Source organism: Schistocerca cancellata, chromosome 6, assembly GCF_023864275.1.
Source record: "Schistocerca cancellata isolate TAMUIC-IGC-003103 chromosome 6, iqSchCanc2.1, whole genome shotgun sequence".
NCBI lineage: Eukaryota > Metazoa > Arthropoda > Insecta > Orthoptera > Acrididae > Schistocerca > Schistocerca cancellata.
In genome coordinates, this window is record NC_064631.1 from 203,303,419 (window position 1) to 203,375,507 (window position 72,089).

At 41.5% G+C, this 72,089-nt stretch overlaps 1 protein-coding gene across 1 annotated transcript; it reads right to left on the bottom strand.

The window, feature by feature from the left end:
- Nucleotides 1-31,736: 31,736 nt before the first annotated feature.
- On the bottom strand, nt 31,737-58,225 carry LOC126088249 (serine/arginine repetitive matrix protein 1-like). The gene is made up of 4 exons (XM_049906378.1): nt 58,184-58,225; nt 53,290-53,549; nt 34,715-36,116; nt 31,737-31,859 (listed from the first exon to the last, which is right to left on the bottom strand). The coding sequence occupies exons 1-4, from the start codon at nt 58,223-58,225 to the stop codon at nt 31,737-31,739; spliced, it is 1,827 nt and encodes a 608-aa protein (XP_049762335.1).
- Between the last annotated feature and the right edge of the window lie 13,864 nt (nt 58,226-72,089).

Genomic DNA, 72,089 nt, shown 5'->3' on the forward strand with positions numbered 1-72,089 from the left:
ATTCATAACTATATACTAGTAAACGACCAAACGCATAAAGTGATACTGAAAATGTATGCTTGTCCGTGTCTTCAAAATTGTTTGTATTTAATCGAAAGAGAATGAAAATTGCTTTTTGTGAAGACGCTATTAAAATACAGTCGATACTGCATGACCAATTATCAGCGCCGATATTTAAGGAAATACTGCGTTATGCATGGTCTTCTTCCAAATTATCTGCTGAAAGAGAGGCTTTTGAAAATGTTAACGAAGTTTCTTTTTTTCCATGGAAAACCTCAAAAGACCGTGCGTATGAGGAAACATAGCATTTATTCAATGCAGCTGGTGCCGTTTAACTTCATGTTGTCAATGTTTTTACGAAAAATATCGTCCCTCAACTTGTACTCGTAATGTCGAAAGCGACGATTACTTGTACAACTTTCGAAAGCCGTCTGCCGGTCAAAACAAGTCGTTTCGGGCTCCCTCCAGGTATAAGGGATTTCTCAAATCACGGACAAGCATACATTTTCAGTATCTCTTTATGCATTTAGTCGTTTACTAGTATATAGTTATGAATATTATATTATTTGTGATAATAAAAATTTGTAGGCTGCCAAATAAAATTGTAAATTTAATAAAATGTCATCCGATAACACGTATTTTTTCCATTATATCAGTTGTAATATAAATAGTAAAGGAAATGATTGAGTTGAAAATAAAAAAAAATCTGACGAACGGGACTCGATCCAGCGATCCAGCGATTACGCGACTTGAACGCTAACCACTCGGGTGCCGCCGCTTCATGACAAAGATGGCAACGCAACGGTATACATTTGAGGACCGAAATTATCTTACGATTTTCTCAATAACGCTTTAGATGTACGCGCTACTGCTGACACATTTTGTTGTCCTCACGGAGTACTAAGGGTGTACGAAGTTTGCAGTACATCCACGTTCCAAACGTCGTGGTCTTCCCCTGTTAGTCGGTCAGTACACGGACGGTTAATATTGTTTATGAATGACGTTGGAGTTATTATCCCATTTTAGCATTTATGTGTTCAACTGGAAAATAGATCTGGTGGTCGAGCACGCCAAGACAACGAATCGATATTCTGCAGAGGATATTGGGTTAGAAGCAGGCTACCTTTATCCCGTTGGAAAGCATGCTCTTCATGAATAGCAGCACAGTAGGCTGAATCAGCAGACCGACGTACAGATTTGCAGTGAGGGTGCGTGGGATGAGAACGAGACTGCTGTTGCTGCCCTGCGAAGCTGCGCCTCAGACCATAGCTTCTGTCTAGTACTCAGACGGGTTGCTTGCAGGTCCTCCTGCTAACCAACAGACGAGCAAAACTGCACAGAGGCCGGATCAGCTTTCATTAGAAAACACAACAGTCCTCTGCCCTTCAGTGAGCTCTCGCTTGACACTACTAAAATCTCAAATAAAGGTGGTTTGTGGCCAGTGTAATGCACACTACAGGGTGTGTGGCTCTGAGGTGTCCTTGAAGCAACTGTATTTTTACAGTCCATTGTGTCGCCGTGGTCCCAACTGCTGCTGGAATTTCTGCTGCCATGCAGTACGAGGCACCACAGCCATACTCTCAACACGGCCTTCTTCCCTTTCGGTAGTGCCACGTGGCCGTACGGAGCCCGGTCTTCTTGCAACCGTGTATTCTCGTGACCGCCGCTGCCAGCAGTCATGTTCAGTGGCTACATTGGTGCCAATCCCTTTTGCAGTATCGCAGAAGGAACATCCAGCTTCTTGGACCTCTATTACATGACCTCCTTCTAACTCACAAGGGAACATCCCCATCGCAACCCCCTCAGATTTAGTTATAAGTTGGCACAGTGGATAGGCCTTGAAAAACTGAACACAGATCGATCGAGAAAACAGGAAGAAATTATGTGGAACTATGAAAAAATAAGCAAAATATACAAACTGGGTCGTCCATGCGTAAGATAGGCAATATTAAGGGCCATGTGAGGCGAGGAGCTCTGTGGTCCCGTGGTTAGCGTGAACAGCTGCGGAACAAGAGGTCCTTGGTTCAAATCTTTCCTCGACCGAAAATTTTAACTTTTTATTTTCAGTTTATGTGAAAAACTCTTATGTTTTCATCACTTTTTTTGGAATGATTATTACATCCACAAGAAAACCTAAATCGAGCAAGGTAGAAGAAACTTTTCACCCATTCGCCAAGTGTACTAGTTAGGTGGGTCGACAACATATTCCTGTCATGTGACGCACATGCTGTCATCAGTGTCGTATACAAAATATCAGACGTGTTTTCCTGTGGAGGAATCGGTTGACCTATGACCTTGCGATCAAACGTTTTCGGTTCCCATTGGAGAGGCACGTCCTTTCGTCAACTAATCACACGGTTTTGCGGTGCGGTCGCAAAACACAGACACTAAACTTATTACAGTGAACAGAGACGTCAATGAACGAACGGACAGATCATAACTTTGCGAAAATAAAGAAAGCAAAATTATCAGTGGAGGGCAGATTTGAACCAAGAACCCCTCATTCCGCAGCTGTTCACGCTAACCACGGGACCACGGCGCTCCTCGCCTCACATGGCCCTTAATATTGCCTATCTTACGCATGGACGACCCAGTTTGTATATTTTGCTTATTTTTTCATAGTTCCACACAACTTCTTCCTGTTTTCTCGATTGATCTGTGTTCAGTTTTTCAAGGCCTATCCACTGTGCCAACTTATAACTAAATTTGAGGGGGGTGTGATGGGGAGGTTCCCTTGTCAGTGAGATGTAATTAAGGCATTATTGAGAAACATCATCTCACCACGTCCAGTCTCGAAGGTACAAACGCTCACGATCGATACAGGGTGTATTTAAAGTAAAGCTGATTTGCATCCTCATAGTACCACTACTAGCGCCACTATTACGTAACTGGTGCGACATTTGAACTGACATCATCTTTCACATGTAGAAACACGCTTACCATCTTTCGTTTACGTTGCACAGCTCCTTGTTGATGCTGAGACTTTTTCCGTCATTGTGTTCCTGTCCTCATCGATTCCGCAGAGCAACTCCTCGTATCTTACTACCAAACATAGTTTTCTGTGTCTCTGAAACTTCGATTCTTCGTTTGCATATTTTCCCACAGTAATTCCATGGAATGTTGCAACTGAGACGTAGTGGAAACTGGGTCAAGATGTCCCAATTTTTCAAGTTTAATTTCAGAAGAGGCAGTGTATGCAGTTACCCTTCTTGTCGACAGAGTATGTCGTAATGTGCGTCCCTGACCGTATTAACCCACAAATTTGAGGCGATAGGAGCATTTGGCTTTTCGAAAGCGAAAAAAAAAAAGATTCTGTGCTACTACATTTTTGTGACAACCTGCCTTGACTATGGGTTGGTTCTTACTCATTATTTTGATCGCAAAATAGAAATTCTTGATTCAAAAATTTGAATTAAGAAGAGAAAAGTAGAACTATTGTACTGACGAAGCAGCAACAGACATTTAAGATCAGTTTATACGCTAAAATAACAATAAGTAAATGTTTAATCGAATGTCCTGCATAAGGTTAGCAACTTCCAAGGGCATTCTCACAACTTTGACATACATAACATATATTTGACCCAGGGCTACGTAACTCATGAGGCCTCTTCTTACATTGTATCCACTGTTTTCATGTTTTCTTAGCTTCACGCTTGGAAAATGATTCCAGTTAAAGTAATCAAAAAGAGTCTCCATCCTACTCCTCCTGTCGAGGTTTTCCGTTCCTTTTTCTTCTTCCTTACTTTCTTATTTTTTGCATTCTTGTTGTTTTCACTTCTCTTTGTAAATAGACTTTCTATTGATATTTTCTTATATTTTCAGTTAATTCTGAGACTATCTTTTAACTCTTGAATATTTTAAAAGGGTTGTATTTCTTTTTCAGGAATTATTTCTATCTATATATTTCGCCATCGCCAGCCTTTGATAGAGGTCTTACTAATAGAGATAAAGTACGCACATTGCTTGGTCTTAGGACGTTTAAGATAATTTGCCACGCACTTGCGACAGATTTGACCTATTGCGGCATTAAACTGTGATAAACATTGGCAGCGTGCAGAACATATTGCTTGTATTCCTTCTCGTCGTAATCGGAAAAAAACTTTTCTACCTGGAAAATAAACAACGGTGGTGGTAGGCTGATATATCTTTTCATTGTCAGTTTTATCTTCGACTACTTTCTTACAGTATCTTCCTGAAGTTCGATAACTGACTTTATAATCAGCTGCGGCCTTACGAACTAATGATTAATCCTTTTTGTTCACATTCTCCATTGCTGCCGGCCTCATGTCTCGAGAAAATTTGTTCTCAATTTCTCTTTTTTATGATTTCTCAACATCTTTACCTGAACAAGTGAAGAAAATCTTTTAAAAGAACTTGCTGAGGTGGGTCATCGCCTGTGACAACAATCCCGGGATCTTTTTTGACTTCTAACCTCGAACAGAGATTTCAGACAGAAAACCAGTTGGGAAAACAGACCTTGAACCTAATCTCAATGTTGATACAGAATAACACTAGGCAATTTTTAGAAAACGATAAAAAATAGTTGGGACATAGAATTCGTTGGATAAAATATAGATAACGAGAATTGATTACAACAATAAAAGGAAACCTAAAGCAGCAAAAACAGAAAAACGCCTATAAAATCCATCAAAATTTCATCAGGAACTAGAAATTGCATACACCACTCACGGAATGTTATGATCTTACTGCGGTTTGAGTTTAGACCACTAGGAAGCAGCACTGAATGTGAACTAAGGCGTATCCCTTGTGAAAACCTGGGCAAGCCTCCTCTACATTTTAAATATTTAGTTCTGAGGTTATGGCATATATATGAAGCGTCAGTTTTCACAAGAACTGCTGTTTCTGCCTGTGTGAGTTTGCTTCTTGTATCCACCTTGCTTCGTCTGTTGTCCGTTGTTACGTTTCCAAGGTAGCAGAATTCGTTCTACAGTCCACAGTTTTAGCGTCACCTTTGTCACTAGTACCATTCCTATTGCTCCCCATGTGATCAGCAAATCCGATCACTAATATCGTATCACTCACTTTTAATACTATTTCTGAATCTCTATATATTATCTTCATGGTTCTAAAATATACAACTTGAACAGTAGAGACAAACAGAGCACACCTACCTTGCGCACTTTCTAATGTACGCATGTTGTTGTTGTCTTCAGTTCAGAGACTGGTTTGATGCAGCTCTCCACGCTACTCTATCCTGTGCAAGCTTCTTAATCTCCCAGTAACTACTGCAACTTACATCCTTCTGAATCTGTTTAGTGTATTCATCTCTTGGTCTCCCTTTTTATGTGACCTACCCGTCTAATCTTCAGCATTCATGTGTAGCACCACATTTTGAAAGCTTCTATTCTCTTCTTGTCCAAACTATTTATCGTCCACGTTTCACTTCCATACATGGCTACACTCCATACAAGTACTTTCAGAAACGACTTCCTGACACTTAAATCTATACTCGTTGTTAACAAATTTCTCTTCGTCAGAAACGCATTCCTTGCCATTGCCAGTCTACATTTTATATCCTCTCTACTTCGACCATCATCAGTTAGTTTGCTCCCCAAATAGCAAAACTCATTTACTACTTTAAAATAAAGTGTCTCATTTCCTAATCTAATTCCCGCAGCATCACCCGATTTAATTCGACTACATTCCATTATCCTCGTTTTGCTCCTTTTGATGTTCATCTTATATCCTCCTTTCAAGACACTGTCCATTCCATTCAGCTGCTCTTCCAGGTCCTTTGCTGTCTGTGACAGAATTACAATGTCATCGGCGAACCGCAAAGTTTTTATTTCTCCTCCGTGGATCTTAATTCCTACTCCGAATTTTTCTTTTGTTTCCTTTACTGCTTGCTCAATATACAGATTGAATAACATCGGGGATAGACTACAACCCTATCTCACTCCCTTCCCAACCACTGCTTCCCTTTAGTGTCCCCCGACTCTTATAACTGCCATCTGGTTTCTGTACAAATTGTAAATAACCTTTCGCTCCCTGTATTTTACCCCTGCCACCTTCAGAATTTGAAGGAGAGTATTCCAGTCAACATTGTCAAAAGCTTTCTCTGTCTACAAATGCTAGAAACGTAGGTTTGATTTTCCTTAATCTATTATCTAAGATAGATAGGGTTAGTATTGACTCACGTGTTCCAAAATTTCTACGGAATCCAAAGTGATCTTCCCCGAGGTCGGCTTCTACCAGTTTTTCCATTCGTCTGTAAAGAATTCGTGTTAGTATTTTGCTCCTGTGGCTTATTAAACTCATAGTTCGGTAACTTTCACATCTGTCAACACCTGCTTTCTTTGGGATTGGAATTATTATATTCGTCTTGATGTCTGAGGGTATTTCGCCTGTCTCATACATATTGCTCACTACATGGTAGAGTTTTGTTAGGCCTGGCCCTCCCAACGCTGTCATTAATTCTAATTGGATTTTGTCTACTCCCGGGGCCTTGTTTCGACTTAGGTGATTTAGTGCTCCGTCAAACTCTTTACGCAATATCATATCTTCTGTTTCATCGTCATCTACATTCTCTTCCATTTCTATAATATTGTCCTCCAGAACATCGCCCTTGTATAGACCCTCTATATACTCCTTCCACCTTTCTGCTTTCCCTTCTTTGCTTAAAACTGGATTTCCATCTGAGCTCTTTGTACTGTGTTAAAACGCACGGTGTACGTTCGCCCTTACTGGTGCTGAGCGTCCTGCGTGATAAATCAATGATAACACCTGGTGGTCACGATAATATACGTGTATGATGTGGTAAAACCAAAATCAGACTGTGTTCTACATAATATGAGAGCGTCTACGGAATAGTAGGTGGCAAGCATGCGCGACTGCAGCGATATACCATATCGCCCTCGCTGCGTCCAGAGATGCCGTCTGAGCGACGCGCAACAGCCGGCCGCTATTGCGAAGAATCGACAGCATCGATGGTAATTACATTAATTGTTAAAAGTTGGCGTGGCGTTCCGTGTTTGTTCGTTTTAAATGGTTCCTATTGTACAACGAAAAGGGTTAGTTAGTTCCCGGATAGAGCTCTCACCGACCAAGTGGTGGTACTGGTGAATATCAGGTCTGATCTTATAGCGTTTCACTGCGTGGTGTTCTGAGACTACTCAGTTGGCTGCTAAGTCTTGGGAGGGTGCACGGAATTTTGTTGATTATAGTTGTGGGACCAGTTTCGTCCGTAAAATTTGCTGGGATAGTCCCGCGTGAGCCTGATTTCATTGAGAGATTGATTTGTTAGGTGCTGAGTTTTGTGGAATCGGTGTGACCGATATCCCGTCTGCATAGTATGTTGAGTGGTCGCGACGCGCCCAGAGGTAATTGGGTTGCTTGTCGTTTTTCTTGAGGTGGTTTGGATATTGTGCGTGTGTGTATCGAGAAGAGAATGCCTCGAACACGTGTTGGTAGTTTTATTTTCAAGACCACTAGCTTGCAGCAGACAGCGAAATGGCTCATAGAACGACGAACTGTTTCACTATACGGTGATGGTGTGCACGGATCACTGAGTAGACAAGCGATAGTAAATTGAAAGAACCATTTAACGAGCTACACGTAGCTAAACTAAAACTTGATTCATCAGGGTGACGAGTGGCCAATTTAAATGTTAGGGAACTTAGCGGGTCGCGTGTGATCAACGGCTGAAGAGGTCAAGATTTGCTTTTAAATTGTAACTTAAGGTTAGTTGAAAAGTGGCGGTGACATTTAGGATTTTTGTTTGATTTTTTTATTAATTGTTTCCGTATTGTGGGGAATGATAATATATTTGCTGGTACTCGTTCACTGGTGATAACCAGTGTATTGAGATACCTAGAAGGAAAATAATTCCAATTTTATAGGGGTTAAAGAAAACCTTCCAGTCTGTTTAATTGGTATCTAGTGTGAATATATCTATAGAATTTTCGGAAATATAAACGAGTGTAATTCAGAGATATTGATACAGTGGAGTCGATATCACGTATAATGTGGTGTTTTTAAATGTGCTTGGTAAAAGGTTCTTGAAAGAATGAAATTATAAATAATCTACTGAAAGCAGATCTTCTAATATTAAAGAAAAGATTTCAATTAAGGGAAAAAGCTTCCTAAATGATGAATAAGTTTAATTGAAGTAATTGGATTATTTAAGGAAAGGCCAAAGATTTTGCTACTAACAAAGATTCGTTATTCTGTGACGCATGCAAAGTCTCATCACTTACATATTATCGCTGCGTCGACTTGGAAAAATATTTAAGGGAGAATTTAATCTGTTTTCATTCCTAACAGTAGTGAGGGAAGTGTCCATAAACAGAATAATCATTTCAAGACGGTAGACAGATTGGTATCTTAGTACAAGTAATAAAGTAGTTCCGAGTTTATGTCAGACAGTACGTACTGCGTTGTAAACAGCTCATTGCGAAAGATAACAATTGCTAGTTGGATGTCGCATTTATCATCACACAAGATAATCAGGTACTGAAATTAAAGTAATTTGCTGACGAGATCAGTATGGTAGACAACTATAGTGGTTCATTAAATAGGCCCATTTATTCACTACTGCTTAACTTCAACAAATAATCATTGGTTTGTGAATATTGTTAAGTGATTATTCGTAGTTCTGTCGTGGCTTGGTACGATTTCGGCGTCGTGTCTAGGCGGGGTGTTGTTCCCATTATTTGGCAGACTGGATGTTTGCGTGGTCAGCGGTTGAGGTGGCTGCAATATTAATTGATTTCGTGTTCGATTAGTTCATTGCCAGTGTGATTGCGGCGCGGTCTAGATTCTTATCGTCATCAGAGGCTCCTCTCCAACTGGAATCTTCTGCAATTAGATAGCGTTCTGCAGTTTTAACATCTATTTAAAAATAAGAAACTGAACCTAATTAAAGGTGTGGTGGTCGATTGGTGGCCTAAGTATTTTGCGCAACAGGATACTCTGCAGTAACGGCACAGAGACGTTGGTACAGTACGATTCCTTGTCGTGTCAATCGATCTTGGGTACTGCCAGTCACGGACCAGTACATTCAGTGGCGACCCTGCCAGAAATGTGCTTTCGTGAACTTAACCGTGAGTCCCGTTTGTGTCAACCTTTATAATACCTCCTCAATCAGTTCGACATGAGCTGACCAAGTCTTCGAAATCATTAGAAAATCGTCGACATATACAAACACCTTGTCAAGCAATTCCTCCCCCAATGCCATGTCTAGCGCTCTAATAAATTCAGCCACCGATACATTAAGGCCAAAGGTTAGTACTTGAAAATGATGTCACCTGCCGTTAAACAGAAACGAAATGTACTTACGTGACTCTTGCGCAAATGGAAATGCCCAATTTATCCGGTAACTAACGTACATGTAGTGGGCGCCCCTCATTAACATCCTTTTTCAAATCCTCTAATCTTTTATTCGTTTCCTCTAAACTTTTCTTCGTACTTTTCTAGACTTACATCTAGTGCGTCATTCTCGAAAATTGGTTTTATATCTAAGTTATCCATATTGTTTAATAACATCCCTTCTTTTTGTCCGACTATTGTACAACATTGCATCACATACCTTTTCACATCACTTAAATGATATTTGCCAATCTCCTTATCAGATTACACCTCCTCCAATAACACTGTAGTAGGATGTGTGATTACCTTAATCACAAATAGTCCGTCATAAAGGTAAAGGAATTTTTTAATACTTTTATTACTCTTTTTGCTTTTCTAATGCGTACGTATCAACACCAAGTCACTTACTTGAAAATTGCTATTAACTACCCCAACATTAAGGCGACCGGATCTCCTCTCCGTATTCCTCTTTAGATTACTATTTACAAATTCCTCCATTTTACTATTCCAATTTGAGTCCTTTGGTGGGTATTCTATTTGATCTGGTAATCCATCTCCATATATCCTACCTTCCACTACTTCTCAGGGAGCTATTCCGGTACTTTCGTGTGGTAGCTCATTTAACACCTTTTCGAACTCTTTTAAAAACATTGGCCACTTAGTATGTTTCTTACTACAATACGCTCTCCCTAATCTTCCTAACTCATGCATGACATTCCAGACGGGTTGGCTTGCGACCTATACTGGGCGATTAACAAATGTTGCACCCCCTGCATTTGCGTAAACTCCTTAATCTCATGGGCCGCAAACTGCACATCATTATCTGACAGAAGTCTTTCCGGTTTCCCTACTTAGGTAAATTAATCTTCTCGCAACACCCTTATTACCGGTTTACCCGTAACTGATTTAAGTGAATAAAGCTTCACTAACTTCGACCATACTTCCAAAATAGCTAGCACATACTCTACGCCTCCAATGCCAGGAGGTAATGGGCCAAATAAGTCGATAGCACATAAATCCCATAAACATGATGGTACAATAGGAAAACTCAACATTTTGACCTTTTCATTATACCTTTTAGTCTGTTGACACACTTAACACTTTGGTAGTACTTTCCTAATTACTCTGCTAATACCTTTGCAGAAGTAATAACTCTGTTTATGTGCCAAGCACTTCTTAAGTCCAAAATGACCATATCGTCTGTGAATATACCATACTAACTTACTAGCGTACATTTGTGGAATATACACTCGCCACCTCAACAAACCATGGCTACTCGCGTTGAAGAGTATGTCCTAATGACACTTCCAAAATATCCTCCATGGCACCGAATCCTTTTAGTTCAATAGCCTCTGCCTCACGTGATTTAACCAACTGTCGTTTAGCTGTTCCTTTCGCAAATTCTTAACTGCTTGTTTCAATTCCTTTTTGAATTATAATTCCAATTTTACTCGGAGTACCTTAAATTCCCTACGTGTTTCAACACAATCCAAATGACCTGCCCAACGGGTAAAAGTGACAAGGCGTCAGATACTATGTTGTCAGTTCCCTTTACATACTTAATGTCCACATCATACTCTTGACGAAATAACGCCCACCAGATCAATCTGTCATGCAACAGTTTACTTGTCATCAGAAATTTTAATGCCTTATGATCAGAATAGATTACTACTTTATGCCCATAAAAGAGATATTTAAATTTCTTGACAGCTCACACTACGGCTAAAGTTTACTTCTCTGTTGTAGAATAATTCTTTTCACAAGCAGTTAACATTCTACAGCTCCATCTACTTCCTGCTCTTGAAACACGTGACAACCAATACCATAGCCAGATACATCTACCACTAAACAAAACTCCTTACTTAAGTCGGGATGCCCGAGAATGGGCGCTTCACATAAAGACTTCTTAATAGCTAACCACTCGGATTGACAGTCTTCACTCCATGACCACTGGGCCTTCAGTTTTAACAGGGCACTTAGATTAATACAATTCATGACATCACTCGGGATATAACGACGATAACACCCAATTGACCCAAGGAAATATTTTAATTGTTTCTTGTTACTAGGTTGTGGACATTCACTAACAGCTTTCAATTTCTTAGGGTCAGGTCTAAGACCTTTGAGACTAATTATATGCCCTAAAAACTTAATTTGGCTGCACCCGAAATGTGATTTCGCAAACTTAACCGTGACTCCCCTTTGTGTCAACCTTTGTAATACCTGTTCAATCAGTTCGACATGAGCTGACCAAGTCTTCGAAATCATTAGAATATCGTCGAGATATACAAACACCCTGTCAAGCGATTCCTCCCCCAATGCCGTGTCTAGCGCTCTAATAAATTCAGCCATTAAGGCCAAAGTGTAGTACTTTAAAATGATATGACCTGCTGTTAAACAAAAAAGCAAACAAACGATATCCTGTTTTAGTTCTTTCTGCAGCTTGCTGTGTCCTTCTGCAACTTGATCGGATACACTTTTAATAATAGCCCCATCGACATTTGTTGAGCCTCTTTCAACTTTTCCATTTCCCCTAGAAGAACCGACAATTCCTGATACTTTTGCTTCAAATCTAATACCTCATCTTGATATTCACGCAAGTCGTTCTCTTTTCTCCAAATATCTCTTTAATTCTTCTGTAGGCAGTATCTATCTTACCCTTAGTGAGATAAGCCTCTACATCCTTACATTTGTCCTCTAGCCGTCTCTGCTTAACCATTTTGCACTTCCTGATGATCTCATTTTCGAGACATTTGCATTCTTTTTTGCTGCTTCATTTACTGCATTTTTGTATTTTCTCCTTTCATCAATTAAATTCAATATCTCTTCTGTTACCCAAGAATTTCTATTAGGCCTCGTCCTTTTACCTACTTGTTCCTCTGCTACCTTTACTATTTCGTCTCTCAAAGCTACCCATGCTTCTTCTACTGTCTTTCTTTCCCCCATTCCTGTCAATCGTTCCCTAATGCTCTCCCTGAAGCTCTCTACAACGTTTGGTTCTTTCAGTTCATCCAGGTCCCATCTCCTCAATTTCCCACCTTTTTGCAGTTTCTTCAGTTTTAATCTACAGTTCATAGCCAATAGATTGCGGTCAGAGTCCACATCTGCCCCTGGAAATGTCTTACAATTTAAAACCTGGTTCCTGAATCTCTGTCTTACCATTATGTAATCTATCTGATACCTTCCAGTATCTCCAGGCTTCCTCCATGTATACAACCTTTCATGATTCCTGAACCAAGTGTTAGCTATGATCAGGTTATGCTCTGTGCAAAATTCTACCAGGCGGCTTCCACTTTCATTCCTTACTCCCATTCCATATTCACCTACTACATTTCCCTCTCTTCCTTTCGTATTGTCGAGATCCAGTCACACACAACAGAATGTGATTTAACTGATAAAATTTATTTAGATAATAATCAGTTAAACTCAGGGCGATTGTGTCCTCATTGCCCCCAGACATTTTTACCAAGCAGAATCCTTGTTCCTTTTTTCCTTATATTCTAACTGAGTGTCATAAGAAACAAATTGAATAGTTACAGCTAGTTTATTAACGAACAATTTCACTTTTAAGAATTTTAACCTTAGCCTACTTTCAATTATCTGTTGTACAACAGAGGTATCGGTATCTGACTAAAGTAAAGCAATTTATTTTACAAGTTTGAGAATCAATCAACGGTTAAAAATCCAGATCTAAAGAAATGTACGCATACACCTACGTAAATACTCCACAAGCCACTGTGCATGCATAGTAGAGGGTACAGTGTATTGATATTATTAGTTTTCTGTCTTATTGTATCCACGTATTGAGATATGGAGAAATCGGTCATCAAGGAACTGTTGGTCCAGAATGTCCCACTCCTCAACGGTGATTCGGCGTAGATCCCTCAGAGTGGCTGGTGGGTCACGTCGTCCATAAACAGCCCTTTTCAATCTATCTCAGGCATGTTCGATAGGGTTCATGTCTGAAGAACATGCTGGACACTCTGATCGAGCGATGTCGTTATCCTGAATTAAGTCATTCATGAGATGTGCACCATGAGAGAGCGACTCGTCGTCAATGAAGGCGAATGCCTCGCCAATATGCTGCCGATGTGGTTGCACTATCGGTCGGAAGAGGGCATTCACGTATCGTACAGCCGTTACGGCGCCTTCCATGACCACCAGCGGGGTACGTCGGTCCCACATAATGCCACCCAAAACAGCAGGGAACCTCTGCCTTGCTGCACTCGCTGCACAGTTTGTCTAAGGCGTTCAGCCTAACCGGGTTGCCTCCAAACACGTTTCCAACGATTATCTTGTTGAAGGCATATGCGACACTCTTCGGTGAAGAGAGCGTAATGCCAATCCTGAGCGGTCCATAAGGCATGTTGTTGGGCCCATCTATACCGCACTGCACGGTTGCAAAGATGGACCTCGCCATGGACGACGGGAGTGAAATTGTGCATCACGCAGCCTATTGCACACAGTTTGAGTCATAACACCAAGTCCTGTGGCTGCTCGAAAAGCATTATTCAACATGGTGGCGTTGCTGTCAGGGTTCCTCCGAGCCATAATCCATAGGTAGCGGTCATCCACTTTTGTAGTAGCCTTTGGGCTGCCAGAGCGAAGCATGTCATCGACATTTCCTGTCTCTCTGTATATCCTCCATGTCCATACAACATCGCTTTGGTTTGTAACACCGAAAATGCAGGATGCGTGGCACCAGCTACCGACGTATAGTTCTTTCCTGAACTGTATGTAAATATTTGTAATTTAAATGCTTTCTTTTAATAAGTAAGGACATTGCTTCACTGTATGTGTAAATTTTGGTAGAAGTCTGTGGACATTTCATTGTATTTATCTGTGTCTAACTGTGAAACTTATAAGCTCTGGGAAAAATCCAAAGGATTGGTTATTTGCATCGGCTAGCAGCAATAATAGCAGTGCTGTGTGTTGTAAATCTTTGGTTAGGGAGTTGTTACGCAGAGCGTGCGGAGAGAGAGAACGGTTTCCAGCACTTATAGTGTGCGGATGTGTGGTGTTAACGCTCTCGCAGTGGAGAGTATCATTTTCGGCAGCATCATACACGCGCGCCGGCCATATGTCTAGTAGCAGGATTACGGACAGTAACGGGACGGAAGAGGCTGAATTAATTACGACTGCCCATTCCTGTAATTAACTGTGGCTCCACAAGATGCTACAGTCTTCAACAACAGCAGAAGTTCAAGTAACACAGTTTCGTCGTCGGCTCCGAGTTTCTTCGTATACACAGCACTGAAGTAAGACTGTTTATTGGTAGAAAATATTAACGGCTGATCCAGTAGCACAACTAAATGTGATTTGATTGATAAAATTTATTTAAATAATAATCAGTTAAACTCAGGGCGATCGTGCCCTCATTGCCCCCAGACACTGTTACCAAGCAGGATCCTTGTTCCTTTTTTTCCTTATATGCTGCGTGTCATAAGAAACAAATTGAATAGTTACAGCCAGTTTATTAATGAATAATTTCACTTTTAAGAATTTTAACCTCAGTCTACTTTCAATTAAATGTTGTACAACAGAGGTTTCTGTATATGACAAAAGTAAAGGAAATTCATTTTTTAAGTTTGAGAATCAATCACTGGTTTAAAACCAAATCTAAAGAAATGCACAAATTAAGAGTGTGTAAGTTTTATTTATTTTACATATAGCTTGGAGCACATAGCTGTTTGGTTTGGTACATTTTCTACTGTTTAATTCTGTTCAAGTCAGTAAAAAAGGCTCAGTTCTTCAGACAATAATATGAAATCCAATTTGCAAAATTAGTTATGGCAAAGTAAAAAGTGCTTGTTTTTCTTCTAAATTTCTTTGATGACGTTATGTTGAGGTCGCGGAAACTAACTGTTCACGTAACGATGTTCAATACCAACATGCAGCTTAATTACGTATTTTCAAATCATTTCTCGATTGCCGTTTTCAAAATTTAATGCCAAACATAACGTAAGAGTGACTTCTCAGTTTTCTTTATCATTACATACTCACTTAAAATTAGTGTCATAAAACGTGACAACCTTCAGTTGCCACATCAGTGTTTAATAATACATGTTTTTCTTTCCCATCATCTTGTACAGGATGTTGGATGTAAATTGCCCTAGTGGGCTCGCAACCGTTAATTATTTCCATTTCGTTCATTAGTGTAAGTTTTAGATTCATGATCAGTGGTACACCCTTTCTGTCCAGTGTTGTTCATGAGTGAATGCACAAAATAACTTCCACTTTAAAAATTATAGCCCTGTTCGGTTTAATGATTTTTTATTTTTAGTAGACGTTCCTTCAGAAGGGTCGGTTGTACATTTTCCTGCTACTTACCGGGATCACTTCTTCGGAAAGGTAGCCTTATCCAGTCAGAAAAATCCGTTAGGCATACACGCGATCCATGGCCATATTTTACTTCGTAAGCAGGAGAGGTGGTTAAAAAAGAGGGAGGTTACACGTGGTGACGCAAGAGGCTGGACAATCTCAGTTTGGTATTGTTCTGGGCACGAATTTGCATTGTGCAGTTTTTTAGCGAATAATAACTTGTTGCTATAAACCAATTCGCTCACACACAACATAAGTAAGTGGCAGAAATAAGCAGCACCTATAAAATTCACAGTAATCAGCAAACTGGGCAACATGAATAAATTAGGCGAAACGAATAATTTGATTGTACCAAATGCGGAACAATCGGTCGAACAATGCACGACCCGGAAGCGCGACCCACTGTTCAGAGATCAGCTGCTGCTGAAAATCGAAGAATGGCAGAAATGGAATTCCAGGCCCTTGTAAATGCTACGGAATACGGAATAAAAAGTAAACCAGAACCTATTGATAACGGATACGAGGAGTCTATTAAGACAGAACCGGTGTTGCAACCTGTGATTTCCGGGAATATAAAAGATTTGTTCAGTTTGTTAATCATTGAAATGGATGCCCAATTAGCATAAATAGATGACCAGTGTAAGGCAATTAAAACTGTTAACGGTAATATTGGAATTGTTAACACAAAGGTAGATAAAATTGCAGCAGAAGTAGTAGCACTGAGTACCGATATCGGTAATCTGAAGCGTGTCATGGAGGAAGCCCAAACAAAGATAGGTGACATAAATAGTCGTTTCGAAACTGAAGTACGAAGGTGGTGGTGGTGGTGGTGGTTGTTGGGATGTTTAAGGGGGACTAAACAGCTAAGGTCATCAGTCCCCCAAAGTACGAAGGATCGAACTGAAACTGGTAGATAATGTTGGTCCCACAATAGAGAGCAAGGTAGCTGAAAAAGTGAAAGTAGCTCGAGAAGAGGATGTAGGGAAAATAACGAGTTTACAGACTTTAGTATTCGACTAGGTGCTAAAGTAAATAGACAGTCGGTTGTGTGTAATGAAAAGATGCAGGAGATGGAAACATTATCAGTTACCACTTGCTAAGTAGTTACAAGGACAAATGAGCTAGAGAAACGATTAGGGGAAAATCAGCACTATGTGTCATACAACGCACATAGTGCTGACATATTAAAGAAGGAGGAGCGTTTCAATCCCCTCTAAAAGCAGCGTGGACTGCACGCTACCGACTTCATTAATTATAGTGAAGCGGTATTGCCGGAATCATGGACATAAAAGAGAAAAATAAATTCAGCAATCGACGCGTTAGCTGGTGAGGCCAAGCGATGGGGCTTCAACCTAGATGTAACAAATGTACACCGACCCTTCTGATGGAAGGGTCAAGAGTTCAAAAATGCATTCTTGAAAGAGAATTAGTCAGAGCAGAGAAAAGAGTGTGTAAGGCGCAGTTTCGTAGTGTCGAGGCCCTACGATGTAAACACGTGCAACTCCACGAAAGAATTTTGTGAAAACTGGATCCGCAAATTGGAATATTAGCGCGATCGGAAAACTGAATCGGAGATCGTCTGAGGGCTGTGGCAGAAGCTTCCAGATGACTCCAAGAGATACATCGGCAGTGGTTCGAGAACAACAGCTGCGTTTTTAGAAAAAGCAGAACAGCTGGTTCCGGCAGAGGATCAAGTCCTCCCTCGGGCATGGGTGTGTGTGTTTGTCCTTAGGATAATTTAGGTTAAGTAGTGTGTAAGCTTAGGGACTGATGACCTCAGCAGTTAGGTCCCATAAGATTTCACACGCTTTTGAAACAAAAAGTAGAAGACGAAGGAAATTGGCGGAATAACGGCGAAAATGTTAAAAGCCGTGGGAATGGTAATAATAACCACCACAATCACAACCAGAAAAATTACAATAACCTTGGTAAAAACGGTAGCAACCACTATGATAATAACAATCCACAGCACTTTAACAGTAATGGTCATAGTAACAATAATCACAACTGTAGAAAGGATAGGGGCCAGTATAAAGTAAATATGCTACGTGGTCCTTGGAGAAATGATAGTACAGAGGTGCGAAATGATCCATCATGGCAGTCGGGTGGCAACAGAGCTGTCGGAATTAGTCAGGGAAACAACTAGCCGCGCCAGTTAGGGGTCCACCGGACGTGGGGAGACCTCGGTGGCCCAAAAGAAAACCTAGACAATACCGCTATGATAAATCAACTCAGTGAAGGGAGAATGTGGGAGAGCGACGCACGTAGAGCAATAATAACCCCACTGAGATGGAAACGGCAGTCGACACAGCTGTCACTGCTTGTAAAAGTAATAACAATATTAGTGTACCGGTAGGGCAGAAGGTAGCGGCCGCTGTTAAAGCAACAACGGTTACGAAAGCTTCAGTTGAGTATGAGTCGCCAGCGGAAGTAACAGAGCCGCTCTCGAATAAAGTTTCCGTTACGGTACCGAGCAAGGAAATGAGGAACGAGAGGAGGTGTGGTTAGGTCAGTTCGGTCGGATGTACGACGAATTGAAAAGTTATAGAGGATTGTATGGGAGGTGTGCTAATGGGGAGAGCGGACAGAAATTGACGCTTCTCAGCCCGCAAGATATTAGCGTTTTTAAAACGGAAAGCTCTGTACCTGAACGGCAGGCTTGTCCTAATGAAGTTTTTGAAGTAGCCAATCCCAGCGACGATAGTCCTATTGAAAACAGAGGCGGATGTTACGAGGCGGGGCGAGATGAATTTGGCTATAATGAACAGGTACAACTAATTGAAAGCCAAGTAGATTACAATATCCACAAGGCCAAACCTGACGTTATACGGTCAGACGATAGTGATGAGGGTTGTGTGAGCTCGGGAGATGAGATAGAAGAGAAAACAGAGCATTTTTCTCCAAAAATCTCGGAAGATGACAGCCATCTTTCCGAAGAATACCTTGACATGATAATTATAGGTTGAACGCAGTTCATTAATCGATGAAATTGATAGTAAGATTACGATGTTGAGATTAAAACAAGTTAAACTACCGCAGGACAGACAAATAGAGATCAAAAGCGTTCAAACACAAAGAATTAGATGGCCGCCGGATAAACCGCTGTCGGCATCGGAACCGGACGGATTTTTCTGGGACAACCTGGAGATAGATGAGGATATGTTGTGGGAAAATCAAACCATTGATAATGACAGGTGTAGTGCCCGTTAATATGTACGGCCTACAAATGCAAATTTTAATTGATACAGGGGCAGAGCTAAGTGCTATGTCGGGAAAAACTTTTGAATTACTGAATGATAAACTAGAAGTAGTAGTAACGCCAGTAATGGGAGTCAAAATAATCGGTGCTACCGGAAGGAATAGTAAACCGATAACAAACCAAATATTTGTATGTTGTGAGATACAAGGAGAACCATTCGGGCAGATATTTGTCGTTTTTCCAGATCTGTGTACCGATATTACTGTGGGTTTAGACTGGTTGATAAAATATTGCTCAGTTATTAACGGCAATAATAAGACCATCAAGAGCATTTCCAAAGACAAGACCGAAGTAAATGTGAGTTTTGATGAAACGGCTGACGATGTGAGTAGTGAACACAAACGCATTCAACTTGTTACTTGTCCTAATGAGATTGGTTTAGGCAAAAAAATGTAATACTGCGGTATCCGCAATATGACCATCGACAATTGTTTGGAAGACGAATTGGAGAGCATTGTAGACAGATTGCCAAACGCCCCGCCTGAACAAAAACGGGACCTATATGACGTAATAATGAGAAAGAAGAACGTGTTTTCAAATAAACCGGGGCTTGTTACTGGGTAACAGTGTAAGTTAAATGTAATACCACATGAGCCATTCTTTATAAGACTATATGTGGTACCACTATCCAAGAAGGAGGCTACCCAACAAGAGACAGATCGGATGTTAGAATGGAATGTTATAGAGAGGGTACCAACACCTATAACAATCCCTTAATAATAGTAGGAAAGAGAGATGGTAGAGCCAGGATTGTGATAGAAACACGCACGTTGAACAAGGTCGTTCAACGTCAGACGGATAGATCAGAAAGTATGGAAGAGATACTGCAAACATTTCACAATGTACAGATTATGGGCGGCCAGTGTTGCCGAGCGGTTCTACGCGCTTCAGTCGGAACCACGCGACCGCTACGGTCGCAGGTTCGAATCCTGCCTTGGGCAGGAAAATAACCATACACAAACAGGGAGATCTAGCGTGCCGCAATGGCGCACGCAACAATGCTCCGCTTGAACTGAGTCGTTTCCGGCTATTGTAGCACTGCGGCGTTCTTTGTGATTGTGCGTACTCAACGTGAACTGGTTTTCATTCAGCGCCAGCTGTTAAAGGTTTTGATGCAAATGTTTATGTTTGGTATCGACGTTATTCAAAACACACTCACTCGCGCAATGCGAGAGGACACTTTAAAAAAATTCCTGTTCTTTATACACCTTTATGTACTGAATTTTGCAGTTACTATTTCTTATGTACCTTCAAATGATGCTTGAATTTTTCTATGCTAATACTGACTATGATTTTCATAATATTTGTAGAATTTTTAAACTTACTGATTTCCTGATGGAAGTGTTTGTTTCTAAGATGTGTTGTCATACTATAATATTTTGAGTAATAATGACTCAGGGTTGTCATGTAAATAACGTGCCCCCTACATGACTGCAATAATTATTTGAGTTGATAACCCAGCGATTATTGGATTTTATGCAGACAAAATTGTTTAACTGGATGCATCTGCATTTAATGCCAAACATAACGTAAGAGTGACTTCTCAGTTTTCTTTATCATTACATACTCACTTAAAATTAGTGTCATAATACGTGACAACCTTCAGTTGCCACATCAGTGTTTAATAATACATCTTTTTTCTTTCCCATCATCTTGTACAGGATGTTGGATGTAAATTGCCCTAGTGGGCAACATGAATAAATTAGGCGAAACGAATAATTTGATTGTACCAAATGCGGAACAATCGGTCGAACAATGCACGACCCGGAAGCGCGACCCACTGTTCAGAGATCAGCTGCTGCTGAAAATCGAAGAATGGCAGAAATGGAATTCCAGGCCTTGTAAATGCTACGGAATACGGAATAAAAAGTAAACCAGAACCTATTGATAACGGATACGAGGAGTCTATTAAGACAGAACCGGTGTTGCAACCTGTGATTTCCGGGAATATAAAAGATTTGTTCAGTTTGTTAATCATTAAAATGGATGCCCAATCAGCATAAATAGATGACCAGTGTAAGGCAATTAAAACTGTTAACGGTAATATTGGAATTGTTAACACAAAGGTAGATAAAATTGCAGCAGAAGTAGTAGCACTGAGCAACCGTTAATTATTTCCTTTTCGTTCATTAGTGTAACTTTTGGATTCATGAACAGTGGTACTCCTTTTCTCTTCAGTGTTGTTCGTGAGTGAATGCACAAAATAACTTTCATTTTCCAAATAAGAGCCCTGTTCGATTTAATTGCTTTTTATTTTTAGTAGACGTTCCATCAGAAGGGTCGGTGTACACTTTCCTCCTACTTATCTGTATCACTTCTTCGGGAAAGATAGCCTTATCTACTTAGAACAAATCCATTAGGCATACACGGTCATATTTTACATCGCAAGCAGGATAGTTAGATTAGTAAGAGGCAGCCCACAGGTTCGCTCCGAGGAGCCTGGACATTTCCCTTGTTGAGAGCCTTTCCTGGCACAAATTAACAATACGGACGGGATCGAACCGCGATATTGATCGTCAAGGCATCGTTGAACTACAGACAACACGAGCCGTGTACCTCCTTCCTGCTGGAATGACTGGAATTGATCGGCTGTCGGGCCCCTCCTTCGAATAGGCGCTGCACATGCATGGTTGTTACGTCTTTGGGTGGTTTTATTGACATCTGTGAACAGTCAAAGGGACTATATCTGCTAGCCTAATCACTTTACACTTTTGCTCATGATCCATGAGCGAAAAGTAGTTTGGTGCCAGCATAATAACCGCACAGTCTTCTTCGAATGTAGTTTTTCTAAATTTATTTAACAGGTCTAGGCCAGGAGTAGGTCTTTCTTCTAAGGAATCTGAATTCTTCTCCCTTTTCTTCCATTGTCTTCGTTCCCTATTTGTTCTTGTACATACTACACATTACTCGTCCTTATCTTTGTCGTACACCAATTTTTCTGAGGATCTGAAATTTCTTGGGCCACATTACTCTATGGAAGTCTTTTCCTGGGTCAGAAGATAATAGGAAAGTGGCTTGGTTTCTCGTAAGCCTAGAGTCCATCGTCAAGTGTAATATAAGGACCGCCTCTCTGACGGATTTACCTATGCTAAATCCAAGCTGATCACATCTATCATATCGTTAATTTCATTTCCCATGCTTCTGATAATAGTTGTGGCCAGTAACTTAGATGACTGAGCTGTCAAGTTGGTTGTAAGATGCTTCTTGTATATATCTGCCCATTCTGCCTTCGGGATTTCATCAATGATTTTATTCCGAATATCCTCTGGTATGTACCTGGGAACATAGATTTTAAACACTAACTTGAATACTCATATGTTCGTCACTTCGCAAATTGTTTAAGAACTTACCTACTCCTCATGCTTTTTAATCGGATGTGTTCCAAAACTATGTAAACTAATACTGTACCTGTGACTCATTTTAGTTCCTATTACGTCATATGAAACCTCAACAGAAGTCCTCAATGTACTTTCCATTTATCGCTCGTCCCTCTGCGTTTAAGGATGTAATTAATTTTGCACTCTTTGTGTCCATGCCTTTGCTTTTAAATTATCCGAAAGTTTCTTTCGCTTTTGTTTATGCATAGTCATTCTTTCTGATGACTATTTTCTTCCCGATTCCATAAAAAATTTTCTGCCCTCATTTTGCTTCAGATTCATTGCAACTTTTATTAATTTCTTGACTGAGTAATTATAACAATTTCCATAAAAAGAAAGAATTCTGGAATGTATTTCCATCTTTCGTAAATCTATTGAAGAATTTCCCTCGTTACAGTTTCTTGTAAATTATCTGAGGTTACATTTTTTACAAATTCCATCCATCGTCAACTGAACTGTCTTGCCATGTTGAAGCAGCGCGGGACTAGACGAGCGGTCTGAGGCGCTGCAGTCATGGACTGAGCGGCTTGTCCCGGCGGAGGTTCGAGTCCTCTTTCGGGCATGGGTGTGTGTGTTTGTACTTAGGATAATTTAGGTTAGGAAGTGTGTAGGGACTGACGACCTTAGCAGTTAAGTCCCATAAGATTTCACACACATTTGAACATTTTTGAACAGCCATGTTAAGTAAAACAATAAACAAAATAAAATAATGTGACATTCAGTATTACGATATCAACAGCTTCAGACAACTTTGATCTCACATCATTCCACAACATTTCAATAGTCTACTTCCCATTTCGTTGGACGCTGGTTCTTCCTGAAGCTTCCGTTAATAGTTTGCCTATTCTTCATCATTATCGAAATGTCATCTCAGATTTAGTTACGTACTGTAGACGCAATATGGTCTTTTAGCTGTATTATCCTTGTAATAAAGACGAATCTAGGTGGCAACATAGTAAAATTACGTGCAAAAGTTATAGTGTTCAGCTGTCTTTAGCAACATACACAAAAGTCACGTTGGTACAGTTAAGACACGATCCTTTCGTCAGGATGCATTATGCATACCACCTGCAGTCTATAAATCCTTATTCCTTCGTGGTTTTGATCCGTGTTAAATCCTACAGACTGAGAAGCCACGTGCAGACCAGTCAGGCACTATTAATGGTTTGGAAACGAACAGTGTCTCTCTGTATCGTGCCCGGCATACCACTCAGCTACCGGGTGCTGGCAACTTCACAACGACTAACTCTTGAAACACTGAAAGAAGATTGCACCGCGGTTACATGAAATGCAGTAGCAAGCATCAACTGAAAAGTTAACATGTCTCCAGTGCTAACTGTTCTCTACTGACGACGCAGTAGAACCTAGTTTCCTATAGACTGTAGCAAACAGAGGTGATAGGTGGCAAAACTTTATCAAATTATTCACAAATAATCTGTATTTTAGCACATGCAAACATTTAAACTTTCTAAGAGATCATAAAATGAACACTAGAAGTCGGATTTTCACATGAATCTCCTCATTCAGTTTCAACCTTTCTAGTGCGCTGTGAACATGGTCCTAAATATTTAAACTATCGGCGCATGGTCGTGCGTATTTAATGCGGCAGCACGGACGTAAGCCGATTTAAATTCCGCCCGTTGTATAAATTGCTTAGTACACATGTAATTTTTAAAAGACCCTGCTTTGTACTGAAACAGTGAAAAGCGGTATTCGTTTTTTATTCTGTGAAAAAGGCAGTGGACTCGTAAAAATAAACACGTTTGAAATAATAGTATATTTGTTTAGGAGGTCTTTGAGCTGTATTGCCTTTCATCATGAAAACCAGCATTGATACAACGTGACAACCACGGAAGACAAGTAAGTTTTCTTTCATTGACATTATTAATAGAGTGTGCTATTTTCACTTCCAAAATGTACTTTCTTCACCGCAATTCTTATAAATTTTTATTTTACGCTGTTGCTGTAACGAATTCAGCGTAGATCACTTGTTAGGATGAAAACCTATCAGCATTTCAGATTTTAACTTATGAATGTATGGGATGTCATAGCCCGGGTTTTAATAACTCGAAACAGTCCCTATTTAGATGAAATCGGACCCAGAAGTTGAAACGTCCCCTTAGAAAAATTAATGAATTACTGTGCTGGTAAACCCCTTACGTTATTTGATTTGGAAACAGCTGAGCAAAACTGAACGTACTCAGACATTTCTCTCTTTACTTATTCTGATCATCACTAAACTGACACACAATATTTTTAGCGCAACGCAATCTGACTTTCAAAAACCCCTACAAAAGAATGGTCCTGACTAACAATAACCTATACCTTTCATGAATCACTTACCTCACAAAAATCTTCGTTACTCGAACTACTGCAATACAGCAAGCGCCAATACTGCCAGCTAAATGAAAGATTCTAACTACTGAAGGCACTAACTACTGATAGGCATAGTTAGCAAATGAAAGATTTTGATAGAGAACAAACAATGTATTTATCTTAAGGGGACACAGTCGCGAGGGACTCAATGCTAAAACGAGCAAACGTCAGGTACATTTTCTGAAGTAACTAATGGAGATAAAGACCTGAAACGTTTACAGCGTACAGTTGAAACATCATTCTCAAATGGCATAAAAAATGGTTAATATATTTTATGTATTTCATGAGTAATCTTTCTTTTTGTTCTATAAGACAAAAAATTATAACATTTCTAAACACCTTGGAGCTTGTAAATCTGTTCTTATTATCACTACTGGTCTATTTTTTTATCTAATTAATCATTGTTGTATTAAGAAGAGATACTGTAAGTCTGATGTCTGTAGCAGTCATAGTTTTTGAGAAAAGTGTACCAGAAGGTCAAAAAATGTAGTTTTGCGAAAAATGGTATTAAAGTTTTACATGCAAGAAAGTAATATACAATGTCATACAGACACACTTTTAAAACATTCCAGGGCTATACTATGGCTCAGCTTCTTGATCTTTATCTTCTTTTCTTTGATATTTTGGCTATCCTGGCCTTCTTGGTAGCATTTCCTGCAGAAATATTAGCATAACGGATACGGTCCATGTCAATCTTTTTCAATCCCCTTTCAGTATTGATACCATCCTTTGTTCCCAAGAGTCTTAATACATCAGTCCTCTTTGACACACCAGCATTGAAGCACATCACTGTTTATTTTCTAACGAAAACAGTTTTTGGTAGCCTTGTCCAAATGACAGAATTCAAACTTTCATTTGGGTTTTGAGTTTTTCCATGGAGACACTTTTTCAAGAGCTCTTGTTGGCTAAGGTCTCTGAAAATGGGTTTCACAGCTAGCAGGATTTTTTTCTGGATTTGAATGTTTGTGCTTATAGCTGGAACATGTAGCTGGGTTGTTGAATTTGCACCAGCTGTCAGGTCCCCGTGGGCAAAGGGTATGTTGTGGTTCCTCATCTGTTGAAATTTTATGAAATGAAAGAATATATCGCAGATGGCTCTCCTCATTGCTTCTACATTGTTGCAGTTATTTCTGATGGCCATACCATAATAAGTCTGGATCCTGTCTATTTCAACCTTTGTCAGGGCCCCTTTACCACCTAACTTTTTTTTCCTTACATATCTTTAGAAGTCGTGATCCCATTATTTTCTGTACATGTCCTATACATTCCCGTTCATTAATTTTGACTCTAGGCACATAAGGTTTATCTTCTAACACTTTCTGATAAGCCTGACTGTCCCCGTCCCCAAGATAGTCTGTATAGAGGATACTTCTTGACTGCACAGACCTTTTGAAAATGTTAGCAACATCAGCCACTTCGATGCCTCCACAAGAACCATCATAGTCCTTTTTGCACACATGTTGTATAGTGGGATTTTTACTACAGATGTCACAGAACTTAGTAATAATTTCAATATCCAGAACCTTCCCAGTATCGAAAGAAGTTGCTGACACAATGCCATTTAGGGATGTATGCCCACGTTTCTGCCAACTGCCATCAAAACCAGCAGAAATTTGCCTTGGGTCAGATTTCGTATCATTCAACTGAACTGCTTCTTTGGCTGCATTCAACATTGTAGATTCACTTACCTCAGCAACAACTGCAGAGTCTTGTTGTAAACATCAAACTTTCTTGGAGGTGGAGGAATATTCATCACTGCACAAAGAACAGCACCTGCACTTCGCCCTTTTCCAATATATCTAAGTGCATACACTAATCTTACATTGTTTTCGTACAATCTGCTTCTTGTTAAGTCATAATATATACATCAGTTCATGACATCCAGTCTTACAAATTTACTCTCTCTGATGGGCACACGTCCAGATCATCCGCTCTCAATACTCTGCCATCTCTCTCCCCACATCCACCACTGCTGGCGGCTCACCTTCAACTGCGCAACGCTACGCGCTGTTCACATCCAACTGCCAAACACTACAATAGCGAATATTCCAACAATGCCGACCAGCTACAGACTGCACCCAGCACAGCCAGTGATTTTGATACAGAGCGCTACGTGGCGTTACCAATTTAAAAACCTAAACAGCCTACTTACAAAGTGAAAAAAACTCAATGTGACTAACTTTATTTTGTATGCTGTAATGACCAGAAACTTTCTCATAGTTAATGGAATAAGTAAGTTGGATTTAACGTCAGCTAAAGCAAGCTAGCAGAAACCATAATCCATACAACAGATCACATATAACGACTCCCTCTTGGTGTTAATGAATAACTCGTTATGGGTATGATTCGTGCAAAGCAAAAAGACATACACAATGCAACTTACAGTGTCTAATAAGCTGTAATGAGCTCATTTGATAGTAAAATTTCGCAGTTTTCGTCGATGTTGCCACATGCCCTGAAGGTTCACTGCAAAACACACTTTAAAAAAAATGAAGATTTGTGTTTCGCATCTCGTCAACAACGTCATTACTTTGTGGAGGAACGTATAGGCTGCCCAACAGAAGGACATCAGCGCTCTTACTCAACTAACTGCCTACGAATGTGGTTTCGTTTTGTAAAAAGCAAGCACCACAAGGCAAGGTATAAAATGTAGCCCTCGGCCACCATGGTACTCTCTCTCTCAATCACACTCACATATCCACACGTAACACCAAAATACTTATACGTCAAGCCAGTTTGTGATTAAACTACACAGAACACGAGTACATAACATCTAACTTAGTATAACAGTAAACTGTGCCTGGTTGAACAATGAGAAAATAATAGAGAAATCTATCTTCACGGAAACACATTTTCATCTTCTATCTAAGACACTACCGAGAAATCAGGCTGACCACAGAATGTTAAAACACGAGTCGTATTCGGTTCATCGTCTCCTACAATAGAGTCAGGTCAGTTGGTACATAAGTTGGTTTCAGCCCTCATGGCATGGTATAAAATGCATTGTGTTAAAAATGTGGTGTACAGATACCTCTACACCACAAGCGCTTCATACTGTTTCAACTCCTTACCAGAGGAGAAATCCATGTGTCAGAGGACAGTGGCCTCTCCGGAAGCGGATTAAGAGAACTGTCTCCAGCACAGCGGCTCAAAGGAGGAAAGTTACGGCCGTGCGCGTCGGTTTCACCGATCGCAGCTTCTGGTTCCTGAAACCGAACTAACACTCCTCCCACAGACGAATGACCGTGTGCCTCAACAGAGACAAAACTGCACGTATGGCAGAAACACATTCAGATATTGTATTTTACAAGCAAGCATTCATTCGCTTCTTCGATACCCTGAATGGTTACGTGCCCTGGTACCAAACAGATTGGCACCTCCCTGCCCTGCCTTTGTAACTGTAACAAGTTGTATTGGATCAGCTGAAGACTCTTTTCTGCTCCACACATATGATGGATAGCCTGAAGAGCACTTAGACCACTGGTCATGAAACTGAGGTCCGCGGGCCACATGCTGCCCAAATTAAGTATTCTTAGGCCCAACGGTTCTCAGCCTATTTCATCGTAATATGACTCTTGCAACTAACAGCCGAACCCAAAACCATGACCTAACGTTAAGAGTTTCTCAAGAACGTAGTTTTCCTGCCAAGTAGTAAACGAAAGTGCATGCATGTCCAAAGAAACTTTGCATCGTAATTCAGAATAACACAGGCACTAGATGGGGTGTTGTATTTATCAGCAGACAACGGGCAAGCGACTTCCAAGTAAAATGTATCTTCTGTATGAGAATATGTGTACTGGATGTACGAGTACAGGTTGTAGACGCGTGGTTGACGACATATGAATGTTTGGGTGTGGCCGTGAGCCGTGGACGGATAGCCAAATGGGAAGGCAACCGCTCACGAAAAGCGGCAGCATATATTTAATGTATTTCATAATGGCTGCAGTCACCTGAGTGCCTGTTCTTTTGGACATGCAAGCATTTCGGCAGCTAATTTTTTTTTCTTTTACCATTAGAAGCTTTTTTTCTGTTCTTGCTGCTGTCTGTGAATGTCTGCTTGTACTATCTGCCTATATTTTACTTTGGTATCTTCAGTCATTGTTGCGTTAAATTATCAATTGCTGTGAAGCCGCCATTTGATTATATTTGTGTACTTATCTAAATAAGCACGTGGTCAAAAGATTAAACCATTTGTTGTATACAACACTATTATCCCACGATGTTATTTTTAAATTGTTTACCATCTGATTTCGTTTATTCATTTATTGTTTGCTAACATCTATGCTAATGAGACAGTTTCACAATTGATTTATACTTCGATTCAGACTTAAAAGCAACATTGTATGACTACCTAATTTTGATACACCGAACCATTCTCAAATTAAGCGTCGTGCACTTGCCTTCAGCTGGTTACGGTGCAATCAGTTGGTCGCAACATCGAGATATTCAGCAAGGGAAGTTACAATGTATCAAAAGTTACTCAAAAACTCATTTGAACAAAAATGGCGCCATAGTTATCTTCCAACTCATCTACTAGATGTGTTTTAACGTGTCTTAACGTTCTTCCTGAGAAGTCAGCGTGCGTTTTCTCTGATCGTTCACATCGTACTATTAATATTCAACGCATTTGAATGAGATAGGATTTTTTCGTAAATCTGAATGACCTACGATTTTTCTAGGTTTCTTTTTCTAAGTAAATTTCCTTTGTTCTCATACCTGACGAATCTGAACCTACTATCCCTGAAAGCGTTAGTGTCCTATGCTGTCTAAACCTGAAGACGCCTGACGTAGTCCGCCATGCTTGAATTTGGCACGTTACAGGGGCTTTTTAACACATATCCTAGATGTTTCTCATGGTGGGGCAAGGTTGTAAAATTTACAGCAGCCACTCGGGCAGGCACATCTTACCGTTGCCTCCCGCTCAACGGAACCAACTGCATATTCCGAGCAAAAATGCCTTTTAGAATTTTTAAATGCAACTGCCTTTTAAAAACTGACGTGGCAAATGCAAATGTTTTACGGCAAGGTCTGATGAATTGATCCCTTGATTCCTGAGAAGGCACAGAATTAATCTAGATCTGATGCACATTCCAAATCTTCGTTTCACAAAAATTTCGATGGAAACCGAAGTTTTATTTTAGCTTACACTGTACCTTGAGCGGCTGCAAGTGACGAAAAATACATTTCAGTCCGTGATGTTGTGTTTTTACCCTGCCATTCACTGTTAAAGTATGAAATGGCAATGATCCAGATGCACAAATTGATTATCGTCTGACACGAGACTTTTAACTCTGGTGACAGGACCACTCAAGATTTATCGCTTTTAAGAGATGCTAATAGTAAATCTCGCGAGGAGTCCTCTACTTTAGCTGACGACTAGACACGTGTGTTACGGACTTCAGAATTTTATGAGCTTTGTGTCACATATCATCAACATACAGGAGTCGACGTTCGACACTAATTTCATGGAGTTCTGTAGCGCAAATATTAACATCTGCAGCAAGACTTAATAAGTTTCAATTTTTTTCAGTGCTGTAAAAGAACTACTTTGTGACATCGCTCTAGAAAGAACATCGTATCGTAGTTACAGGGGTCGTCGGTAATTTTGTAGGCAGCAATAGGTCACAAAAGCAGCAGTTATCTGATGGGTCAGTGGTAAGTAACAAATTATAAATCTAGTACTCCCAACAGTAAATCGATTGATTCCCTCTCTTCTTGATCCTCTCATTCAGTCAACACACGTGAAATCTATACGTCCCTGACATGTGGTGACATGAGATATCCGCACAATACTACCCATTAAAATTCAATTACGAGCTGGAGTTTTTAAATTACAGGCGTCATTGTGTTTGAATATTGTCTCTGTCCACTTCTGTAATTGTTTTGATCTCCCTCTTCCAAACTAATTAAATCCTATGTGTGTGTGTGTGTGTGTGTGTGTGTGTGTGTGGTGTCTACACGTATATGATTAAAAATCATTAAAGATAATTGTTTCCATGTAGTTTATTCATTTCTCAAAAAATACAATAATTTAGGTCAGTATTTTGGTAACATATTAATAAATCGTAGAGATGATCAATTATATACACATTATTAAAAAAGTACACACAACCTACATAATTGTCTTTTATCTAAATATAATTGTAATTGGCCTAGTTATAGTAATGCTTTAGTGAAAACTTCTCCGCAGATTCAAATTTCTTCTGGAGCTTATAAAGGCATTGTTTTTTCATATATGGACAACATTTGTAGCTAACATGAAGAAGTAAACTGTTCTTCGTGTTTTAAAATGTTTACTTTTCAAATCTTCAATATTTTCAGACTCATAGAACAAAAACTTCGCCTATGATCTAAGATCATGCATGCCATTGCCATATGAAACAGGATTTCACTTCTGTATTTGAGTTACGGACCAAATCACTCCTTAGAATGTTAGCAACCAGTCGCCAACCACATTGCAATAATTAAAAATTACTTAATCTAAATATGAATTAACAGATGGGTCACACTATTTACACTGAGTACAGAGAAATATTCCCTGGTCTTATTTACAAATGAAAGCGCTGAAGTGCTTTGACTTCGTCTGTGCCAACATGAAACTATACTTAGCCACATCACATACCATCTCTGGCGATCGTCAACATGTCAACTCAGTCAGTAATGTATTTAAAATAGTTACAAAATGAGTCAGTAGAGTCCTCTAGCTGTTGGTATCCTCTGTCTAAGAAATGGGAAACGAAGGGCCATTACGTTCAATATGACAGTCGGGGTCTTACGTAATAATGAAAATGTGTAGTATCTTGTTCTTCTAAATCAACGTCTCCATGTCCTAAAATCGTCTCGCAGAAAGTCGGGTTACATTCTGTGTAAGGTGTTTCATTGAAAGGAAATGCGAAGATAAAGATGTCAGGAACAGTGAAAGCATATCGGTAAACAATTAGTTCTGCGGCAGTCACTGAATTGTCTTTGGAAGTCTGAGTCGGATCCCAGAAGTTTTACAGTCGCGTCATAATCGCAGTAAGTGAGGGGAAAGGCGAGGCCCCCGTCTCGGGTCGCTCGCTTTGCGGAGTCGCGCGTTACGACGCCGCGGCCGTCACTTTCTTCTGAGCGACGGTGCCTGCGGTCGTCGCCTCGGAAGGACGCTTAGCGTCGGCCGCGGGTTCCGCTCTCTTCGCCGACGCCTCCTGCTTCTGCGGCTCCTGCGTAATACAAGCACATTCGCATTGGTGTCAGGGTATTCCTGCCAGTGACAGGTATCTCACTAAGTTTTCGTTTTCTTAAACTAGTTGCTGTATGTGCATAGGTTTCAGGTGTTAACGGCGGTTCCTCTGAGGTGCGCCTTTGACGTGCAACGTACACTGATTTGAAGTCTTTACGGTTTTGTAATCGATATTTTGAAATATTATGTACTCTCTCCATGAAGGGTAATGTATTACTGCGTGAAAGAAACCATTTGGTAAAATTAATTTTTCCAGAAAGATGAGGGTAAATTTAAGAACTGGATATTACTAAAGGAATGCGCTGTCAAACTGTAGCACATTTCGTTGCTTATAAAGAGCAGGTTTCCATGGCAGTTGCTTGCGTCCTTCGTGACCTCCTGATATTTGGACTACGGCAGTGACCGCAGAAATAATTGTCTGCCGAACCTTCTGTTTTCTGCTGCAGGAGTTACGACCGGAGAAACCGAATAAAGATCTTCAAATTCTCCTACGTTCACGGTTCCATAAACGAATACAGCAGCAAAGTGATTAAAAGATTCGTTCTTATAAACAGTTAACTTCTAATAATGGGTTTGAGCTGATGCTGTGTGATTCAGCTGCTCCTGTCTATGGGTTTTATGCAGCCCACAATGCCTTCAAATATAGGTGAATGATTTTCATTTTTGGTCGCTCGCTACACGCAATACATTTGTCCAACAGAAAAAAATTGCCTTGACCTTTTTATAGGAAATTTAATGGAGATAAATTTAGCACTGCAGTACGTTTTCGCTTGAAGCAGTAGTCTTCGAATTAGTCAAGAAAAACGTACAAAGGTGACCATAAACACTTTTTGCTTGATTAACTCGAAAACCCTGGCCTGCAGCGAAACGTATCTCAGTACAAAATTTAAATAAGTTAAAGTTCCCACAAAAATGTTCTATTCATTTTTTCTTCAGGAATAATAGTTTGCGCGTAGTCAGCGAGAGAGTATTAAAAACTCTCGTTGCTTTTTGAAGACGTTGCACCGAGCGAGGTGGCGCAGTGGTTAGCACACTGGACTCGCATTCGGGAGGACGACGGTTCAATCCCGTCTCCGGCCATCCTGATTTAGGTTTTCCGTGATTTCCCTAAATCGTTTCAGGCCAATGCCGGGATGGTTCCTTTGAAAGGGCACGGCTGATTTCCTTCCCCATCCTTCCCTAACCCGAGCTTGAGCTCCGTCTCTAATGACCTCGTTGTCGACGGGACGTTAAACACCACTAACCTAACCTTTTGAAGACGTTGCGGGTAGATAGGGGCAACAGGATCACCCTGTGTAAGTTTTACTAATGTATGAAACTTAGTTATTGAATCAGTGAACGTCGGAAAACAGATATTCGATAACTTCTAGGACTTACATGTTGGCTAAAACAAAGAATTTAAGTACTCTATTGCATTTTGAGTGTGGATGTCTCTCGCAGTTGCGGGTGAGACATCGTTATAGGCACAGTTAACACCTAACTGCTGCACGTGTCACCACATAAAAATTTATTTGTGTAAGTCTGAGAAGAATTAAGATGTAAATACTGTACAAAATAAGACGTATCTCTTTTTCTATCTTGTAATACGTAAGTTAAAATTAAGATGACAATATTTTTCTGCCAATATCAATCCAAAAGTGACAGTAGCTATAGTATGAGACGATATGAATGGCCGTTTCTGTTATATCTTCTGCGAGGGGTTTGTTATCGTTTCTCACAGTAATGGAAGTTATTTCAAATGCTTCCTTCTTCAAAAATTTATGTCCTCCTTGCATGTGTGATTTACAAAACTTTTATCAAGCAGTAACCTCTATGAAACTTCCTGGCAGATTAAAAGTGTGTGACGGACCGAGACTCGAAATCGGGAACTTTGCCTTTCACGGGCAAGTGCTCCACCAACTGAGCTACCCAAGCACGACTCACGCCCCGTCCTCACAGCCTTAATTCTGCCAGTACTTCCCCTCCTACCTTACAAACTTCACAGAAGCTCTTCTGCGAACCTTGGAGAACTAGCACTCCTGGAAGAAAGTATATGCGGAGACATGGCTTAGCCACAGCCTGGGGGATGTTTCTAGAATGAAATTTTCACTCTACAGCGGAGTGGGCGCTGATATGAAACTTCCTGGCAGATTAAAACTGTGTGCCGGACTGAGACTCGAACTCGGGACCTTTGCCTTTCGCGGGCAAGTGCTCTACCAATTGAGATTACGCAAGCACGACGCACGCCCCGTCCTCACAGCTTTAATTCCGCCAGTAGCTTGTCTCCTACATTCCAAACTTCACAGAAGCTCTTCTGCGAACCTTGCAGAACTAGCACCCCTGGAAGAAAGGGTTGATGAGCTATTAGCTTCCGTACTTCCTTTCACAGATTTAATCTGGCAGGAAGTTTCATATCAGCGCACACTCCGCTGTAGAGTGAAAATTTCATTCCAAAATAATCTCTGTGTTTAAATATACGAAAATTGAGCACGATAGCGAAGAATAAGTATTAATCATTTTCACACTGAGGTCCTATTCCCGGATATCTGCTGCAATAGTATAACTACCAATTTTTATTCTGTTTACAAGGGCAAATCGTTTATGATGAAAGCTCGTGACATTACAGGGTAAGTGCCTAATTCTAACACTATTATCGAGGGAACAATTAGTAGGTTAAGAAAGTGTGGTCTCTTCTTGCAATGAGGCAATGTTAATATTTTATTGGGGATCGTTTTGATTGTACTTACGAGACGAGCAGAAAAATGTCGTTAACATCGTAATAACTTTGTTGGTGGACTCTACCTTTTGCACGTAACATCGGCGAGCTAAAGAGCGGAAAAGTGACTTTGAACGTACCGGTTGCTTCTTCTCCGGTGGACTTGTCGACGTTTCCCGCGTGAGGGGCGTTGTCCCTCCGGGAGTGGGAGTCGAGGAGTCTTTCGCCGAAGCCTGGCGCCCTGCCGTCGACTGAGAAGGCTTCGCGGCCGTGACTGCCGGAGCTTTGCTGCTCGCGTGGTTGGCAGCTTTTGTCACCGCCGGCCGAGGAGCCGCCGACGCTTTAGAAGATTCATTTGCTTTGCGTCGTGACGGAGCCACGGTGTGGTTGCCTTTCTCCTCGCCGCTGGAATGGCTGCAAGACTTGGTTGATGAGCTATTAGCTTCCGTACTTCCTTTCGCTTTCACCTCTTTACCGCTCGTCCCCGCTTTTTCAGTAGACGCGGAGTCTTTTGTTTCGCGGACCTCTTTCTTAGTCTCCGCTCCTTCCTCCGCGGCAGTGTTCAGAAGTTCTTCTCTCAAGCTTTTCCAGAAAGAGGCAGGTATCTGTTGACTTTCTAGTGTTCCAGCAGCGTGGACCGTCGAGTCCTGCTTCGATTTCTTTGCAGGTGTATTAGTGCCCGAGCTTTTGTTTGCCGATGCGTTCTGTGCCGCCGGCGTTGATGTCGAGGGCTTGTTACTTTGAGGTTTGGAAGTCGTCGTCGACGCCGCGCTATCAGTCACCCGTTTAGTAACTGTAGCTTGAGAGTGCACACGTCCGAATCCGCCCTCTGGAGTCGCGATCTTCTCATCTACGCTAGACGCCGTTGTGGAATGAGTCGTTCTCCTGCGAGAGGCACGGGGCGCCGGAGAATTCCTGGTCCTGGTCTCTGAGACGGTGCTCCTGTAGCGGACACGTCCTCGTCGCTGGCTGGGTTTCGTGCGAACGTCGTTGCTGATCTCTTGAGTCGTCGACGGGGCCGCCCGGGACACCGTACTGCTGACGTCACTCCTCGTTGTCGAAGAACGGACGTGAGACGAAGTCTCGGTGTACCACGTGGTCTCCTGGCGCGTCGCTTTGGTGACGTCGTCCGCGTCAGTGTAGGCGGTGGTGGAGGGCGTGGGCAGGTACTTGGGTCCCGGCGTCGACTTGGGCTTTCCGTCGTGCTTGCCCGCCTCCTTCCTCCTGGCTGACGGTGTCGGCAGGTACCGCGGGCCGGGCGTGGACCGCTGCGCCGCCTGTACCTCCACCTGGCGCACCGACTCCTCGGCCGCGGCGTCTTCGTCAGCATCTCTGGTGCCGTGGTGCTGGTAGGCGGGCCGCGTGCGCTGGCTGAAGGTGCGCACAGCCCACGAGTCGTCGTCGCCCTCCTCCTCGGCGAATCGCCGTCCCCGAGACAGCCTGGCTGCAGCCGGGGTCTCCAGCGGTAGTGCCAGCAGCACAACGACCACAGCACACATCAGTATTCTGGATCCCATAGTAGGTGTGCCTTCGGTAGTATCACTGAAACAAACCGCAGGTGTGATATTCCTATTACTAGGAATCAAGTCACGTAGAGTGGAAAGGTGCACAGCTCACACCAGTATTCAAGAAAGGTAGTAGGACTAATCCACTAAATTACAGACCCACATCGTCAACTGATCACTGAAAGACCTGAGTCAAAACAAGGCCCCCGGATTAGACAACATTCCATTAGAACTACTGACAGCCTTGGAAGAGCCAGTCCTGACAAAACTCTACCATCTGGTGAGCAAGATGTATGAGACAGGCGAAATACCCGCAGACTTCAAGAAAAATATAACAATTGCAATCCCAAAGAAGGGAGCTGTTGACAGATGTGAAAATTACCGAACTATCAGTTTAATAAGTCACAGCTGCAAAATACTAACGCGAATTCTCTACAGACGTATGGAAAAACTGATAGAAGCCGACCTCAGGGAAGATCAGTTTGGATTCCGTAGAAATGTTGGAACACGTGAGGCAATACTGACCCTACGACTTGTCTTAGAAGAAAGATTAAGGAAAGGCAAACCTACGTTTCTAGCATTTGTACACTTAGAGAAAGGTTTTGACAATGTTGATTGGAATACTCTCTTTCAAATTCTGAAGGTGGCAGGGGTAAAGTACAGGGAGCGAAAGGATATTTACAATTTGTACAGAAACCAGATGGCAGTTATAAGAGTCGAGGGGTATGAAAGGGAAGCAGTGGTTGGGAAGGGAGTGAGACAGGGTTGTAGTCTACCCCGATTTTATTCAATCTGTATATTGAGCAAGCAGTAAAGGAAACAAAAGTAAAGTACGGAGTAGGTATTAAAATCCATGGAGAGGAAATAAAAACCTTGATGATCGCCGATGGCATTGTAATTCTGTCAGAGACAGCAAAGGACTTGGAAGAGCAGCTGAACGGAATGGATACTGTCTTGAAAGAAGGGTATAAGATGAACATCAACAAAAGCAAACGAGGCTAATGGAATGTAGTCGAATTAAGTCGGGTGATGCTGAGGGAATTAGATTAGGAAATGAGACACTTAAAGTAGTAAAGGAGTTTTGCTATTTGGGGAACAAAGTGCATTTTTATCGTGATATTAGTAACTGGGATAGAGAAGGTATATTTCGTCACCTTATGATGTGTCATACAAAAATGTTTGGCCGTCTGCTACGCTAATCCAATGGACCTGAATGGGAACCTATCTGTGATCGAAGCGTATTATTATGACAGGTGTTAGGTACCATCTACTGCAAGTCCACTTCAGTAAACCTCGATATCTTGGAGATAAAGGTTACTGATAAGAGCACTGGTAGCTGCTGTACAGCCATACTCTTTCTGGGTGATATTTCCCCTCGCTCATGTTGAGGGATGATGTCGGATGCACTGAAATGGGCGTCAATCAAGTATCTCTTACGCGCTGCAATCTTCGTCATACTTCCGAGCTTCGCATCGCTGTAACTCGCCCATCTGCTGCCTATACACGTAAGATAATCTTTGTACACTCTCCGTACTGCTGGTCTGCTGAGAATCAGTACGGAACGTAACGCGTTTCTGCAACAGGGTGATATCTTCAGACGATAATGCAATTGTCTGGGAAATACAAACTTAACTACGGCACGATATTGTCTTCCTCCTGACACACTGATGTATGGATTCAAAGAGCTGTACACCATTGAGCATAACATTTCAGTAACATGTGTTCATCTGAACATGTAAGACTGCTGCCGAACTTGCTTCGCTAGTTAAAAGAGTGTAAAGCATGTAATATGTTGTAATATCCATTACATTTCTCTGACACACTGATGTATGGATTCTAAGAGCTGTACACCATTCAGCATAACATTTCAGTAACATGTGTTCATCTGAACATGTAAGACTGCTGCCGAACTTGCTTCGCTAGTTAAAAGAGTGTAAAGCATGTAATATGTTGTAATATCCATTACATTTCTCAAGCAAATCTGAGGACGATTTCCATCGTTAGTTAAGTCGCGCACTAGGAAATAAAAATGCAACTTCGCACTGTAGAGGTAGTTCATAACAAATAAGATACGTAAAAGTATCTACTACCACAGTGTAGTAAATCGGTAGCAAAGTAACAGACTGGCACCTTAAATGTAAGAGATGAAGACTGGTTACACTGTGGGTGGTGTCGTCTTCAAAATGAAATAACATGCCAAAAACGTCGTTATATATGTTGCAATCATCAGTATGTGTCATAACTCGGCACATTGTCACAAGTTTTAAAATAAATCGTTCTGAAGAAATTATTGGCTTTCGAAGCTGCTATCGAGATAGAAACATGACCATCTGAGTTACTGCTACATGTAAAAGGTATATTTCATTGCGTAGAGAAAATGATATAAGTCGATCTTCCAAAGATAGATTAATGCCACTGTGGCTTATCAAATCTAACTGTGTTCTTGCGTACGTCTGGCTTGTGAAATTCTTATATAAGAAGATAATAGGAGAAGCACAGTACAACGTGTGATTCGGGCGAAAATGAAACTTCCCTTTTTCACATAAACCAATTGTAAAGGTTGCCATACTTGTAGGATGGCCGGCCGCGGTGGTCTCGCGGTTCTAGGCGCTCAGTCCGGAACCGCGCGACTGCTGCGGTTGCAGGTTCGAATCCTGCCTCGGGCATGGATGTGTGTGATGTCCTTAGGTTAGTTAGGTTTAAGTAGTTCTAAGTTCTAGGGGACTGATGACCACAGATGTTGAGTCCCATAGTGCTCAGAGCCATTTGAACCATTTTTGAACTTGTAGGATGTACTGCCTAGCATTTACATATTAAAGCATCTACTTGCAGTACATCATTGGCATTTAATACAAGCAGAAAATAATCATTTCAAGTACTTGAACAAGGATCATCTCTTGAGTGGTAGATAATGAAACAATTTCGTGGACAATAGAAGTAGTTTCAAGCACGAAATAGTAATAGCTTATGTAACAGTAAATAGTTATATATGTATAAACGATTTCCGTTAGTGAGCAGTAGCGCTTTTAATACACTATATTTCGGTGTTAAAATAGAACAGGTTAGAAATGGTCATTAAATGAATAATAGAAATGAATGAGGAATAAATTTAAAACGCACAAGCTGCCGCTGTATAATTTTAATCAATTGATTAACATCTTTACAATGAAAGAAGGAAGATTAAGGATTAAAGTCGCAGCGATTAGCAAGTAAAGGTTCAGAAATGCAGTGAAACCTACACAGTGCTACTCTTAGAAATCATAACGGTATTAGCCAGAAACGATTTTCGGGTATCAAGAAAAACATAACTGTGTAGGGCCTTATGGGAATTATTGTCCAATCTCTTGACAACGGCGCCACCTCTTTCACAATCGAGGAATCCAGCAATTACAAATGAGGGGCTAAGGAAACTTTGGTTTCAGATTTACTTCCACATATGGAAATTAATGAACAACTATATATGTCAGTTTCCAAATACTATTCTCATCAATATCTGTCTTTATCTTTTTATTTCTGACAAGCACTGAATTCATTACTATGCGTCACTTGAAGAAAAGTGAGCGCTAACTCATTCATTTATAGAATTTATCACTACGATATACACTATGTGACCAAAAGTATCCGGAAACATGGCTGAAAATGACTTTCATGTTCGTGGCACCCTCCATCGGTAATACTGGAATCCAATATGGTGTTGGTCAACCTTTCTCGCAAGAATACGTTTAGTCAGGTGCTGGAATGTTTCTTGGGGAATGGAAGCCCATTCTTCACAGTGCTGCACTGAGGAGAGGTATCGATGTCGGTCGGAGAGGCCTGGAAATCGGCGTTCCAAAAATGTCCCAAAGGTGTTCTACAGGATTCAGGTCAGGACTCTGTGCAGGCCAGTCGATTACAGGGATGTTATTGTCGTGTAACTATTCCGCCAAAGGCTGTGCATTATCAACCTGTGCTCGATCGTGTTGAAAGATGCAATCGCCTTCCCCGAATTGCTCTTCAAAAGTGGGAAGCAAGAAGGTGCTTAAAACATAGGCCTGTGCTGTGATAGTGCCACGCAAAACAACAAGCGGTGCAAGTCCCCTCCATGAAAAACACGACCATACCATAACACCACCGCCTCCGAATTTTACTGTTGACACTACACACTCTGGCAGATGACGTTCAGCGGGCATTCGCCATATCCACACCTACATTGTGTACCGTAATTCGCCACTCCACACAACGTTTTTCCACTGTTCAATCGTCCAATGTTTACGCTCCTTACACCAAGCGAGGTGTCGTTTGGCATTTACCGGCGTGATGTGTGGCTTATGAGCAACCGCTCGACCATGAAATCCAATTTTTCTCACCTCCCGTCTAACTGTCATAGTACTTGACGTGGATACAGATACAGTTTGAAATTCCTGTCTGTTAGTCTGGATAGATGTCTACCTATTAGACATTACGACACTCTTCAACTGTCGGGGGTCTATGTCAGTCAACAGACGAGGTCGGGCTGTACGCTTTTGTGCTGTACGTGTCCTTTCACGTTTCCACTTCACCATCACATAGGAAACAGTGGATGTTTAGGAGTATGGCAATCTCGCGTACAGACGTATGACACAAGTGACATCTAATCACCTGACCTCGTTCGAAGTCCGTGAGTTCCGCGTAGCGCCCAGTTCTGCGATGTCTTAGTGACGCTGATATGGAGTACCTCGCAGCAGGCTGCAGCAAAATGCATCTGATACGAAAAACGTATATTTTTGAGTGTGTCCGGATACTTTTGATCACATAGTTTATCTTTTGCATGTATCGTAACGGCTAATACAGTGCTGCTCACTCAAAATGCAACACCGTGAAGGAAGCATCCAAATCAAGTGTAATTTTCAGCCTGTGTTTGCAGTGACGAGAAATGCATACGATTAGCATTTCAGCACAGGCTCACATCACGGGAGCCACTACCACCACTGGCAAGCACTGTATAAAGGCGAAATAGGCGGCCTTGAGGACGTACTGGATTTGTTCTTTCGTGCGGTTATTTTGCCTAAGCAGCTTCGGTATGCCTCTTAGAAGACGGCAAGCATTTCTCGAGCGCCACCGACAGACCGGTGATCGTGTCGGACGGAACCAAACAACTCTGATGTGGATCTGTAATCGCTGGATGCAGGAGGGAGCAATCTACTGACGGGACCGATTGCACCCATCTCGTTGCACCCCTACACGTGATGACACGCACACTGTACGCATGGCAGTGATGGCTCGCACTACCATGTCACGAACTATATCACAAAAAATTCGGTCTGCTGCGCAACAAGACGTGCCCGTGGGTATCACTCGGCGTCGTTTGTAGCAGAGGGTACATTACTGCGTCAACTGAGTCAACACAATTGGCGTTTGCACCGGCGAAGGGTGGATGAACGACGGACATGGACAACCGAATTTAACGACATTGTTTTTACCGACGAATCCCGATACTGTCTGCAACACGATGATGGTCAGATTAGGGTCACGAAACACTGTGGGAACAGACTGTTGAACTGTTACCATATGCATCGGCGTACTGGTCCTGCATCCGATGTTATGGTTTTATGTGGTATTGGATTCCACTCCTGCGCCCCCGTAGTATGCATTACTGGTACGATAACCAGCCAGCGGTACTTGTCTGATGTGTTAGAGACTGTTGTCCTCCAATATCTAGCCACACTGCAACAGGATAATGCGCAACCACAAGCGGAACATGTTGAAGACTACTTCGTCGCCCATCGGATTGCATTGTTGTCTTGAACTCCCTGTTCTCCCGACATCTCGCCTATCGAACACGTATGGTCGATGATTGAACGACGTGCCCGGCTTACGCCACCCACTGCTACACCAGATTAACTTTGGCATTATGTGGAAGTAGCATGGACTGCTATACCCCACCAACACTTCCAGAGCCTTTTTAACTCACCGTCGAGGCGCGTAGTACTGGTTATAGCCAGCATTGGCGGCAACACTCAGTGTTGATTTCTTCATCTTCCTCACTTCACAGGGGGCTGTATTTCCAATCATATTGTCTTTGTACAACGTGTTCTGTCACAAATCAGTTTGACTGTCAAATCTCCAGTTCTTCTTGGTGTTGCATTTTGGATATCCAGCGGCGTACATTAACGGGTGGGTGTCCTGAGCTTGAGCGGGTACTGAAGAAAATAATAGGCATCGCAGCGAATAAATGTTATAGGCCCAGCCGGAAGAGTGGGAATTCACAGAATTAGCCGAAGTCGAGATGATAATATTTTAGTAAGTGGATGTACGCCACATCTCAAAAAGAAGTAATTAATAAATCCGTACCGAGCGAGGTGGCGCAGTGGTTAGCACACTGGACTCGCATTCGGGAGGACGACGGTTCAATCCCGCGTCCGGCCATCCTGATTTAGGTTTTCCGTGATTTCCCTAAACCACTCCAGGCAAATGCCGGGATGGTTCCTTTGAAAGGGCACGGCCGACTTCCTTCCCCGTCCTTCCCTAATCCGATGAGACCGATGACCTCGCAGTTTGGTCTCTTCCCCCAAACAACCCAACCCCAACCCAATAAATCCGTCTGTTGGTCAAATCATTATTTTAGCTTTCGCATGATAATGTGATCCAAAATATTCCGCCCCCTCTCCTCCTTTTATTAATATCAGTTCTCTGCTACTCGTCATACGTATTTATTTTGATTTTTAGCCAGATCTGGTAATACCTATCAATGTGTTCATAATTACAGAGAGATATGAACGAGTATGTGAAACGTTCAACGCGAAACAGAGGAAACTGCGTTTTACAGGAGATATACTTACAGATAATTTTCGTACTGTAGTATGCTGTGAACGTTATTCCCTGAAAAAAAACGTTATCGACTTCCAGCCGAGCTGATTTCAGAAGCATTCAGCATCGACCTCAGTCTAGAGAAGTGAATTTCACGAATGTTGTATGTCCTACGAGGAGATCTAGATTCGAAAAGGAGAGGAAACAATCGCTGGTATTACATGATTGCAAGTAGCGCTCATCGTATTTTATGTGTGGACAGAGAGAAAGAAACCACAAAATGGGTGTTTGGGCAAGACTTCGCCAGTGTTACACCAAGTCAATTTGGCCAGATTTTCAGTTCAAGAATGACATTTAGGTGGCTGTTCATGTTGACCTATTGAAAATGCAGATTACATGATCACGTCATCGGGATACATTCATTAGATGGTGGTTCCACCAACTAGCGTTACACAAAGAGATCAGTCGGTGCCACACCTGATATTATGGTTAACCGAATAAGATTTTGTAGCCTAGACTCCAGCACAGAAACCCATTGATTCTGTTGGGATGTTGGGAGGTTTTCGGAGGGTATGGAAGGGAAGAGAGCACCAAGGAGGCTTTGAATCCGTTTTCCATTATTGTTCTTATCTTCCGCTTGATAACATTGTGTGTATTTGCTAATAATGACACTTATAATACTGCACGACAAAGTTCTGTCCCGTAGCGAGAATACCAACGTGCCAGGTAGCTGTCCTCTATCTCACCATCTGGACAAGTACTTCGTATCTTCTTTACACAAGGCGAATTCCTGTATTTTTCTTTTTTTCCCCTTAATGTATTATCGTTTCTTTGTCGTTATTGTAAACTTGATATTTAACTATCGTGTTGAAACGCCTGGGCTCTTTTAATTGTTCTTCCTCGTTCTGAACAGAAGTTTCGAGGAACCTTTCACAGTTCCTGTGAATTAAGCAATTATGGCTCTGATATATTTCGTAACTGCAGTTATTCGTAAAGAAAATTGGTGCCCTTATCTAAGTACACGGTGGATGGTTGAATGCTCTCCAAAAACATCAAAGCTTTCTCCCCCTCTAAGATCAAACCTTCCTACACAGAGGGCGTACCATGTCATCGTATTTCTTCCATGTCTATGTGGTCAGACAATTTCTTAATTTCCTATTTTCTTCCCTAAGCTCCCTCCGTTGATATGTCAATGCAATAATGAAAACACTGGAACTGTTTTCACATTACTCAGTATAACAGCAACTGGCCAGTATATTATTTAGATTCTCCGGAATCTTGCACGTTTATGCAATTTCCTCGGAATAAGCAAATAATGTGTTACAAAGGACTGCACGAGAGCTGCATTTCGTTTGCAAACTGAATTTCCATCTATGTTTTTCAGAATGACGCAGTTCCACTTTGTAAATTACTGCTGCAATAAAAATGCTGTTTACGACTCTTAGGCAAACTAGTCCACCACACTAAATTTATTTCACTCTGCCCTTTAGATCCCTTGTGCGTCTGCACGGTCCGTCGCAATCAACTAGCTCCGAAGCTCATTCGGAGAGTAGGTTTCAAAAAACTATTTTTCGGTGCAAAAAATAAATTTTTTTCTACGCCGCATTATTTTGACTAAATAAATAGTGAAAATAAATGAGTAAACACGTATCCTCAGAAAAAGCGTACGAAAACGGAGCAGATAAAAGATTTGTCTATCTACTGGAAAAAAATTAATTAAGAAACGAGAAAAAACGATAAGGTTTTCAATCCTGTCGAACTGTAACATACTTGGTCTCTATTTGGCAAATAAATTATTAGAAAAATCGCGATGTTTCAAAAATATTTAGAAGCTGTCAATCATCGCCTCATTAACATAACGTAAATTTTGACAATTTAAGAAAATGTTGTGTGGTCTCTGAAAATTTAAGATGAGAACCCCACTTAATAGACACAATTTAAACCTATTGATAGCTTTATAAAAGTACACTACTGGCCATTAAAATTACTACAATAAGGAGAAATGCAGATGATGAACGGGTATTCATTGGACAAATATATTATACAACAACTGACATGTGATTACATTTTCACGCAGTTGGGTGCATAGATCCTGAGAAATCAGTACCCAGAACAACCACCTCTAGCGGTAATAACGGCCTTGATACTCCTGAGCATTGAGTCAAACAGAGCTTGGATGGCTTGTACAGGTACAGCTGCCCATGCAGCTTCAATACGATACCACAGCTCATCAAGAGTAGTGACTGACGATTTGTGACGAGCCAGTTGCTCGGCCACCATTGACCAGACGTTTTCAATTGATGAGAGATATGGAGAATGTGCTGGCCAGGGCAGCAGTTGAACATTTTCTGTATCCATAAAGGCCCGTACAGGACCTGCAACATGCGGTCGTGCATTATCCTGCTGAAATGTAGGTTTCGCATGGTTCGAATGAAGGGTAGAGCCACGGGTCGCAACGCATCTGAAATGTAACGTCCACTGTCAAACTGCCGTCAATGCGAACAAGAGGTGACCGAGACGTGTAACCAATGGCACCTCATAACATCAAGCCGGGTGATACGCCAGTATGGCGATGACGAATACACGCTTCCAAAGTGCGTTCACCGCGATGTCGGCATACACGAATGCGACCATCATGATGCTGTAAACAGAACCTGGATTCAACCGAAAAAATGACGTTTTGCCATTCGTGCACCCAGGTTCGTCGTTGAGTAGACTATCGCAGACGCTCCTGTCTGTGATGCAGCGTCAAGGGTAACTGCAGCCATGGTCTCCGAGCTGATAGTCCATGCTGCTGCAAACGTCGTTGAATTGTTCCTGCAGATGGTTGTTGTCTTGCAAACGTCCCGATCTGTTGACTCAGGGATCGAGACGTGGCTGCACGATCCCTTACAGCCATGCGGATAAGATGCCCATCATCTCGACTGCTAGTGATACGAGGCCGTTGTGATCCAGCACGGCGTTCCGTATTGCTCTCCTGAACCCGCCGACTTCATATTCTGCCAACAGTCATTGGATCTCGACCAACACGAGCAGCAATGTCGCGATACGATAAACCGCAATCGCGATACGCTACAATCCGACCTTTATCAAACTTGGAAACGTGATGGTACGCATTTCTCCTCCTTACACGAGGCATCACAACAACGTTTCACCAGGCAACGCTGGTCACCTGCTGTTTGTGTATGAGAAATCGGTTGGAAACTTTCCTCATGTCAGCACGTTGTAGGTGTCGCCACCAGCGCCAACATTGTGTGAATGCTCTGAAAAATTAATCATTTGCATATCACAGCATCTTCTTCCTGTCGCTTAAATATCACGTCTGTAGCAAGTCATCTTCGTGGTGTAGCAATTTAGATGGCCAGTAGTGTATTATGGTTCACTTCGAGGCTCATGAGGTAGCTTTGAGGCAAGATATTTTTGTATTATCCGAATGGGACTAACATACATCGGTAGAAGTAATGTTCATGTACAGACTAACAAATGTTTATTACTTCAGAAAAACGGGTTGATATATTCACGAGAATGAGTTTCACAAACTGAACGAGTCCATAACGCACCTACGGCTCTTATAGTTATTCGGCTTGGCATTGATTGACAGGGTTGTTGGATGTCCTCCTGAGAGATATCGTGCCAAATTCTGTCCGATAGGAGCGTTATATCGTAATATTTCCGGGATGGTTAGAGAATACTGCCCATTAAGCTCCAAACGTTCTCAAAAGGGGAGAGATCCGACGACCTTGTACACCACGGAAGGGTTTGGCAAGCACGAAACAAGCAGTAGAAACTCTCGCCCGTCCAGGTGGGAATTATTTGGTAGAATGTGAGCCAAGGATAGCTTACCATGTTTGGCAAGAAAACAGGGAGTGTAACATCTTTGACGTACCGCTCTGCTGCAGAGGCGGCTCCGATTACAACCAAAGGGATCCTGCTATGAAAAGAAATGTCACCCCAGACCATCACTCCTGATTATCGATCCATATAGCAGACAGCAGATAGGGTGGAATCCAACCGCCATCCAGGACCTCTCCAGGCACGTTTTCGGCCGGAAGTCTCATTGAATGGACAATAATTGTCTTCAGTGTTGAGCCCTGCTTCAACCTGAACCCCGATCTGGAGACGCCCCAGGCAGTGATGGGAAACTAACGTCACAGTCGCGCACCATACCCCAAAAACCTGTGTGATAGCTCTGTTTAGTGACTTCGTTGTTTCGAATACTGCTAATAATTTCCGGGTCTTTTATTTCCTTCGTGTATAGTTGGATGTTTGTCGATAAACGTTTCTACACTACTGGCCATTAAAATTGCTACACCACGAAGATGTTCTCCAGATGCGAAATTTAACTGACGGGAAGAAGATGCTGTGATATGCAAATGATTAGCTTTTCAGAGCATTCACACAATGTTGGCGCTGGTGGCGACACCTACAACGTGCTGACATGAGGAAAGTTTCCAACCGATTTCTCATACAAAAACAGCAGGTGACCAGCGTTGCCTGGTGAAACGTTGTTGTGATGCCTCGTGTAAGGAGGAGATATGCGTACCATCACGTTTCCGACTTTGATAAAGGTCACATTGTAGCCTATCGCGATTGCGGTTTATCGTATCGCGAATTCCTCATCCTGCGTTTTAAGTGTGTTAGTTTGCAGAAGACGACGCATGCCTGTCAGATAAAGCGATGAAAAAGCAGCAAGAAATATGTTTTAGGGTAGGCTCAACGTCACAGCGCCCTCGCGCCGGTTTTATTCGCTCTCCGCTTGAGTCCGTTGTACAGGTAACCGCCTGCTAACAAATGAGTATCCATTTATAACCGGATAGGTTGTAGAGCGACGCAGACAAATGGAAGACGGCGTCGCCGTGGCCTGGATGCCACTTGTTGAGCGACGGATGGCCGAAGGTCGGGGGCGCGCGCACTAGTGACGTGTCGCCTGCTAACACCGAGGAGGTAAAACGGGTCACGGAGTGGAGGACGTGTGAGCTCCGTAGAGAAAGATGTAAAACACAAGTGCATTGCCGACGCATCTACTCGGTGTCTGGTTCGAGTAGCTGCAGGTGCTTACCGGCTGCATGTCTAGCTATTTAAAGGTGTATTCAATATCAGTTTCGTTTCTTAACAGAAATCAACGAGGGAATGAATTAATCAGTGCCGCGTGATATGAACCTGGTAATGCCGGAAGATGCAGCAATGAAAATAGAGAATTTTGTTACGTCTTTCGAAAGAAGTCAACAAACGGCAGACCTATAGTAGACTCATCTTCTTCTTACACTGAACGTAATTAGGGGTATTAAATGCATGTTCTTGTAAGATGTATGTCACGAATATTTTTGAAACTGTTGTCTATCATAATACTATAAATTTGTGTAACATTTTTATTTAAAAATATTACAAATGGGCATACGTTACATGCCGAAAACATAGACTTTAAATACACCTACGCCGCATTAAACGTTCTTGAGCATTGATTTCGAATTCCACTGTCATCCCTCAATGCAAATTAGATTTTTAAATAAAACATTCTATCTCTGCTTCATAATTCACTGATAAAAATGTGACACTTGCCCGTTCTGGTCATCAGTCCACTGTTTTCATGCGATCCACCATGACCTGCTCGGCCGTAGCAGCTCCCAGCCCCTTCACCTCAATGTAGCACTTACCTCCTACGTCCTCAATTATTTGTTGCATGTATTTCGTCTTTGCCTTCCACTACACTTTTTGCCCTCTACAAGTCCCTGCTGTTCCCTAACGTCTTAGCACATATCCTATCCCGTCTTTTTATCAGTGTTTTAGTTATCTTTCTTTCTTCACCGATTCTGCGGAAAATTTCCTCGTTTCTTATCTTACAAGTGCACTAAATTTTTAAAATGTTTATATAGCATCACATCTCAGATGCTTCGATTCTCTTCTTTTCTGGTTTCCCGTAGTGCTATATTTCAGATGTGTACTCTCAGAAAACTCTTCCGCAAATTAAAGCCGCTATTTAACACCAATAGGTCTCTTCTTGGCCAGGAATCCCCTCTTCGCCTATTCTAGTCTGTTCCTTACGTCCACCTTGGTTTGCCCATTATTATATTATGGTGCAGTCACCTACTGCAGTAAGTGTAGCTGCATCACCAACTGCTTTTATTGAAATACGCAACGTATCATCAGGACGTAACTAACATTTTCTCCTGGTACGAACACAGAAAAGTTTATCTACAAGACTCTTGCAGTAGCTTCACCGGAATAACATCCACACAGCTTCTTTCAAATAACATAGTTCCTTCACTTCCTTTACTTCGTGGTCTCTAAGTTTCTCACGAATCTTATTGCTGCTACTACTTATTACTTTCCTCTTTCTTCGACATTCTCAATCTATATTCTGTGCACATTAGATTGTAAGTCAGTTAAGTATATCCGGTAATTCTCCTTGGCTTTCATTAAGGAATCATGTCACTGACATTCTTTCGCACAGAATTTCGACCACACCCCTCAACCACAATCCTGAATCTAACTTTCATTTCTTTCTTTGATTATTCGATGTACAGATTCAGCAGGAGCGAGGAAAGACCACATCCCACTCTTGCATCCTTTTTAATCTGAGCGTTCTTGGCCTGCAGTTCTCATTGTCCCCTCTTACTTCTTATACGTAGTCTATGCTACCCGTCTATCCTCTCTGCTAACAAGTACCATTTTACTTTAACGAACACTTTTTGTGGGTCTAAAAACAAGGGTTTATGACGCTTTCATTATCACCACGAAAAACTGTAGTCACTTTATTAATGTTTTGTTTTTCCCCTCTAGATATCTATTGTCCCGATACACACCGAAAAATCTCTCACCTTACGGCGAAAATTATATGTGTAGTAATCCAAAACGCTCCTGTATTAAAATACTTATTATTAATATGATATTTTTGGTGTTATAAACTCATTTCAGCTTCATGGCCGTTATCAAGCAACCTGCAAACATATGGAGTTGTTAGTGCTTATATCTAGGTCTATTTGTCCCTAACAACAATTTTGTGTTTATATCTGTCGTACTACATACTTCCACATCACATCGTTAACAATGTCGCTTTCTAGTACGGAGCACTACTGCGTATCGAACGTGTAGTGCAAACGAAATTCTCTACATATGTAATGCCTCAGCAATAGAATTTCTTGCAGAGCAATATTCGGCAAGATGTATTTAACGTTTTTTCGAAAGTTTGACAAATTCAATTTAAAGCTAAGTTAATGGTGTTAAATGGTTACATAGTTGACTCATTCATCAAAGGTGCTGTGTGCGTTAGCAAAAATGGTTCAAATGGCTCTGAGCACTATGGGACTTAACATCTGAGGTCATCAGTGCCCTAGAACTTAGAACTAGTTAAACCTAACTAACCTAAGGATATCACACACATCCATGCCCGAGGCAGGATTTGAACCTGCGACCGTAGCGGTAGAGCGGTTGTAGACTGAAGCGCCTAGAACCGCTCAGCCACACCGGCCGGCTGTGCGTTAGCAGTATATTCTTTGCTAAAGTACGTATGTGTCGTATTTGCCTGTAAATTTGTTTTATCCGTTATTGTGTTCTATAATTTCAATAAAGTTTTCAAAATAATTTTTATGTTTGAAGTCGGTTTGTTTGTGAAGAATTTTCTCTGGGTGTTAGCAAGTGTGCATTTAGATTTCTGTTTCTCCTAGTTCATTATTGGGCCCTTTGGCGTAAGTGTAAACTTCGGAGTGAATTTTTGGTATGGTTTACATTGTGGTTTCCTATTCGCGTGTGAATGAAGACTGTAGATAAGTTTATGTTACTATTTCTGGTATGTTCTCAGTATCTGACTTTGATATTTTTGCCCATTTGTCCTATACAAAATTTTTTGCAGTCATTACATATCCCGGTACATATAAAATTATTTTTAGTGACTACGAAAAACTCTATAAAGGCCTAACAGTGACCAAACCCCCTCACAATCTTGAACCATGTACAAGCAGAAAACCGCAATGTTAGCCAGATCGAAAATGTACTGCAAATTGTGCACATAGTTTCAAAGGGCACAATAATGATCTTTTTAGAAGATACAGAAATTTACGTACTCGTGAAAACCGATTTAAATAATAAAAATAATAATGAAAACTTTACGGAGGGCACAGAAGACGATGACGGATAAATCGAACTGACAACCAAAGACAACAGCAACGAACATTATGGAAGAAATGGTTCAAATGGCTCTGAGCGCTATGGGACTTAACTGCTAAGGTCATCAGTCCCCTAGAACTTAGAACTACTTAAACCTAACTAACCTAAGGACATCATACACATCCATGCCCGAGGCAGGATTCGAACCTGCGACCGTAGCGGTTGCGCGGTTCCAGACTGTAGCGCCTAGGACCGCTCGGCCACCCCGGCCGGCATTATGGAAGGTTTTGCTACTATCACACACAACTACATAGATGAATAAGCCAACTATGTAAGCATACAACATTGCTTACTTAGCTGTCAACTGAAGTTATCTGAAAAATATGAAACAGATCTTAGCGAATATTGCTCAGCAAAAAATTAAACTGCTGAGAAATTATATACCTAGAGCATTTCGTCTGCGCTACACCTACGATATGCCCATTAAAAGATATTAGACAGCATTATTGTTAACGATGTGTTATGGGTGTACGTATTACGATGGGTATGTAAAAAGTTGTTATTAGTTACGAAAAGCCGTAGATATAACCACTAACAACTCCATATATTTGTACATAGCTTTATAATCGCCGTGGTGCCGCAATAGCTTATAGCATCTTAAAATAAAAAGTGTTTGAATACAGAAGCGTTTTGTCTTACACGTATAATGTCGTTACAAGATAGCTATGAATCTGCAGGCCCAGAATAATTCCAAATGCAGCAAAAATGTTGCAGCTATGTCTGTTCGTCCTGAAAGGTTTCTTCAGATGTCTGCTGGTGCCGAAAAAGAATTACTGCACGGTACTCCACAATCTCAGTGGACTGCACAGTTTTCTATTACTTCCTCTAACGCGGGCTACTGTGCAGTGGCACGGAGATTTTAGTACATGCCATAACACGTGTCTGCAAATTCATTACTTAACTATGTGTTTTTGAGGTGACAGCTAAAACGACTACTCCTTATATTTCCAACAATGCAGAGACTGGCGTCATACACAACGTCCAATGTAGTGTAACGGTAGTTTCAGAACAAATCCATAGTCAGATAGCGGCTAAAGTTACATCTTCGAGATGACAAAGTAGCGAAAGCACTGAACCTGCACCGACTCAAAGAAAGGCCTCGGCGCTTGTTGGTGACGTCACGTCAGCTAGGCACGGTGAACGCCAGGTCTGTTGCAGGCAGAAAAACCTGGGCGTACTTATCACTATAAATCTATTATTTTTGGACAAAATGCTTGATATTGTTTTGGATTCTGAAGTTTTATTCAGATGAAAGATTTTCTTACTATCGTAAAGCCAGAAATGAAGATCATAGTTCTGTATTACTGAATCCTGTCGAAACAAACGTAGATCAATATGAGAAGATGCTTTTCCCCATTGCAAGCTTCGGAAATTTTACATTCAAGTAATTATATTTACTTGATCCATTTTGTTATCGAAACTTACCCCAACCCCCTTACAATTAACTCGTTTTTTTAAATTATTTATTTATTTTCGTTTGACATCGTTACTGGAAATGTGAACTAATTTACTTGTGTAAATGTCCAACCGTTGCCAGTCATTAGACTGCAGTCGTTTTCAACGAAAGGAATTCTAAACAGGAAACAAAATAGCTTCATACATCGAAAATACTGCTGAGCTTAAACTTTTTTAAACATGCACATTAGAAAAGATAAATGTTCCCCTCTTGCAACTGAAAGGAGAAACTTTATAAGATAAAAAAAATTTTATTTGATAAAACAAGTATCTCTTTTGCCTCTTCTTCTGCCCCCACCCCCTCCCCCAACGTGTACAATCGCAAGATATTTCATTAACATTCAGTGCTGCTCACGCCAGAGTCAACCAAGATGCCTAAAGAAGAGCACCTACATGTTCACGGTTTCTTGTAAAAGCAACCCAGTACAAACGTAAACTCCTCAGATTTACAAATAAGATAAGGAAGCACGAACTCTGTTGCTGCTGGACCATGAAGTTGTTTTTGTATGTCAGTCCTTTAAACAGGTGGAAATTTAAGTTCAAGAGTACACCATTTGTTAAGAAGTGTAATGAATTGCACAATTAACTGATTGCAGAAATCTCTCAGAACAATGTGTGTTGGTCAACTACCGCCAATAGTTTCACACTTTCCTGTGTCAGAGAGGGAGACACCACCACTATGAGTATGTATGAGTATGCCTGCAACAGACCTGGCTTTCACCGTGCCTAGCTGACGTGACGTCACGAACAAGCGCCGAGGCCTTCCTTTGAGTCGGTGTTGACTGAACACGCTGATGAACACTCTCGAGGTATTTCCACTTTGATACCGAACCGTCAACCGATTACACGAAGATAAGCGGCGGCTTGCAGACTCCAGGCCGTCGGGCCTGAGACTCACCTGGACTGTAGGAGTGGCGCCGGGCGCTGGCGGCGGAACTGTGTGCGGGCCTGGAGGCGCGGAGGCGCGCTTTATAGCCTGCACGCCCGCGCCTCTTCCTGGGGCGGCGGGGCTGCGCTCTTCCGCGCACTGTCGCAATTCGCGCCGCGACGTCGCTCGACGCGGCCTAATAACGTCTCTCGATCGCAGCTGGTAATCACGACACTACTCTTCAATTTACATAAAAAAAACAAGAACCAACAGAGCATTTACCTTAACCGAATATTCTCTTGGTGCTTGCCAGAGCACAGACGTGGTAAGTAATCTGGACAGCTTATTCCACCTCCTGGAATCTTCACAATATGATTACACTCAACGAAGAGCTTATCCGGACGAATAAACAATCTCTAGTGTACCAGCGATTCTATCTCCTCGGTGGATCTCTGCGAACTGTCACACATTAACCTCGAATATACCTCTAATACATTACATTGAAACTTATGGAAACTGGAGGAAGAACACTTTACAGCAATGTTACTAACCAACAATTCCATATACTTCAGTAAAAAATTTATGTCTGAGAGGCCATAGTCGACATATAAAAATAGTTACTGGCGTTACCGTCGGCAGACATGTTTGGATGTAAATTCACGACTCTTACGATGACTCTCGCAGATGGTGATGGAACATCAACATTCATTTGTTGAAGATAGTCTCACCGCTAGGGCTCACTCAACACTTCAATCCATTCTGTAGCACATACACATTCACACATATATAACATTTTAATTTTTGGCTGGGACAGCGTTGTCATCAAAGAACGTTGTCCCAGAAAAAAACTGATATGATTCCAGTTCCCCGGCTCTGACCAAGGTTATCAGGAGGTTTCTCCCGGCTGCAGTGCAGCAGCTTGTTTGATATTTGCCTGAATTGACCCGAGGTTCCCCAACGGGCTGGATCTCGAACATCCATCTCCACTCTTAGCAGCGGAGACTGAAAAGATCAAGTTCCATTCCATTCTCTGCGCGGAAATTTTAAATAATGTAAACAGCAGCCATCAAGGTCAACTTTGCATAAGGGGCATTCAAATGGAACCCGGTCACTACTGTAAAGAAACGGTAACAATTTTTTCAACTCAAAACTTTAGCTATACACAGTACACTCGCTCAAAAATAGTCGCCAAAACTGTTGGCATATTAACCCATTGCGACACTAGCTGGTCGATACCATTCCTAAAGAAGCTTGTAGGCTGCTTTCGGATTCGGGCCTGGGCCCAGTCACACACTTCGTCATCCGTTGCGAATCGATGTCCGCGAACTGTTTGTTTTAGAGGTCACACGGTCAAAGTCGGGACTGTACGGTGGGTGTTCCAGCGTTTCCCACTGAAACTGCTGCAATGTCGTCTTCACAGCAATGAGCGTGTGTGGGCGGGCATTATCACGAAGGAGGATAACGCCATGGACAACATGCCTCGGCGTTTCGACTTGATGGCCCGTCTAAAGTTCTGTAAAGTGGTTTGAAAACGCTGGGTTTGATGGTGGTTTCCCGTTCCGGGAACTCGACTAGCAGTGGGCTCTTGTGGTAAAAAACGAAGGACATCATGACCTTACCAGAACTCGTATGCACGGCCTTTGATTTCTGTGGAGGTGGTGAAGTCGCATGTTTCCACTGCTTGCTCTGAAGCTTGCTTTCCCGTTCAAAGTGGTGACACCATGTTACGTCACCTGTGACAATACCCGACAGAAAGCCGTATTCCGCTTCATGATAACGTTGCAGATGACTCAAAGACAGGGCCATTCGAGTGTTGCGCTGTTAGGCGGTCATTTGGTGGGGAATCCACTACGAACAGATTTTTCGAAAGTTCGGGTGTTGATGCATTATGGTGTGGACGATGCCCACGCGAATACCGAGTAACCGATGGATCTCGTCCACGGTGATTCTGCGCTTGTCGAAGACTAAAGCATTCACTTCCGCAAACATTTCCGGTGTGATGACACGATGAGCCTGTCCAGGACGAGCATCGTCCTCTGGTGACTCGCGCCTCACAAGGACTCGTTTGCCCCATTCCACAGCACTTGAACCGACTCAGACTATACTCACCATACACAGCCTTCATCCGTCGATACATTTCACGGCCTCCAACTCCCTCCTCCGTCAAATATCGAATACCTCCACGTTATTCCTGTTTACTCACCTGCATGTTCCGTTATGGACGATAACTTGTGTGGCCACCTTCTCTTCGGCATGAAACCACACTGACGCTATGCAACATCAAACGGTGCGCAGTTAAGTGGTGGCATCTTTCGTGTAAGGCAAAGGTAGACGCACTGACCTGGTTTCATTTGAATGAACCTCATATAATCTGATACGTCGAATTTTATATGTATTAGAATTCATCTGATATATGTAAAAGTTCACTACATTAAGTTGCCCTAGAAATCTGTAACGTGACTTATTACTTGTTTACTACGTTACGTTCGCAGCCCTATAATCGACTTGGCCATCTTACTTGCCGAAGTTCCATTCGAGTGTGTTTGTGAGAAGAGAGTGTCATAGTATGCGGCTACTATCTAGCAGCCCTAATCTTCGTTGGTATTCACCTATCTCCCTCAGCACACAATATCTAATCGTGATAAGAAAACCTAAAAGAGGAGATAATGAAAAACGAGTCACTACAACACCTACTGTAATTACTTCTTAATGTTACAATATTTTAATGATGACGGAGATGGGTAAATGTACAAATTCGAAGTAATGGACCATGGTCCGATAACGACCGAGTTGAAAGTTTACGCGAAGATTGTTCTGATACCTCTGACAATCGAATGCATTTATCGATACAGTGGTTCCTAAGATTCAGTATGGTAGGAGAGTTTCAGAGCTGGTAGTACGGATCAAAACCAGAAAAAAATGTCTTGGAACGTGCGCTCTATAATTCACACTCTAAGAGCTATGAGGAATTATTCATTTCCGCTACTGTGAAACACATGTCTTTCACGGAACAAATTTTCCATAGATCTCGAGAAATGCAGTTTAGATACTAATTTTTAGTAGATATATTTCCTTTGTATTATGTCCAAACTGTGACCTCTGAAATTTGCCTACACTTCCATTTTAGCAACAACACTACCACTATATGTATTCCACTGTCAGAGGTAACACAACGAATTTCGCTAATAGCTTCCAACTCGGTCGTTTCCAGACCATGGCCCCTTACGTCAAATTGATACATATACCGCTGTCCATCATGATCACGGAATCACGCTTTATATGGACGCCTCACCGGTTTCTGTTGTCAGAGGATAACACAACTACGAATAGGAACACAGTAGGGGACGCGGAATGTGTTAAGATCATTTCAGATAACCGTTCTGGAGGTACGACCATGAAACGGCAGCCAGTCAGTGGCGACCGCTTGAAATTGTTTGCAACAAAAAAGTGTTTACAACAAACCTAACTCCCCTTCTCTCCAGTTAATATCTGTTACGCTAAAGAGCACAGGTTCTTGTTACATTAGTTTAAATTAAGTCTTGAAGCCGAACATTCGAAGTGGGACTAATTTTAGACTCCCAGCCACACTATGGTTCGTAAGACTCCATATTTCTGTGATATTTATTGGGTAAAGCGCAATTATTATGCAAGTCAGCTACGGCAGAGGTACTGCAGTTCCATTGACATGTTGAGGTACTAAGACACCACTGCAATAAGGTACTCGACAAGTGGCACTGTAACTGCCATGTTTGCGGCGATGTTTTCTAATAGCCAAGTGTTTTAACTTTTGGACAGGTTGGAGAATTAAACGTAGGAACTGCTAAATGTTGGTAGCGCTAGAAGAGTACACGGAGTGGCATTTCTGTCCCTGATTTGTCACTGAACATTCGTGCTTGATATTTGTCTCAAGACTTTTGTCGTGAGTTCTGATGAGAGAACAATTAGCAAGACCAGGCTGACAGTTATTAAAGTTCGTAAACATTCTACAATTAATGAGATACCCAGAAAGGGATCTATAATAAATTTTAGCCATACAAAACGATATGTAAGTCTGCGTATACCATGTGTCCCTAAGCTTTATTTCCCCCAAGTGGTTCAAAAATGGCTCTGCGTACTATGGGATTTAACATCTGAAGTCATCAGTCCCCTAGGCTTAGAACTACTTAAACCTAACTAACAGAAGGACATCACACACATCCATGCCCGAGGCAGGATTCGAACCTGCGACCGTAGCGGTTGCGCGGCTCCAGACTGAAGCATCTGGAACCGCCCGGCCACACCGGCCGGCTTCCCCAAGTGGTGTTCGTCAACGAAAGCAAACACAGGTAATATTCTGTAATGTGGAGTCGGCTACTCCTGCTGCGCGCAGTAAACTTTCCAGTTATGTTCTCGTTTTCAGATGGCCTACATCCGCCATTTATTAACAAAATAAAGGTTGCATAACACATTGACACCTACTGCGCTTGAAAATTACCTATAAGGACGAAACTGACCAATCGTGCAAGGTATAATAAACTGAATACTTGTGAAAAACCATCCGGCGTGGATTGCTTCAAAATGTCAGTTAACAAACGTGGAGCAATTACGCAACAAAATAAAACATCGGGTAGGTCATCAAGTAATCTGCCTCCTCTCAGAGATGTGGAACTTGTTCCAATACGAAGATACTCGCTTAAAATGGTGCTACACAGCAACAGTTCTGTTGAACGAGTCAATCGTAAATTGATGTAATGCAGAAACAAAAACTGGGTCTGTATAGTATAAGATTTATTCCAATGGAGAAAGCAAATCAATTAATTTTCATATGCCACGCTGCAAGCCAGATGCTCTCACAAACAAAGGTGCATACAGACCTTGTCATCATGGTGCTCTGACCCTTGTTCGTCCTCCACCATCGCGGATTCTTGTGGTTTCCTTCTACTTCTTCTTGAACGTCGGGACTGCTCTGGCAAAACCGAAACAAATTTCTTCCCTCCTATAATTTACAGTAACTTGCGCCACATTTATACCATCTGTGGCGGTAGTGTTTTAAACTGTCTTTCTCTTCATTTTCCCGACTTTATAAATTTGTTTTATCTAGCCAAAGTTGCTAACACGTTTATCATGTTGTTGTTGTTGTTGTGGTCTTCGGTCCTGAGACTGGTTTGATGCAGCTCTCCATGCTACTCTAGCCTGTGCAAGCTTCTTCATCTCCCAGTACCTACTGCAACCTACATACTTCTGAATCGGCTTAGTGTATTCATCTCTTGGTCTCTCTCTACGATTTTTACCCTCCACGCTGCCCTCCAATACTAAATTTGTGATCCCTTGATGCCTCAGAACATGTCCTACCAACCGATCCCTTCTTCTGGTCAAGTTGTGCCGCAAACTTCTCTTCTTCCCAATCCTATTCAATACCTCCTCATTAGTTATGTGATCTACCCATCTAATCTTCAGCATTCTTCTGTAGCACCACATTTCGAAAGCTTCTATTCTCTTCCTGTCCGAACTATTTATCGTCCATGTTTCACTTCCATACAAGGCCACACTCCATACAAATACTTTCAGAAACGACTTCCTGACACTTAAATCTATACTAGACGTTAACAAATTTCTTTTCTTCAGAAATGCTTTCTTTGCCATTGCCAGTCTACATTTTATATCCTCTCTACTTCGACCATGATCAGTTATTTTGCTCCCCAAATAGCAAAACACCTTTACTACTTTAAGTGTGTCATTTCCTAAACTAATTCCCTCAGCATCACCCGACTTTATTCAACTACATTCCATTATCCTTGATTTGCTTTTGTTGATGTTCATCTTATATCGTCCTTTCAAGACGCTATCCATTCCATTCAACTGCTCTTCCAAGTCCTTTGCTGTCTCTGACAGAATTACAATGTCATCGGCGAACCTCAAAGTTTTTATTTCTTCTCCATGGATTTTAATACCTACTCCGAATTTTTCTTTTGTTTCCTTTACTGTTTGCTCAATGTATAAATTGAATAACATCGGGGAGAGGCTACAACCCTGTCTTACTCCCTTCCCAACAACTGCTTCCCTTTCATGTCCCTCGACTCTTATAACTGCCATCTGGTTTCTGTACAAATTATAAACAGCCTTTCGCCCCCTGTATTTTACCCCTGCCACCTTTAGAGTTTGAAAGAGAGTATTCCAGTCAACATTGTCAAAAGCTTTCTCTAAGTCTACAAATGCTAGAAACGTAGGTTTGCCTTTCCTTAATCTTTCTTCTAAGATAAGTCGTAAGGTCAGTATTGCCTCACGTGTTCCAGTATTTCTACGGAATCCAAACTGATCTTCCCCGAGGTCGGCTTCTATTAGTTTTTCCATTCGTCTGTAAAGAATTCGTGTTAGTATTTTGCAGCTGTGGCTTATTAAACTGATTGTTCGGTAGTTTTCACATCTGTCAACACCTGCTTTCTTTGGGATTGGAATTATTATATTCTTCTTGAAGTCTGAGGGTATTTCGCCTGTTTCATACATCTTGCTCGCCAGATGGTAGAGGTTTGTCAGGACTGGCTCTCCCAAGGCCTGAAATGTCGCATACTACCCCTTTGTACACCGACACAAGGTGCGGCACCCTCTGTCCGCTACAGCCACATATACGTCCTGCAGACCTATGTAACACGAGGACACCAATTAGGGTCAGCGTCTAACTGTGACCCCTGCTGTCGCAGACAGTTTCGCAGAAACCACACAAACTGTGTGTGTGTGTGTGTGTGTGTGTGTGTGTGTGTGTGTGTGTGTATGTGTGTGTGTGCACGCTTCGAGTGGACTCATGAACTAATTGTACAAAATAATGTTCTGAGAAAGCATTCATGCCGCTGGCTTTAAACGTATATTTTTTCAGCACATCGAGTGTAGATTGAAGTCACCACCGCCTATAATCGTATGAGTGGGGTACCTATTTTAAATGAGACTCGAGTTTTCTATGAACTTTTCAGCAACTATATCTTCTGAGTCGAAGGAACCTCCCTATTTCACGATACTACAAAATTAGCCGCCCTTCTTTGAACTTTTTCGATGTCATCCGTCGGTTCCACCTGATGTGGATCCCACACAACACAGCAATACTCCAGAATAGGGTTGAGCAGCGTGGTATAAGCAGTCTCTTTAGTAGACCTGTTGCACCTTCTAAGTGTTCTGCCAATGAATCGCAGACTTTGGTTTGCTTTACCCACAACATTTTTTATGTGATTGTTCCAATTTAGATTATTTGTTATTGTAATTCCTCAGTATTTAGTTGAATTTGCAGCCTCAAAATTTGTGTGGCTTATCACGTAATCAAAATTTAGCGGATTTCTTTTAGTACTCATGTGAATAACTTCACACTTTTCTTTATTCAGGGTCAAGGGGTCGGTAAAACGCTCCAACTAATAGTTTATCCAATTGTCAAGTATAACCTCTACCCATACTGTTTCACAGGAACTACCTACTTTTATTTCACTACAAGGTAAAATACTTCTGGCAGCAATAAATACTCCACCACCAACGGTATTTAATCTATCCTTTCTGAACACTTATGGTCGTTTGAAAAAATTTAGGTTGCACTTATTTCCAGCTTTAGCCAGCTTTCCGTACCCGGGCTTTTCCAAGTATACGTACTCTTCTTGTGATTCTTGAACAGAGTATTCGCTATTACTAGCTGAAATTCATTACAGAACTCAATTGGTCATTTTCCTCTCTCCCAAACGCGTATTACCCTGTATCCTTTTCTTCTACTCCTTCCCCTACAACTGCATTCCAATACCCATGACTATTTGATTTTCATCTTCCTTTACGTACTGTATTACCCTTTTGGTATCGTTATGTACTTTCTCTATCCCTTCATCTTCAGCTTGCGATATTGGCAGGTATACCTCAACTACCGTGTTGGTTTGTTGTCGATTCTGATAAGAACAACCCTAATCATTGAGCTGTTCATAGTAACACACTTTCTGTCCTACCTTCCTATTAATAAAGAATTCTACTCCCGTTATACCTGCTCAGTATCTTCAATACTTTCTTTGGCTGATCGTCTTCTGTTTAAGACGTCGGTATGTATACCTGAACCATTGTAGTAGGCGGTATTTCTTCCCCTACAACTATATTACAATCCCCAATGATTATTAGGTTTTCATCTCCCTTTACATACTGAATTACCAGTTCAATATCCTCATAAACTTTCAATGTATCTCCATTTTATGCTTACGGCGTCAGCATGTATACCTGAAGCATATGGTTAAAGTTGGATTGCTGTCGAATCCGATGTGTAAAACCCAGTCACTAAACTATTCACAATAGCTCACTCCCTGCTCTGCATTCTTATTCATGACGAATCCTTCTGCTGTTGAACCATTTTATGCTCCCGTTCATGTTACTCTATATTCGTGTGTCCAGAAATCCTTATCTTTTTTTCCATTTCGCTTCATTGGCTTCCACTACATCAAGATTGATCCTTTACATTTCCGTTGTGTGACTTTCTAGCTTTCTTACGACATTCATACTTCTGATATTCCATGTTCCAACTCGAACAAATCGTTGTTTTTCTCATCTTTTTTTTTTTTTTTTCATGTTCGCTTCCCCTTGGCAATCGTCCTGGAGAACCGTATGGGGGGCCGATGCGGAATCTTTTCCCGATGTAAATATCACCATGGCATTTCTACTACTACTGGTCACGTGTCCTGTGAATGTGCTTTTAATGCAGTAGTTCCCATAGTCTTCTGCGTCCTCGCGCCGTTCTTCATTGCTAATTCTTCCCCTTTTCAGGTGTAGCTTTCCACCCCAAGGACAAAAGAGTGTCCTGAGCGTCTATCCTCTCCTCCGCCCCCTAGGACATGGCCATTGGCATAACGAGTTGACTTCTTATGTCGGGAATCCTCGACACCATTGCTGATAATTTTTATTCAGAAATTAACTAGTGTTTGAGTACTAATTCTGGACACAGGATGTTTTCATTACTAGTCAGAACATAACTCTGCCAGTAAATGATCATCCTTTCTATAAAAAGAAATGTCACTGGGAACTGTTTGATCATTGTTTTAAACAGTGTGACTCAGGCGTACTGGGTCTTGTGTCATGATCAATGGCCACGAAACGCGCTGGCAAAATTATTTTCTCGCTGCAGTGATAATTTTTACTCTTTGATTAACGTACTTAACAATCAAAATAAGGAGCACATTCCGATTCCTACTTATACATTTAAAGCATCCCACGTCAAGAAATTGCAGGAAAGAAATGCCAACACACAGTTTTTGGGCATTTCTATACGCCAGTAGTAAAAACGTTCTCGACCCCGGGTTCGAAACTCGCCACTGCTTAATTTTTGATTAATAATCAGCGTTGGCAGCCAAAGACTTGCGACATAAGAAGTCACCCTCATTCTGCCAAAGGCCTTGTCAAAGAAGGCGGAGGAGCGGACAGAAGTTCAGGGCACTCTCTTGTCCTAGGGGCGAGAAATTGCCCCTAAAGGTGGAAGAATCAGCAATGATCAACGGCATGAGGATGCAGAAGGCAATGAAAATCACTGCATTAAAGACACGTGACATGTATGCACAGGACATGTGGCCTGTAATTGAGAAAGTTTCATGATCACCTCTCCGTTGGCTAAATATTCCAGAATAGTCCCCCATTCGGGTCTCCGGGAGGGAATTGCCAAGCGGGAAGTGACCACGAGAAAAAGACTGAATAATCGACGAAAGGATAACGTTCTGTGTATCAGGGCCTGGAAGGTCAAGAGCTTGAATGTGTCAGGGAAGCTAGAAAATCTAAAAGGTTCAATCTAGATGTAGTAGGGACCAGTGAAGTGAAACAGAAAGAAGAATAGCATTTATGGTCAGATGATTAACAGGAAAATCAGTAGAAAATTGTATAACGGGAGTAGAATGGAGATAAAAACCTAATAATCATTGAGGATTTGAACGTGCCTGTAGGCACATAATAATATGTAAATAGAAGAAAGGGTTAGAGGGGAATAAGGACTGGGCGACAGGAATGAGAGAGGACAAAGACTTTATTGACCTCTGCAATAAATTTCAGATGGTAAAAGTGAATACTCAGTTCAGGAGTCATAAGAGCATGAGGTGTACTTGAAACAGACCCGGAGAATGGAAAGATTCCTGCTGCATTACAACATATTCAGACACAGATTCTGAAATCACATATCGGAATGAAAGGCCTATCTAGGAGGAAATTCCGGCCTCAGACCATAGTTTACCAACTATGAAGAATAGACTGAAGTTTAAGAGAATCTTCAGGAAGAATCAGAAGGAAGCGTAATAATGAAGTGCTAAGGAATGATTAGATGCTTTTGAAGTTCGCTAAGGGTGTAGATACGGCCATAACGGATACCAGAGCAGGCAGTTCAGCTGAAGAGGAATGGACATCTCTAAAAAGCGCATCAGAGATGTTGTACAGACAAACACAGGTACAAGGAGGGTAACTTGGAAGAAACTTCGGGTAACTGAAGAAATACTCAACTAGGCGAAAGAAGGAAGGGCAAAAGTGTTCAGGGAAGACAGGGATAGAGCAATATGAAACATTTAGGAATGAAATAAACAGGCAGTGCAGGACAGTTGGGGCGAAATGGTTGCAAGAGAAATGTGAAGAAACAGAAAAAGTAATGATTGTCGTAAGGACGATAGTACATAAAAATCAAAACAACCTTCGGTGATGTCAGAAGCTAGAAGGTAACAGTAAGAACGCGATGGGAATTCTACTGTTAACCACAGAGGAGAGACGGTGGAAAGAGTACAACGTGATAGAAGAAGCTGTTGGAGATGATATGGGAGACATTTGGCATCGAGTGTTAGTGCCAGGATTGAAAGCGCTGACGAAGACTCGACGTCAAATAAGACGGAAGGGACAGATCAACATTCCATCGGAATTTCTAAACTCATTCGGAGAAATGGTGGCCAGACGGTTATTCACTTTGGTGTGTAGCACCTATGATACTGGCGAAGTACCATCACACTTTCGGGTAAATATCCTCCAAATTCTGGCCAGCCAGTGTGGCCGAGTGGTTCTAGGCGCTTCAGTCTGGAACCGCGCGACCGCTACGGTCTCAGGTTCTAATCCTGCCTCGGATATGGATGTGTGTGATGTCCTTAGGTTAGTTACGTTTAAGTAGTTCTAAGATCTAGGGGACTGATGACCTCAGATGTTAAGTCCCACAGTTCTTAGAGCCATTTGAACCACAAAATCCTAATGCATCGAAGCTGCTGACAAAAAGAATATACCGAAAAATGGAAAAGAAAACTGAGAATCAGTTAGGTCACATTCTGTTTGGCTGTAGGAAACGTAAATTCCTCAGACGGATACTTCTGACTGCGCTTTATAATGGAAGCAAGGTTGAAGAAAAATTGAGACACGCTCTTAGGAGTTGGCGACAGAAGAAAACCTGTCGACAATGTAGAATGGTGCAAGATCTTAGAAATAATGAGGGAAACAGGGGTTAGGTATAGTGTAAAGTGGGGGAAATATAGGGGTAAGCCACAGGGAGAGACGCGTAGTGTACAATATGTACAAGAATCAATATGGAACAATGAGATTGAAGACCAAGAACGAAGTCCTCGGATCAGAAAGGATATAAGACAATAATGGAGCCTCTCGCCCCTATTGTCCAATGTATACCTAGAAGAAGCAATGAAGATTATAAAACAAAGCTTCAGGAGGGTGATTCGGATTCAGGGGTGAAAGGACATAACATTCACTGATGACATTGCTATCCTTAGTGATAGTGAAGAAGATTTACAGCATCTGTTGAATGGAATGGAAAAAATTCAAAGGTAATGAGAAGTAGCAGAAATGAGAATAGTAAGAAACTGAACATAAAATTGTTGGGAAAAAGTAGACGAAGTTAGGGTATTCTTGGTAGCAAAGTAACCTGTAACGGACGGACGAAAGAGGTCTTAAAACGCCGACTAGCACAGGTAAAGAAGGTATTCCTGCCGGGAAATCTAATAGTACCGTATATAGGTTTTTAAGTTGAGGAATAAATTTCTATGAAAGTACATTTAGTGCACAGGACTGTATGGTAGCGAATCATCAAACTGGAAAAACCGGAAGAAAAGGTAATAGAAGTGCTTGAGATTTGCTGCTGCAGAAGAATGTTGAAAATCAGGTGAACTGATAAGATAAGCACCTACGAGGTTCTCCACAAAATCGGCGAAGAAAAAGATATGTAGGAAACACCGACAAGAAAACGAGACAAAATGATAAGACATGTGTGAAAGTATCAGGGAATAACATCCATGGTACTAGAGGGAGCTCCAAAGAGTGAAAACAGTAGAGGAAGACATCCAACAAATAATTGAGAACGTAGGATTCTGAGATGGGGAGTGGGCACTCTTGGCGAGCCGCATTCAACGAGTCAAAAAAAAAAAAAAAAAATCGCGCACCCGGCCGGAGAAAAGAAGATGGAGGATGGAAAGGTAATATATATATATATATATATATATATATATATATATATATCATCAAGCAGTTTAATAAACTTTTCAAACTCAATTTAATGCACGAAACATCATTGTCTTTAACTTATTAACTTATTTTGTACAGGTAAATATGTCCACTTTGTAGATATGTGATTACTTATTAAGAAAAACGGCGTATTGCAGACTATGCGTGCACAGCCAGTATTGTTGTAAGGGAAAGTAATGTAGAGAAATTAACTCGATAACTCTAGGTAGTATTCTAAAATGATGAGATGCGATTCCGAAATGTCGTTTTTGTCAATTATGGGTAAGACAGTTTAGGGAACTACTTTTGTAAATGGAATGAATTTAAAAATTAATTACTGTCACGGAAGCATGCATTCCGCGATAGCGCCAGTTGAAAAGTTTCGACTAATCAGCAGTTGAATGAGATAGGGCGGCAAACTTAGTTAGCGGTTCGGACGAGATGGAAAAGAAAATTACGCGAGATAATCGAGTAGCAACGTTAGCGTAACAGTTGTCTGCGGTGATTTCACTACAGGTACTTGCACTCATATCGCAGGAAATGTTTCAAGTTGTCGCCTTTGCCAATCGTCGTGTAGTTGACTGCAATATATGTGCCGTACATCTATGAGTTATCTGTTCGCTTCCAATGTTGTTATTTTGGTAACTTTGAGATCTCACACTAATGCCTTCGTTCGCTTAGAAGTGAACGACAGAGATTAAAAGAAAACCATAATCAGACTCGACCCTCAGTGAAAACACGACTCATTTACCAATTTAAGGTGTATTACTCCGTATGTTATGTACAATTGCACTTGTTAAGTCAAAGCAATGATGGTCACCTTGAACTGCAGGACATTTCGTACTGAAAGACATTCTTACTAACATTTTGTTGCTAGGTAATATTTTTTTCATGCAATTGAGTAGCACCTGCGCAGGCTTCCAGTTTACTTATGCAGTACTTGTACTCTTCTGGAATAATCAACAGTATGCAGCATTACTGGACTCGGAGTAAAAAATAAAAATATTTTATTTTGACAACCAAGAGAGGTAAAAATTGTATAAAATTACAGAGTGCTGTACTCTACGATTGGGCTTGTTTTTACATGTCAACTATTCGCGCTTAGGGAAGTAGAACCTCAGATTTTAAATCAGCGCCTCAAGTAATATAACTGCAAGTGAAGCTGAAGGGGCTCACTTGTCAAACATTCTCCTCCCTTCTATCTACCATTAGTTCTTCAGGTGGGCCTCTCACAGTTTATCCAATGATTATTTGCCTTAATCATAACTGGAACAATACATTAGATTGATCTGAAATCAGATATTTACTGAAATTTTGAAGGCAGAAGGGATGTCTCGTTGATTTTCAGATTATTTGCGTTATATAGCAGAGAAGGATGGATAGAGAAACTAATAAAGTAGACTGTTTTCGGAACTATTATGGTTTAGCAAGGGAACAGGGGGTCCAGTTCATCTTTCCTCTAACGACAAAGTCAGTGCAGTAAACGATCGTGGTACTGTCAGAGTTAATCCTACAGCTTGCCTGAAGTGATCTAGAGAGAAATGTAAATCTTGAATTTAGAAGTTTGTAAAACGTGTTATTCCTTTCAAAGTCTTCAGATCCAACGTGTCAGCTTTCTTGCTGAAGCCCTAATCTGGCAATTGGCTGCAAACTGTGGTGTACTGTCTAACTTACGAGAATTTATAGAGAGCGTTTCCCGCTTTTGTAGGCACAGCTAGCCATTGTTGGTTATTGAATGATATTTCTGTGATTCGATGAAACATTCATCGTTGTCCTGAGGTATGCAATGTGAGTGTTCCCTTGTTTGTGCTGCATTTATGTTTGTATGGGTCATTTCCATTCTTGTAGCTCTAAAAGCAGGCAATCAAGCCGCCGGCAGCATGAATTCAATGTCACTATTAAAATTATTGGGTCACTTTTAAATCTCGACAGTCTGTTTAACTTTTAGTTTTTATTGACGCTGTGATTTTGCTCAAACGCGTACGTTATGAAAGTGTATATCTCGACAGCATGCTTCACAGCGGCTGACTTGATGCTTTGCTTCAGGTGCACAAGTCGCTCGTGTCCTTACAGCCGTTCCTTAACCCTAAATAACTAAATCCTCCCATAATTTACGATTGATCTTGGTATCTCTTCCTACCAATCTGTACACATTAGCGACACTTGCTCTTGAGTACCTTCATGCCAAATATTGTTGTTAACAATGGTTGAAGTATTTATTGCTTGAGTCCAGCGGTTTCTGGCACTTCTGCTCTTGTTGTAAATTTTACAAATGTTTAGTAATGGTGTGTGTGTTTTCTAATAGTTGACATAGTTTTTTATTGCTTGGAATGTATGCCTTTTCTTTTTGGCTAGTTATGTGAAATACTCAATCACAATAAGAAAAGCGTTGCTTTATATCATGGTGACGCTCTTTAGTGCTAATCTTACCGTTCGCTACCGAAATTAGCACAACACAGATAGTGGTCTGTATGATTTTGACACTAAATTTCTGAGTTATTTGCTTGAAAAACTTCAGTCCACCAGCAGTAGAATCTGCAACAACCTCAATATGACGACGGTATTTTGTAACCACTGCTCAAGCGCAGTCTTTGCACAACACCGATCTAGTTCCTATTTAGACTGCAATAAGAGTGTCTGAAGGAGAAAACTCTCCATTCATTTGGAGCTGTAACTATTATAATAATATGTAATTACTGCTTAACTTAAATCACTTCTTTCCCAATTACATTTTGAGCTCTACAGTAGTCGTTATAGGGTACAAAGCAGTGCATTTTTTACTTATTTTGTACGCAACATACCACTAGAGTGTAACATTTGTAATTAATTACTGCTTAAACTATCAATTTTGACTTCCATTGAATGAAATTTGTGGTATTAAAACCTTCGCTGGTTTAATAGCAATATACCATTTTGCTCCCTACAGTGCTCTAGGGTTAAGCACATGATATGTCTGCACAACAAGTATTTTATCACATTCGCATATAGCTTCGGATACTCCAGCAGTTTTTACCACCGCGCTTTCAGACCTCCGGCGTGGCCCTCCACAAACTAGTGGTTGGCGATCCTACCATGCGACTGCCCTACCGCATGTTAAGTGTTACGAAATACTATAATTTCATATACCTAAAGATGGGATTTTAAAATCCGGAAACCAGTCATGGTTTGAATAAGTATTAGAGCCACATGACGAGAAAGTCATCCATGTAGTGGAGCCAGGATAATAGTTTCGTAGATGGCCATAAGAGATACCTTCTTTTGGAGCCTCCATAACGGTACCTCCGTCGAGAGGTAACAAAGGAGAAGCCATAGCTACTCCATCTCTTTCTAAAATTCTTCTCGACACACGAAACAGCTGGACCGTAGGCAACCTTTCACTATCTCTAATCTCTCTTGTTATACCTTCTCTTCGAATAAGACCAAAACAAAAATCTTGAACTTAAAATCTTAACATAGCTTTCATCCGCCCTAAATCACAATTGGCGAACACCTGTTTCAGACCCATCCCTGTCCATTGTGAGGGTGTACTTTGTTTTTGACCGCATACGGAAGGATCGCAATACACCAGATTCCTCTGTTTATAAGGTCAACGTACACAACGGATCTCTTTGGTCGCTTACTCAGATTTTGCGTGGGTACAAACAAAAAAAGCCGAAGTCCTTACTGAACTTAATAAGGAAGTGGAATCCATTTCTAGACGAAGAAGATGCCAGATCGTGACTCATTAGTTTTCCGGCATGGCGCGTCACGGAAACGGAAATGAACAGCGATGCAGGGAGGAAGAGAGCGTGCCTGGCGAGGTTACGTTCTGCGGCCTATGTTTTCCGGCTTCACGTCAGCGCTGTTTTGCTGCCAATCTTTATAATCTTCAGGATAAAGTGTCTTCAGATCTCTATAACAACTATGACATTAGCCCCCTCACGATAGTCTGATTGAAGTGTAGTTGTCATCTTCCTTAACAGTCGTGCTCTTGGAGCCCAAAATGATTTTCCTCTGTTTTCTATGTATTTCTTCGTTTCTTACGACCCGCCCACCAAATAAAGTCCAGATTGTTAATTTACCTTAGATATTCTGAACCTACTATTGTTTTACTACGATGTTAAAGACGACTAAGCGAAGTATTGCATAAAGTACAGACATGCTCTAAATCAGTACTTACTCTTTTAAATGCTTTCTTCGAGGGCATAAAAACCACCCGACAGCCACGAGATAACATACGTAAACCAACAGAAATGGAATGGCTGCAGTGTCCACATGTAAGGGATTAAAGCGGGCAACAAACTACTGGGAAATGAGATCGCTGACTTGATTGCTAAAGGATCGGTGATCTCAGTTACAGACGATTATTACAGGCACTCTAGCTGAGGGTCTATTACTGATTTACGGGAAGAGGATTCGTAATGGCCGGCCGGAGTGGCCGTGCAGTTCTAGGCGCTACTGTCTGGAGCCGAGCGACCGCTACGGTCGCAGGTTCGAATCCTGCCTCGGGCATGGATGTGCGTGATGTTCTTAGGTTAGTTAGGTTTAATTAGTTCTAAGTTCTAGGCGACTGATGACCTCAGAAGTTAAATCGCACAGTGGTCAAAGCCATTTGAACCATTTCTTTTTTTTATTCGTAATGGGAATAACAAAGAATGGTAAGCTTCCAAGACAAACAGAGGAAAATGCTGCCCGTTTACAGCAACCAGACCTTAGTATCAAGGACTCCCATGTACATGAAAATTTTCAGATACCGTAGCGCGGTTGATGATCAGCCACTGCTGCTTTACATAGTACATTCACCAGACACACATAGCAGCTTCTCCACATAATCACACAAATAACATATTTCGTTGATACGTTAACCAGTCGGAGTTCATGTTGCTAAACATTGTTGGCAGTAAGGAGTACCATTTACCAATACCTGTGCCCACACTGTTTGCAAACGAAGACGTTGAACTGTATGTAGAGCTTTACTCCGTCCTAACGGAAGCGAAAACAGAGACATGATTCCAGTGACGTAAACTAAATAATTCCGTTTAATCACAGTAAGTTATTTCAAGTTTATTTTGTCTTTATTTCTAAACCATTATCGTTAGTGTTTAGGTTTGTTATCTATGCCAATTGTAAATACGTTTTATGTATTTATGCGGATGGCTGTATGGGTACACTCGAAGCTCATTAAAAATTAAAGATCGTGTGAATTAGGCCTAACCAGCGCGATTGTAAGATCACAACAGATGAATAATTTTAAAAACACGAGGCACAGTTGTAGCTGAAATAGGAATATTAAATAGCCGATCAACTGCATAGGACGGGCACCTATTAATAAGATTTATGTCTCAACACTGAGTGGTCAATATAACTTGCTGGAATTGGTAAGCAGATGGGAGCAGTCCTGTACAAAGGCGCCTAATAATATGGAGCATACAGGAGATTGGATTCTACTCTGTAAAGGTCGCACATGTTATGTTAAAGGAAAGTTAATCGAAATAACGATACACGTCGAAAGTCCGGATATTAAGTGAACGCCAACAGTAACAGCTGTGCCCTGCAACACATCCAGAACAGCGCCGCGCAAATCGCAGATACCGACTCATTGCGGGCCAACGTCTCCATTCCTTAAACTGCTTGCAGTAATACCTAGTGAATTTCATACTACGCTGCTGCTCGAAATTACAAAGAGGACTAGTATACTATTTGTAATATTTCAAACGTGGTTTGTGCCATAAATGAGAAACAAAATCAAATGAGAAATAAAATAAAAAAGTGCCCCAAACTGTGAATATCCTCAACAAACACTAGGGTTTGTTCTTCGCAAGATGTGGCGACGAAAACAGATTTCTTTCCCTGTCACCCACTGTAACCATAATAACCAACCTCCTTTCTACAACCTAAGGAAATCCAAACTTTTCATCTCCTCCGGTCTCCAAGACTCATTCACCTTTCCTTTAAACCGCAGCTTTCACCACACCATTTGGGTAAGCATGTAGACACATGCTGGTCGCACTTCAACTAGACTGGTGTGCCAAAAAATACTACCATCTGATTAATAGCATTTTGACCGACCTTTGAAACACAAAACAGCAGCAGTTCTGCGTAGCATGGTTTCGACAAGTCTTTGGTAGCTATCCGGAGGTACGTGACACCAGACGTCCGTGAACAGATCACGTAAATTACGAGTATAGGCCGATCGTGCATTGGCTTGGAGATAGCGACCGCATGGATGTGTGTGCTGTCCTTAGGTTAGTTAGGTTTAATTAGTTTTAAGTTCAAAGGCGACTGATGACCTCAGAAGTTAAGTCGCATAGTGCTCAGACCCATTTGAACCATTTTTTTGAC

Excerpts from the sequence above, each read along its gene's own strand:
- LOC126088249 (XM_049906378.1), bottom strand. The coding sequence starts at position 58,225 with ATGGTGGAGGACGAACAAGGGTCAGAGCACCATGATGACAAG. Across the intron at positions 36,117-53,289 it reads TGTAATCGGTTGACGGTTCG|TGATACTACCGAAGGCACAC; the intron begins GTATCAAAGTGG and ends GGTTTGTTTCAG. Across the intron at positions 31,860-34,714 it reads CACCGGAGAAGAAGCAACCG|GAGCCGCAGAAGCAGGAGGC; the intron begins GTACGTTCAAAG and ends TGTATTACGCAG.